Source organism: Bidens hawaiensis, unplaced genomic scaffold (assembly GCF_021521415.1).
Source record: "Bidens hawaiensis isolate Kalapana, Puna unplaced genomic scaffold, B.hawaiensis_p1.1 tig00018313_1, whole genome shotgun sequence".
Classification (NCBI taxonomy): Eukaryota; Viridiplantae; Streptophyta; class Magnoliopsida; order Asterales; family Asteraceae; genus Bidens; species Bidens hawaiensis.
In genome coordinates, this window is record NW_027492768.1 from 210,308 (window position 1) to 282,396 (window position 72,089).

At 36.5% G+C, this 72,089-nt stretch overlaps 5 protein-coding genes, 2 non-coding genes and 1 pseudogene across 7 annotated transcripts; 2 read left to right on the forward strand and 6 right to left on the reverse strand.

Moving 5' to 3' along the window:
• Positions 1-2,938: 2,938 nt before the first annotated feature.
• LOC143555778 (protein NRT1/ PTR FAMILY 7.3-like) lies at positions 2,939-7,159 on the reverse strand. Its single transcript, XM_077045276.1, has 4 exons — positions 7,052-7,159; positions 5,302-5,519; positions 4,486-5,045; positions 2,939-3,870 (listed from the first exon to the last, which is right to left on the reverse strand). The coding sequence occupies exons 1-4, from the start codon at positions 7,131-7,133 to the stop codon at positions 3,012-3,014; spliced, it is 1,719 nt and encodes a 572-aa protein (XP_076901391.1). The 5' UTR covers positions 7,134-7,159; the 3' UTR covers positions 2,939-3,011.
• Positions 7,160-19,566: 12,407 nt separating this feature from the next.
• On the reverse strand, positions 19,567-19,692 carry LOC143555799 (U5 spliceosomal RNA; annotated as a pseudogene).
• A 494-nt stretch (positions 19,693-20,186) lies between these two features.
• LOC143555800 (U5 spliceosomal RNA) lies at positions 20,187-20,301 on the reverse strand. The gene has a single exon (XR_013139262.1). It is a non-coding gene; the product is annotated as a U5 spliceosomal RNA (small nuclear RNA).
• Positions 20,302-21,441: 1,140 nt separating this feature from the next.
• On the reverse strand, positions 21,442-21,561 carry LOC143555798 (U5 spliceosomal RNA). Its single transcript, XR_013139261.1, has one exon. It is a non-coding gene; the product is annotated as a U5 spliceosomal RNA (small nuclear RNA).
• A 403-nt stretch (positions 21,562-21,964) lies between these two features.
• On the reverse strand, positions 21,965-23,884 carry LOC143555779 (glycine cleavage system H protein, mitochondrial-like). The gene is made up of 4 exons (XM_077045277.1): positions 23,697-23,884; positions 23,134-23,222; positions 22,307-22,477; positions 21,965-22,206 (listed from the first exon to the last, which is right to left on the reverse strand). Exons 1-4 carry the CDS (start codon positions 23,800-23,802, stop codon positions 22,078-22,080), a joined length of 495 nt encoding a protein of 164 aa, XP_076901392.1. The 5' UTR covers positions 23,803-23,884; the 3' UTR covers positions 21,965-22,077.
• A 1,084-nt stretch (positions 23,885-24,968) lies between these two features.
• LOC143555780 (ras-related protein RABH1b-like) lies at positions 24,969-28,919 on the reverse strand. The gene is made up of 6 exons (XM_077045278.1): positions 28,798-28,919; positions 26,488-26,558; positions 25,774-25,862; positions 25,535-25,646; positions 25,353-25,443; positions 24,969-25,257 (listed from the first exon to the last, which is right to left on the reverse strand). The coding sequence occupies exons 1-6, from the start codon at positions 28,912-28,914 to the stop codon at positions 25,117-25,119; spliced, it is 621 nt and encodes a 206-aa protein (XP_076901393.1). The 5' UTR covers positions 28,915-28,919; the 3' UTR covers positions 24,969-25,116.
• Positions 28,920-38,847: 9,928 nt separating this feature from the next.
• On the forward strand, positions 38,848-41,761 carry LOC143555781 (E3 ubiquitin-protein ligase BOI-like). The gene is made up of 4 exons (XM_077045279.1): positions 38,848-38,932; positions 40,098-40,336; positions 40,415-40,594; positions 41,377-41,761. Exons 1-4 carry the CDS (start codon positions 38,848-38,850, stop codon positions 41,689-41,691), a joined length of 819 nt encoding a protein of 272 aa, XP_076901394.1. The 3' UTR covers positions 41,692-41,761.
• Positions 41,762-62,084: 20,323 nt separating this feature from the next.
• LOC143555782 (FCS-Like Zinc finger 2-like) lies at positions 62,085-64,155 on the forward strand. The gene is made up of 2 exons (XM_077045280.1): positions 62,085-62,277; positions 63,954-64,155. The coding sequence occupies exons 1-2, from the start codon at positions 62,117-62,119 to the stop codon at positions 64,138-64,140; spliced, it is 348 nt and encodes a 115-aa protein (XP_076901395.1). The 5' UTR covers positions 62,085-62,116; the 3' UTR covers positions 64,141-64,155.
• Positions 64,156-72,089: the final 7,934 nt, after the last annotated feature.

A 72,089-nucleotide genomic window follows, 5' to 3' on the forward strand; every position in this document is an offset into this window, starting at 1 on the left:
CGCACATGCTGCAAAATTCTCAAACCTTAAACATTCTGATTACATTTATCGTTTCGTACCAAATAACAAACTACCGACGCATAACAAACTCCTCGTCATCGTTCTCATTTAGGTTGTCGAATATAGATGACTTGCATCTTCTATTATGTGATCAATTTGTATTCTAACTTCTAAAACCAGTCTCTCTGATACGAAACCAGTTATTCAGCAAAAATAGGAGTAGAGAGCGGTTTAATAACTGTTAATTAGGATTAGTATTTATAACATGTTGCCTTTATTTTCAGCTATCGATGTTTTGTTTACCAAATTAGGGTTTCTAAACCTTTGTTTATGGAGATTAACCCGTCTCAAATTGGGTATTCTATCTTGTAATACGAGATTAGCCTATCTCGAATCAGGCTGTTTATCTTAATTTTAAGCTTTCGATTTCCAGTTTCTATCACTCTCTATAGAACTAAATGTCCTCAATCGAAAACAATATTATTCATAAATCAAATCAAGAAACAACTATACACATACAAAATCAAACAAGTAATCTAAACCTCATTATGTCGACGACGCAGCCTTAATCGCCTTCTGCAACTCACTCTCCACATCTGTCAAACCGCCACTCTTCTTTGTTTCTTTCACATTCGCTTCACCATTCTTCTTCATCCTCCACTGCTCAAACCCACCACACCATTGTATCCGTTATTCCGTAGTGACTTGATTTCCTCCAACGTACGTCTCATCTCTTGGTTCTCCTTCCGTAAATCACCCAACTCTTGACCCATCCACGAACACATCCCCTTCAACATCTCGAACTCACCCAACTCCACGCCACTCCCCTCTCTTCGACCGACATTATCCTCCACGTCAGTCCTCTCGACTTTAATCTTATTCACTCTCAAAAACGGCAAACACGGCAATTGCTTATCGTAGACCGACGGTATCCCCACACCCCACCGTAAACCGACCTTCACCCTCTACCCAGTGGCAACTCGGTATCCGCCGCCACCAAAACCCCCAACAAAATCGAACCTTTCGCACCCGATTCCACCGTCAATCCCTTCCATATATTCGCCCGATCCAACGACACAAACCCGTACGACTTATTTGAATTAATCGAATCTTCACCATTAACTTTCTTACTACCGTTATTAATGACATAAGCTATTGATTTACGAAAAATAAACGATCCCAATTGGGGTTTAAATTGAATTAAAAAGCTAGGATTAGGGTTAGGGTTTCGTGGCGAAAACGAGAAATTAGCGGATATTATTAACGGCGAATTGGTGGGTGAGCCGGAAAGACTGATTCCTGACTTAAGAGTGACGGTGAATGGTGCTGCCGTGGCGGCGGCGGCGTCGGCGGCGGTGTTGTAAGAGAGTTTGAGAGATGGGCCGGCGGCGAAGTGGGTACGGAGAGATAAAGAGAGTGTGGTGGTGGGCGGCGGAGTGGTGGTGGTGGTGGGCGGCGGAGAGGAATGGGAGGTTGAAGACGGCGAGTGGGATTTTGGCTTTGAAGATGATTGGGGTTAGGGTTTGTTGTTCGTCGAGTTTTAGAGATAGTTTCATGGTTTACTTGATCGAAGGATTCGCCTTTTTAATAAAATTTTGAAAGCTTTTTGTTGATCGGATGAAAAAGAAGAAGGCTTGAGGTTGAAGCTTTTTGTTGATCGGACTTTGTTTCGTGGGATTCGCAGTTGATTTATGATTTCGACTGCGGGGTGAGTAATAAGTAATAACTGAACCGTTAAGACTGTATGTCAAGGCTCGAAATTTTTGGCTCGTCACTCCCTTAGAATAAAATTAGGTATAAAAAGTTGATTTGAAATATCCTGAGCTGATTTGGATAATTTTTGTAACCGACTCAAAGTCGACGCAGGCTTGGCTCGATCTTAAGCTCGTTTAACTTCAAAATCGAGCTACAGCCTAACTAAGTTGTCTCGTTTAATTTCGAGCCCGAGCTCGAAACCACCCTGGCTCGACTGGTGAACAGCGTTGCTAAGTAAAAAAAATTTAGCCTAAATTTGATTTTGGTTATTAACTGAACCGAAAAATTAATCGAATGAAATGAATCAAATAATCGAAAACCGAGTAGTTGATTTGATTAAGGCTAGTAATCAAGTCGAATTGTGCGTTTTCATCCTTGAGTTTAATTAGTTTAACTACTTGATTAATGATTACTTACTATGTTTCTTTTCTTATTATTTATTTAAGGCTTAAGGTTTTCAGTTTTTATACATGTGTATCATAACAGGAAAATCTAACGAAGTTGAAAAACCCGACCTTCCCATGTAACAGAGGAGCCTGATGAAGTTAGCTAAAAGGGCGTACATGGTTTAAATTGGAAACCTTAAGCCAAGAACAAATTTGATACTCAACTAGTTAAACTGGTTTACGACCAAAATTAACTCTTATATGGATATTTGTTTTAGAAAAAAAAAACAACATATAATCTTTGTAATAGGTTTTTAATATAATTTGTTGAAATTCAAGTTTTATAATAAAGAAAACATAAATTCATGACTCATAAGTTCACTAAACTTTGTTTTGAAAGAATAATGTAATTTTTGATTATTAACTATGTTTACTTTATTTTTAGTTACAAATGCATCCTAATTTAGCAAGAACATAGTTAAGTCAGATGAAACATCTCTCTCATAAGCATAAAGTATTAAATTTGTTACAACATACAAACTTCAACTCACAAATGACAACACACATGTTAAATCAGTGTCCTGTTGTACAACAGAACTAAACTAATGAAACTAAGATCATGACTTGATGAACCCAAAACCGACTACACTCGCAAATCAATCGCCATTAGCTCCGAATCCTCAGTTTCCATACCGGATTAGATGTAACACAAACCAGGGTCACTTCAGCCTGACCCGACTGCAAACCTTTTGAACCGAATAAAACCATTTTTTCACATTGTTTCCGTCTTCATTAACCCGCCCCCCCCCCCCCCCTTTTATTTATTTATTTATATTTTGGACCGTTTTTCTTCCAAACTCGTCTATATCTTTAAACTATTTCACTATCATCGGCGTCATCCTCTTCTTCGTTATTCTTCCCCTCGAGCTTAATACTCTTGTACCATTTAGCAAACACAATGTAGACCAACAGATCGACCGCCGTTAATCCAGCTAGCAGGAAGTAAAACCTGTCTAGATGGCCTCGGTTTAGATTCCCGGGAATCCACCCTGGCATATCGTCTTCGGTTGATATCTTCATAACAATTGTCACAATAAAGCTACTAACATAATTCCCAAGTGAAATAGATGTCATGCAAAGTGCGCTTCCAAAGCTCTTTAACGCATCAGGCGCTTGCGCGTTGAAAAACTCGAGCTGGCCCACATACATGAACACCTCGGACGCGCCAACGAATGCATATTGAGGCACTTGCCAGAATATGCTCAACGAGCTTGAGTCTTGACTAGCATACTTTAGTCTATAACATTCCACAATGCCTGCCGAAACCATTGCTAGTATTGCGATTATAAGCCCGATTCCCATTCGTTGAAGCTCGGTTAACCCTTTGGAATCCTTCTTTTTAAACATCAACACGAGCGGAGTGATGACTCTTCGGTTAAGGAATATGAAGAGTGCGACACTTAATATGTCGAAACTAGACATGCTAGATGCGGGAATTTGGAACCCGGAAATTGTACTTCTCATGGCTGCGCCTTGTTCGACGAATAGAGACGCCATTTGTGTAAATACAACCGAGTATATTATCGTGCATAGCCAAATGGGAAGCAATCTTAATATGCATTTCACCTCTTCAACCTGTGAAACTGGACATAAAGTCCACGGGTTGTGAGTGTCCTGCTTCGGGTCGTTGAAATCTCTCGAGGTAATGAACGCTGCTTTATCCAAAAACCTGCATTCGTTAAGCTAGTATCAGATATGGCGTAAGGGTGTAAACGAGCCAAGCCGATTGTGAGCTACTTAAGATTGGCTCGCTAAAAGCTCGAATCAATCTGCTTAAACAACTAGAGCCCGAGCTTGAGCCTAAATATACTCTTGTTTAACAAATAAGCCCGAGCTTCACTTATTAAGCTGGCTTGCGAGTCAAAATGAGCCTATTATAGTATTATCAATATAGATTTTATTTAATATTATATATAATAGTTATCATATATAAACTTTTATTAGAATTAACTAAATAATGCATATTATATATATATATAATTATAAATATAGGTTAATTAATAAAATATAAGGGGGGGGGTGCGCTTTATTTCAAACGGTCTAAATGGTATGGGCGAAGCATAGTGAGGGCCATGGTTGGCCCCGACTCCTGTTTCTTCGTGCTTCAGTGTAAATTTAGCCGTTTTTCGCCCCATTTTTATATGTAGTGTTAGTTTTACCCGTTTAGAGCCCCCCCCCCCCCTCGTTTATGAAGTTTTTTATACATTTTGAGTCCCTCCCTCCCTCGGCATTCTTGTTCAAGCTTCGCAACTGCTAAATGGGTCATAACAATATAATGACTTACTTGAATTCATGTGTATGAAGTATCTTTCTTCCAGTACTCAAAGAAGTATCTTTATCATCTTCAAACAAGCACTCTTTACCTTGTGGCAACTTAACCTTCCACTTCTTTGAAGCAGCCACAAACACTTGACAAAATCTGTTCAGTGGGTTCCCGCTCGGCTTAAAATGTCGGTACCTCACGGTGCAACCAAGAAACAATGCGAGTCCAGCAAACGCTGACCCGGTCGACACCCAAAACCCAAGGGTCCACATTCCTTCATCCTCAAAATAACTCAAGAATGTGTTGGAAAAAAGTGAACCAAGGTTAAGTGCAAGGTAAAAGTAGCTAAAAAATGCGACTTTTGAGTGAGCTTCATTAGTGTCCTCTTCATCAAATTGGTCAGCTCCAAATGTTGCAATATTCGGTTGGTAGCCCCCGTATCCTAGCGCGATCATGTATATTGAAATGTAAAATAACCCGATTTCCCAACTCGAGTGGCTACCGCATACAGTTGTCCGATCACCGCAACCTTTAGGGGTGATCAAGAACATGCTTGATGCAATTGATAGTCCTCCTAAGCCCTATTAACATTTGAAACTAAGTTAAATTTACTTTTTTGCCACTTCAACGAGGATAATTACAAGACCGTTCCCGAAAATCTCTGAAATATGTGTGGGCCCAGAACGAGTAAAAAAATGAGCGGCCCTAAAATATAGTTTTTTTGAGAAAAAAGAAAAGAAAAAAACTTAAAACATTAATTTAAAAGTTTCGGGCCTTGGCAGGTCGCCTGCTTTGCCTCCTCTGGGCCGGCCCTAGGTAATTGAATAAAGGATTTACCAACACAAAGATGGCTTGAAAGATGGCACAAGTTTTGTATCTACCCCAATACGAATCACTAAGAAATGCGCCAACCAGAGAGAAAATGTAAACGGTTCCCGTCCATTTGCTAACGTTATTTGCAGCCTCGGCATTGCCTTGTTGTAGAACCCGGGTTAGATACAGCACTAAGTTCACCCCAACTCCAAAAAAAGCTAGTGTCACTAGTCCTTGATTCACTGTTAAATACACATGATTCTTGTTTAATATCTTTATCTAGTTATTTTTGCCATATATATAAAACATGTATAACATTTGTATTTGATATAAAACGGCCTATATCACTAGTCCTTGATCATGTGCTTAACATAATAAATTGAACACAGATTAACCAAATAAATAGATTTGTTTGGTCATATATAAAGTGTACACATATGTAGTAGAGGGGGAAAACAATTTCTTTTTTTCATGTCACATCAATGTCACGTAGACACATGTTTTTTTTTCAATTTTATGCAACAGCCGTTGAAGTCCCTTATAATGATTAAATAATTATAATTTATATAAATAAATAAATTAATTAAAAGAAGTGTGGTGGTGTGGTTGATTTGAGGCGGGATGAATTAACAAAGGGACCCGTTTGCTTGTGCCCAATCGGCGTTCCCACATACACCCATGCAAGGGATTCACCCATCACGTGTAGGGCACGTCACAATTTTTGCATGATTTTTCACCCAACTAAATACCATGCCCACTAATTCACAGTCCCAATTATTTAACCATATAACCAATAATAATATTTGCATTTAGAATTGCTTGATTTATAAAAAGATACGAAAATAATAATATATTTGAAAATCATTGGAACCACATAATATGTATTTTACGTATTATGTATAAGTTTATTAGCTTTTAATATATTATTGGTTCAGAAACATGAGTTGATAGATTCTTGTTTAAGATGCAGCTTTTAATATTATTTTGTAAAGGAAAACATCGCATTTTTTTTAAAAAAAAACTATTATTATAGATACAAATTCAGTGTCATTTTCTAGACTCTTTTCACCCAATTCTTTAAAATTTATTGTGAAATTTATTATTTATTAAATGCAATTCTTCATCAAATAACTAAATAAAATTATGCCCACACACAGAGCTATCAAATTGTTAGGATACAATAAGTATCCACCATTCTAACTTTAAAACAAGTCATCTTTAATTCATATTTTAATTTATATATATATATGCATGCATGTATATTTTTATGTACATACACAATACATTAAATTAATATAGAGAAACATTTAAACATTATATGAAATCACTAAACTTAATAAATCGTTATAATCAAACTCCATATAATGATCTATGACAATTAAAAAAGAATAAGTACGATATTATTCCGTAAATCTCATTATTATGAGGGAATTTTAAAAGAAAAAACGAATGGATTATGTTTAGTGTACGTGTGTTTAAACACACACACATGGTCACATGGATATATAAGTTGGCTTATCCGATGTAACAGTTAAATAATAATATATTTCAATGAAGATAACTAGATAAGTGAAGTATAATATCAAGTTTTATAAGTTATATATATTTAACTATATTTTAAGGAAATAAATAAAAATTAGGTAGGTTACCCGACGTGCGTCCGGTTAAGACAAAATAGTCTAGTTATAATGGGACGACGAAACTCTCTAAATTAAAAAGTGTTGTGGTCTAAACAAAAAAAACGAAAAGAAAGTTGTCGCTCCAAAAAAATTACCAAGGATAATAGTTCCAGCTGTCCATCGACCAGTTTTTGCTTTGAGAGCTGGTTGTCCATGAAAATCTACTGTTCCATCCATGGTGCTTGTCTCTTCATAATCACCCTTCACCTGCCATTTTTAACTTATTATAAATAACATTTCATCATTTCATGGCATTTTTTTATAAAATAAAAACATAAAACTAGTTATATATGTGATATGTTGTGTTGTCCTATGTTGATATAATCCACGTGTGGTGTGTTTCTATAAAATCTGACAGGTTTGAAACGAACACTCTATGTCACTATCTAAACTCCAAAGACAGATGTTCATATATGCTAGCTGGCTTTTAAATTCTTTTAAATAAATTTTTTAATAAAGATAAATAATAGTAAGATGTGTGTCAATGGAAAATTGTGTGCTTGCATTATTGCTAAAAGGTTAATATCTTGAAATGCATGTGTGAGACCGGAAAGAACACCAACTGCGAAAGCACTCTGTTTGCCTGACACTGACACCGAGAGACGAAGGCCAGGGCGCCCCATGCTCTAGTACTTCTGACCGTAAACGATGGATACTAGGCGCTGCATGTATCGACCCACCGAATGTTATAGCTAACGCGTTAAATATCCTGTCTAGGAAGTACGTTTATATGATCATACCTTTGTAGATATATTGAAAGACTCCATTTGTGATGTTGAAGTTAGAGAGAGATACAGTTAAAGTTTGTATGAGAATACAAATTGTTGAAGAGGCTTATGTGGGAGATGGATAAAACAAGCAAGAGAGGTGTTCTTATAGGCCTTCTTTTACTAAATTCAACGGTCTGGATCAATCTGATGAAAATGTTGTCAACCACATGTATACTTTTGTTCATTTAATAATTAGTAATATATAACAATTTCTATATTTAGTATTTAGGGTAAAGTTAAAATACAAAGAGAGATAAAAATAAGAAGTTTGAGAATAACTTGTGGCTACACGAAAAATTCATAAAAAGAAAGATTTCAGAAAAAAATAATAAAAAATTTGTAACTCAATAAATATAAATAAAAAACAAAAAAATTAAAAAAATCAAAATGTTTCCCCCGTCATTCACGTTCTCAAAAAAAACGACAAAAAGACACAATGCCGAAAATGAACAAATAACACAATGATAAACAAAAAAAGACACAATAGAACGCAAAATATAACACAAATGCCGAAAAAATATGGCACAATGCTGAGTAATTATATAACACAATATCAAGAAAAAAAGACACAATCAATGACAAAAATAAAAACAAAACACAATGATAAACAAAAAGACACGATAATCTTTCTCAATCACATTGTGTCTTTTTCGAGTTTTATTATTATATTTTTTTGAGACCAAGGAAGACGGTTGAAACATTTTTGTGCTTTTACATTTTTCATTTTTGTTTTAAAATTTGAGTTATGATTTTTTAATTAATTTTTCATTTTTTTTAATGTTTTTTTACTACAAATCATTTTTATCCTTCTCATTTTTGTCATCCTTTATAGAATAACTTACTTTGGTAATTATATCCTCTATAATCCAAAAATAGACTACTTTTAGAAAGCTTTATTAAAACTGGACAAACTATAACTAGGAGATTTAGATACAAGTAATACAACTACAAACTCTTGTTATGTGTAGTTAAAATTGCATGTCATGTATATAATTATTGTAGCACAACTTTGGTCGTCAAAAAGCTATTTAGTATATACGAAAATTGTGTTGGCAAAAATGTAACACAATTTTGAATGTACATTTTGGTCACAAAAATGTGCCCTGCATATTTAAGACGGAATATTTTTTGTTTTAAGTACACAAATTTTATGACCTTTTGTGAATGTTTCGGTCAATATGTTACGGAAAGTCTGATTATAAAAATAATCGTAAACTGGGTCTCATTAGCCTAATCTTTTTAGTGGAACCGGATACTAATGCTCTTCATACACAACTTGGTCCTTTTAGAAGAATTCATACACTCTTATGCTTAAGATAACTAGGTTTTAGTTTAAAAGGAATGGGTTATAGGCGATTTTATTAAATTATTTTAAAATTTTTAATTTTGTAAATAACAAGTTTTCTATGTTATTTATAAATATTTTCAATGTTATCTAATAAAAAACACACACACATATATATATATATATATATATATATATATATTTAAATCAAAGGAGTTTGATCAAAATTTTGATACTTGTTAACTTAAATAAACTCTTTTTTTATCTCAAATTTTATTTATTTACTCAAATATCTGTTTTAACTTGATAAATTAAATAATCCCTGATTAAAACAGATTAATTAAAATTATACAAAAGCAATACAATGATAATAATCATAATTTAGTCTAACCAAATAATAATAATAGTAATAATAATTTGATTTTTAATACTAATTGAAATTATTAATTTGGCATGTTATTTTCAATTGTGACCGCACTAAAAATACCTAAATAAATGGGCCCTTTATTCACGAATCACTTTCTTTTCACCTTCTAATTTGGTGCTTTTTTTCCATCGATGATGCAATGTTTCTTGTCACGCTCTATTATTAAAAAAGCATGCATCGTATCATAACAACTTTTATAAATATGGGTAAATATATAAAATTTATTAATAGCCATTTTAGATTATATAATGAAATACAAAGGCTGATTTAATTATACAAGAATTGTAAATATCTCTTAAGATATATACTATTTGAGGTAACATATTACATGGTTTAAACTTGCCAACTTAATCATGAAAGTCTATGCATGAAACTCATAATACTCTTAATTAATTAACTCTGACTCATTAATCTGGACTCGCTTTGTAATTTTAATGAATTCTAGTTTAGACTTGAGTTTGACTTGTGCCCATTAAATTATCTCATTCACTCGATCAATTAGTACGTTTAATAAAGATATCAAGTTTTTCACAAGCGACTCAAAGCGTTTGCACCATGTCTAAGTGTTATTACGTAGGCTAGTAAGCAAACCGAACGAATTGAACATAGAAGATCGAGCATGTTCGTATTCGTTCATTTAATCTTTAAACAAACACGAACATGAACACTTAATTGGACAAATATTTATGTTCTTGTTCTTTTATGTTTGTTCATTTAAAATCTAAACGATCTGTTTACAAACATAAATAAACATAATTAAACAACGAAAAACGAACACAAACAAACCTAAAAGAACATAAATTAACAAATTTAATTGAACGAACAGACAAATATAATAAAACATTAAATAGATGATTTATCTAAAAATAAACATAAATGAACGTTCACTAGCATAAATGAACGAACAAAACATGTCTTGATGTTTGTTCGTTCATTTAACTTGCTCATGTTCGTTTGTACGTTTATTAGACGAAGTGATGAACGAACACAAACAAACTTTTTACCGAACAGTTCGCTAAACATTCGTTTCGCTTGCACTTATAGTTGTTAGCATATAAAAGTAAGTGGAGATTTGGAAATTGACAAGGACCTTATTAAATTTAAATCATTTCACTATATAAATATGTGATTTAGTTTTACCTACTTTTATATCGCACTTATTTTTTGTTGCAAGAAGCAAAGGTTACTAAAAAGATAACTGTTGAGCATGAAGAGTTCACCAATAATAGATAATGAAAAAGAAGATTTAATTAAGGAAACCAAACCACGCAACTACTCATATTCACTCAACGTGCCTTTTTAAGTGCTATGACAACATCAACACCACCTTATATATGCATTACTCTCGCTAGGCATCGATTGTTTATATAAGTACGGTGTCATATTGTTCTCGAAAACTAGGTTAGTTACTCGTATATTACATGGGTTGAATTTTAACGTACAAATAAAATTAGCGTGCTAATTGTGAGAATCAAGTATAGTAATTATATATACAGGTAGAGTAATTATGTAATTATTATATGATGTAATTACATAATTACTCTAGTTATGTATATAATTACTCTATTTGATTCTCACAATTAGTACGTTAATTTCATTTGTATTTAATCTTAACCACACACACACATATATATATATATATATATATATATATAAACATGAAAAAAAAAAGATTTTATAATCAAAGTTCTATGTTTGTAAACAACATTTCATATAGGATTTTAGCTAAACGTGTTATACACTTGATGAATAAATAATACGAAATGATAAAAATAAAAGGACGCGATGGCAATGTACTTGTATTTGTTGTAGCGTAATATCACTCTATATATATAGAGTAATTACGTTGACGGAAAAAAAACACACAATGTATTCATAATAATTACGCTAAGTATTACAAGTAGAATAATTATTATTACTCAACTTTTTTTGTTGTAAAGTAATTATTAATACACGACAACAAAATATAAGTAGAGTAATTATAATTACGTTACACTTTACAAGTAAAGTAGTTATTATGATTGTACTTGTTTTCGTTGTATCGTAATAAGTAATTAGTCTTAATAGAGTAATCATGAAAATGCCACCACGTCCAATTTTACCGTAGTTCGTTTTCTTCACATGGAAACTCTCATTTGTATAATTGTATTAAATCCAACTCTTTTTTTTAACAATGTTTGGAATTACCACCAATACCCGAGTGAGCCTTTCTGAGACTAGATGTCAACCATCCATACTGATTTAATTTTGACGCACCAAGCCTGAGTCACTTAAAAACATCATTATTCATTAAGAAGGAAACTCACTATTGTGAGAAAACCCTCTAAGTCAAGTTTATGATTTGATCAAACTAGTCCACTTATAGAAAATGATATTCTTATTTGTGTATGTTTAAAATTATATCATAGCAATTAACCTTCTGGTTCAATTGCATGGAGTGATGGTTAATGCTTTGGATTCTTGATGTCTCAAATTCAAAACCTAACTTAAGAGGGTTTTTCTACGGTGACGAGTTTCTACTTGACGGTGTTTCTGAGTGAGTCAGACATGAAGCATCAAAGATATAAATGATTGACATCCCGCATAATAAAGGGTTGCTCAGGTTTTAGATGTAGTTCCAAAAGAAGTTATAAAGAATAATAATCATACTTAGGGAAGACTTGGATTTAATAGCTAAGGTCAAAATTTTGATAATTGAAGTTGACATTCGAATCAAAACATACATGTAATTAATAAAATCCACTATTCACCTTTTTTTATGATGAAAATGGTATCAATTTAAAACAGTGAATAGGGAGGCTTTCAATATATGATGTTTTAAATTTTTAATTAAATCCCTTTCTATCAGATTTTTTTTTATCTATGTACAAATTTTAAATTTGATAACACTTGAGTCAACTTTATATATTGTAGAATCATATATATATTTCTTCTTAATCATCAAACAATTTCAGGTCACACTTTAACCAACATTCTTTTCAAAACTAGCTGAAAAATTTTGCTATTCAAGAAATAATAATTTTCTTTTCACGTTGATGCATCAATGTTGTGTTCATAAGTCTTTTTTTAAAAAGAGAGAAATTGAAACAAATTGAAGAAAAGTGAAAAATATTTGTGTTCTTGAGTTTTTTAGTAGACATAATAGAAACTTTTAGATGTTTTTTTCTTCGAACTTTCCTTCCAAAATTGAGGGATTTAGAAAGACTAAAATCTTCTTTTAACTTTCTTCAAAACTCGTTAATTTCTTTTCTTTTGAACTCGGGAAACGAAGTTAAATCATATCTTTTCTTTTCCCTCACTTTTTTTTTCTCTCCTTAATTTCTTTTTCTTTTCTTTCGTTTATTAATCTCGGGAACAGAGCACAAGAGCCAAATCAGATCCTACTACCCAGTTTGCACCACACAAGACTATATCATGAACACGTCGCTTCTAGGCCAAACACTTAAATCATGACTATGAATTGCACTTATCTACCGCAACTTTACCAAGCCGAATCCAATATTCGAAGATCGCAGATTGCATAATCTATATGTGCACTTATAAAGCTAAACTATTATCCAAACCAATGAAAAATGCACCAAAAGGTAGCCATATCTCATATCTCATGTGATATAACTTGCCAACATGTGAAACTTTATTTAAACTATAGTTTTAGTTAGGAAATGAGCACACATCAAGCCATTCAATTGATTTCCATTAGCCACATTGGTCAACTTTTTTTCTTATTTAAAAAAAAGGTTGGTCTTACCAGTCAGATGCCACCATGTTCTGTCATCCACCATGAATCTAGGTCGATCTACAGGCATGTATTACCCCAAACGGGTCTATATATTATCTATTAGTTAATATATATATATATATATATATATATATATATATATATATATATAAGACTAAACATATATTTATAATGGTATGAATAAAGTGGACTTCTCAAGATCATGAAGCGACAATAAACATACTTTTAGAGAAGAATATTATAAGAATGTGTCACCGATCAAGATCTCAAGATCATCTAGTTATTAAGGCATTCAAATCAAAGTTATAATAATGGAACTATTATCGCGGATGTCTTATTACGTCAGGTCGGTTTTAAAAATGGATTACGACATAATAATTGTATATATGGGAGGGACTATCCAAAACATTATATGTTGCAAGAACGCTTCAATAGCAGTAAAAACGTGCATTTTATTAATCTTAAATTTTAAAAATAAATAAAATGATATATATTTAGTGTTTCTATTCATTTTAGGTTAAATTAGATACACATTTGTAGGTAAACGAAAAAAAAAACTAAAAAAAAATTGTTGTAGGTCTATACATCTCTTGCGTGTCTGTATAAGAATCATAAAGTTCTACAAAATATAAACCACTGATAAAAAAAATTAAATGATTAATATTTGTACTTTTTTTACAATAACTTGTTTCCCGCCGTATATAAATTTATGATGCGAGTAGGCATAAATAAATTTTATTTAAAGTAAAAGTAGGGTGTGGTTGCATTTTCGTAATATGATAATTACGTTATATAGTGTAATAATTATTACTCTATTTAGCGTAATTACGCCATTTGCATAGTTATCACCCTGAGTTCTCCTCTCGAGTTTTTTTTATTTGCTTTGTTCGCTTCGCACTGACTTCTTGTTAAGAAAAATCCGAACGGTGACATTTTTATAATTACATATGTAATGTAATTATTTTTTTATTTTTTTATTGAAATGTTAATATAATATGATGGAAAGGGTGCATGATAAGTAATCGTTAAACAAGACTTTGGAAGAAAAAAATAAAGAAAAGAAAAGAAAATTTTTGACTCTCGGTCTGATCAGTTTTATCTTTAAATAGGCTTAATCAGACCGATTAGCTACATGTGTTGACGCTTTTCAAACTGGTCGGTCCAGTTACACGAACATTGATGATAATAACTGAAAATCATATTACCCAAGTGAACAATGAAGCTTAAGTCTTTGTAAGATATTGAAACAAGTTGGACTACATAGGCTTTGCAAACTGTGTTTATTTATGTCCACAAAGATCTTTTTCAAGCGTCACTTTGAAACAGTACTAGGATATATTTAGTTGGGAGTTATGCATTTTAATCTATCAGTTTAATGATGTTTGGTCTTCTGATATTGCCTAGGATACATATAGTTTTTGAGCCTAGCAAATGTATACAGGGTGGCAAATCTTTTATATATGGGTTGTCTTACGTGACCACAGTATATACACTTGTTGGAGTTGAGTTTGATAGATTTAGACATCTTTTCTAAGTTAGGTCATGATTTCCCACCATCTGTGCCAAACAACTTGTCATTTCAACGTCTTTCTCGGACAAGCGGTTCGATTAACCGGGTTACAATGTTAATTAAGGATTAAGGAATCTCTCGTTGTATAACGAGTTTATATTACTTTGCTAATAGGATTTCCTAGAATTTAAGCCTGTTAGTTTTTCGGGTTATATTAACTAGTATGGTAGATTATCAACATAAGAAATTTCTTTATCAACCTACGAAACACCATCACCACTTTGGTGGAGTGTTCAGGAGGCTTTCCTTTCGAAGGGGTCCCAGGTTCAAATCCAGGCTCATGCGTGTGTTCAAAATATAGGCAACACCACTATAAGGGGAATTCGAACTTAGGTGAGAAGTAAGACAAATGTTATAAACTTTTTTGGGAGAGACACCATTACAACTACGACATACGCCTTAAAAAGACCCCAAGACACTTCTCAGCTATTCATAGCTGTGTTGTCAAAACTTCAATTTGACATGAGATATATATTGAAACAAAACCATGCAATCATTGGAGTAAATTGCCAAAAATAAATAAATAATAATGATAATAATAATAAATAGTGTGACATTTTATTTAAAGATCTATACTTCCATTTTATTTAAAGATCTATACATTCATTTTATTTAAAGATATATACTTCCACTAGTACAAATTATCTAACATGTAGTTAACATCATAAATGGGCCACTCATATCATTTACAACACATTTGTGTACGTAACAAAGTTCACAACTAAAGCTTCATCCCATACCCATCAAAATATTCACAATTTCAAAAGGCTTTACCAAATTATATGTGATAAAAATCTAGCATTAGTGTTAATCTCTTTTGCTTGATTCCATCTTGACTAACATTAGTGTCATATAAATCTAGCATATGTCATAAAAATATTCTTGGAGTACTGGTTAAGCTACAAGCTAAGTGAGAGACACACAAGTTTACATTGCAATTACCACGTTAGTATAGCAAAAAGAATAGACGTGACAAAAGTACATATATATTTTTATTGATCAACACAATTACATACAACAATGAAGTGTCACCACATTCTATGACTAGGTGATATAGTCATGGGGCCATGCTACCTATCCACTTGTATAACAAGATGGTAAATTCTTATAACACCTTCTCTATAACTTGGTGACATCCACCTCACACCCTATCGACACTTGTCATCCCCACTTACAATTCTTAATACAATTAATAATGTATGCTAATTTAATAACTAATAACAACATATATAAGAAGGTATCATAACTAAGCTATGCACATAAATTTAACAAGTATGATTATCAACAAACCTTATTTTAATGTCCTTGACATAAAAATGGATTACAAAAACTGCTTTGATATGCTTTGCCACTTTGAAAAATATCTTGTGCGCGCGTTACTCTGTTGAATATCCTCAAAAACCCTTTTCTAAAATATGTCGTTGGTAACATATATTAAGGGAGATGTTCATTACAGAAGACTAATTGTTACGAGAAGAAAAGGTTGAATCCTAAATGTTAATTTTTCTATCAATGTTTAAAATTTTAAGATATTTTACTTCTTATATACAAAAGTTATGTTATATATATATATATATATATACCCATTAGACTACTTTTTTATGTGTTTCTCTCACTTTAAAGCGTTTACCTACACATGATACGTATAGCCTATGCAAGTAGATGAATAAGCATTGCATTTAATTAACTTTTTGTGTTTTAAAATTTCTGAAATTAAAAAAAGAAATGAATAGTTCGTTTTCTTCATTCTCTTATCACATATTCTCGCCTGATCCATCCCTTATCTAATAATCCACGCTAAGTATTGATGTTATAAAGCGAACATCACATGTCATTTTGTATCCTACCATATCTAATACTATACCATGGCTCTATAAGTAGAAACGCTTTAGCGTATAAACCACGAACCACTAATTAAGCATGTTTGACTAATTTAGATAAACATGTTCTATGAGTCGTATTTGAGTTTCAAGAGTTAAAACAAGTACGGGGTTGCAGCTTTTTAACACCATTAATTAGACGAGACTAACCCATGCATAATTTGTGAAGGTTTTATGTAAAACAGTAAAAGTGTGAAATTAAAAAACCATGTCACATTAATAAAACGCATAAGAAGATTAAACATAGGGGTGCCAATTTCTAATACAACCCAAAACCCGACACGAAAAAATATAGGTTTTGGGTTGGCTGACATGACCCGTTTTCTTATATAGGTCAGCCCGATCCCGACACGTTTAAAAAACAGGTCAACCCGAACCCAACCCGTTAAAAAGTGGGTAGACATGCTACCCGTTTAACAATTTTAGAGAAGTTAATATTTTAATTTTAGAGATAAGAAGTTTTAAATTTTAAAGTTAAATACATATATTTTTAATTTTTCATATATTAATCAACTTTTAAAAGTAAAACTAATTTCTTTTTACACCATTTTTATCTACTTTTTACTTACAACATTTTCATTTTATTAGTTCTAACTATCTATTCTCTAGTTTTTTTATTCATTTGTTCTTATCTTGAGCTAAATATGTGAACCTAAGTTTGTTACTTGGGAATGAAATATAAATACACAAAAACAATTAGATTTATTACAAATTACTAACAAGTTTTTATGAATAAAAATAATTAATTGTTTAATTTATTACAAGTCAATAGGTATTACTCATACTCGTATATGAATGTAAAATGGGTTACCCCGAAACCCAACCCGAACACGAAACAAATTTAAATGTGTCGACACAACACGAAACAAAATATGGGTTGAGTTAGGGTTGAAGAATCTCAACGCGCTAACCCGCCAACCCAAAACCTATCAGCCTGCCAACCTGACACAATTGACACCCCTAATTAAACATAGACTACTAGAAATTAGTGGTGGCATTTTGGAAATTTTTCTATGTTTTGGTGTAAGTTTTAATTAGTCTTACTTTTGAACGTAGGCTAGAAATCAGTGGTGACATATATACCCATACGGGTTCATAAGTCAACAAAGTCTTCGAATATGTCCAAGAGAAGGGTATAAGTTTGGTTAATTTGTTAAAATTAGGTTAAAATTATATCCATACAAGTCCATAAGATCTCAATTCCTTTCAAAACATTCTGCAAACCAAACGCCTCATGAACAAATTAAAACCAATAGGCGGATCATAAGCATTTCATCATGTTTCGACGGATTTAAAAGAGAAGATGCAAGATTGAGACCATGCATACGAACAAGTTGAGCCACTTGTTTAAGATGCTGGTGACTAATCATTTCAGTGTTGTAAATTGAAAGATCAAGATCAATAAAGGAATGAATTTAATTGTGGTCAGGATTTGACTTGAGCATGAAATTTGATGGCCATTAGGTCTCATAATGATAGGAAAACATGAATATCAATTTTTTGGTCGGCCACACATATATATATGACCTAAATAATACTTACATGTTAATTGCATCCAAAGATTAATATCATACAATTTTAATATACATGGTACTCATGTAGATCCTCGGATCAGTTAAGCGACGGGAAAGCTCATACGAGTTAATTAAGGCGAATGCATTAAGGATGGAACGTTTGTTATTTCATTTTTGTTCTAATCATTTGGTCTAGCTAGGGTATGTATGTGGTGTATTTTTCGTCATATTTGCTAGTTTTTGTATGTCATGGGTACGTTTATGTTGGTCGTGTTAGGTGTTCTATAAGTTAATATTACTAAAACGGATTTTTTCAAAGGCAACCTATATATCTAACTCATACTCCTAAACTATATATGCCCTATAAATATTTACATTTGTCCATGACAGAACAGGGTCTCCCCATAACCGGTTCTTTTAATTTTAATAATTATTAATCATGTTTTAAATGTTGAAATACATTATTTTTAAATTCATTTAATGTGTTCAAGTGACATCAACTCATTTCACTCTTTTCCAATATACCTACTATTTTTATCTCATTATCTCAATATTACAAATGACTATTTGGACACAAGATAAAGACTACTTTTGTTTTGAAGTCAATATATCCTCAAATCAATATCATGTAGTAGGGATGTGCATGGGTTGGTTTGGGACGGTTTTGAGCCAAACCCATAATCATAACCGATATGTCGGTTAATGGATAACCATAACCATAACCGGCCTGTTATGGCGGTTTTGGTTAATCGGTTTTGTATGTTATAGTGAGTCGGTTATGGGTCGGTTAACCGTAACCAAAACAATATAATTGGCCTAAAGTTTGGTACTAATTATTACAAAAAACGACATGACATAATTACAAAGTATATAATCCATAATATTAATACCAAATATTCAAAAAAAGAATGATATTATATAATCGAACAATAAAATTCAACTTAATTTGATAACAAACGTTGAACCAAAAACTTTAAAATGATATGATCCAACAATATGTTTGGTGGAAGTTAATCCCAAACATATTGTTGGTTAAATAAATGGGTCGGTTCGGTTATGGCGGTTTTGAAATTATCTTTAACCAAAACCGACCCGTATTTGGCGGTTTTTAAAAATTCATTGACCGACCCACTGGTTATGTCGGTTATCGGTTAAAATCGATTCGGTTATGTCAGTTAAGGTTCGGTATAACGGTTATGGCGGTTAAGTTGCTCACCCCTGTCATGTAGTGTTTATAAATTGACGAACCTAAGTAATTGACAATGGATTTAAAATTTTTACTAAACCACTTACTGGTTCTTGGTTTGTATAAAAATAAATTTTTTTATTAACCAGTATGAGAAAAGAAATACAATTTATATTTGGAAAACACACACAAACAATAAATTTATATTCTTAACCAATAGATTTAAATATTAGAACTATGATTGGTAGGAGTAAGAACTCTCTAAAAATAAGCATATGCTACTTTAATACAACGAGTACACGGTATCATTTAGTAAAAGACAAAAGAATAATTTGCTTTGTGCCTTTGTGCTCATTGCATGGCTTGGTTTGACCTGAAGCCAACATAACTCAAACCTGATATTCTAAAAGAAAACTTATGGGTGTCAGAAGCATAGGTCTACCTGTGATTGTTATAAAGCAAGTATATGACATGACATGTTTCGAGTTTTTTTTCCTAGTAATATGCAGGATTATGTTCAGATGACTTTTTCCGTTTCTTATTGGTCTGAGCTCACTTATCGATTCTAGCGTCATCAACATAATACGATTTTTGTTTTCCCTAACCAGAATTAACACAGATCTAAATATCGTATAGAAATTGCTTTGATGGCCACTGTTTTGATAAATATCTATACAATGATACAAACAAAAGATATAGAATCAGTTTGAAAGGAAAATTATGAAAGCAAATACATGTCCAAACAATCTCACAATTAGATGTCACAGTTGCGGCATATTTAGTATCGTTATATGTTGGAGTTCAACAATAACCGAACTTTAAAACAGTGTAAATTTCAAAGACTTTTTAATGTTCAAACTGTTACTGGTTGGAGTCCTTTCAAAAAAGAAAGGAACTCTACAAAAATAAGCGTACACACAGTATTCTTTAGTAAAAGAAGAAAGAATAATTCGCTTTGTGCTCATTGCATAGTTGCATGCTTAAACCAAATGCATTTGGTCTGGTTATATACACACATCCTCACTTGCTAACTCCTTCAACAGCCGATGTGGGACAACCCATAACGAGCATTTTATGATTCAGTCGCATGTTTTTAAACATCTAATTTTTGAACCGAACCGTCCCATTTTAATCAAAACCCATTATGACTTAAACCAAACTAGCATCTTTAAAATGGTTTGTTTTGACACGAAGTCATTCTAACCCGGACCTGATTTGACATGTGACGAGTTGAAGTGTTTTTTTTTTCTTGCATCAAATTATATACCGGATTATGTTCCCATATGATTTTTTCTGTTTCTTTAATATAAGATACTTGAATTAAATATATATAGGGGTGGCAAATTTGATTATTCTCTTATCAGTCTGCTGGTCACGTATCGAATCTAGTGTCATCAACATAACGCAATTTTCGTTTTCTCAAACCTGAACTATCAACAGATCTAAATATCCTGTATTAATTGCTTTGATGGCCAATGTTTTGACAGATATATGTGAAAATAACACCAAAATGATTTACATGAACAAGAATCAACGAAACAGAAATATTGTTCCAAGAAGAGTAAATTGTGGTTTTCGTCCTCATGATTTGTCCAAATCTGCGGTTTTAATCCAATAGTTTCAAATTTGCGATTTTCGTCCATGTGGTTTCATTTCACTTGCAATTAAACCCGTATTCACTAATTCCGTTAAGTCTGGAGAAAAAGGACAAAACTGCCCCTCACATGAAGGACACGCTGAAGGCTTTAACGATCAGACTTAACGGAATTAATGAATACGGGTTTAATTGCGAGTGAAAAGAAACCACGGGGACGAAAATCGCAAATTTTGAAACTATTGTACTAAAACTGCAGATTTGGACAAACCACGGAAACAAAAACCGCAGTTCTCTCTTGTAAGAATTTAGAATCAAGAATTATCAACAAAAATATAAAAGAATGTATTCAAAAAACAAGCTAAACCGTTAATGTTCTAGCCATTGTCCTTATGTTTTGCTTTTGTTGATGTTTGAGTTAAACAGTAACTACAGTTCGAAACAGTTAAAATTTGAAATGACTTTACAAATCAAGACTTTAGCTTGAGGGTTCATAATATTAGAACTTTTATTGGTTAGAGTCCTTTTGGAAAAAAAGAAGCTCTCCAAAAATAGGCGTATGCTATTTTAAAGCTACAAACACACAGTATTCTTTAGTAAAAGGCGAAAGAATAGTTTGCTTTGTGCTTATTGCATAGCTGCGTGCTTTGTTCATCTGCAGCCGGTCTGCTTATATACACACATTATCACTCTCCTAACCACTTTAACCAACCGATGTGGGATAAACATTTGTCAATAATTTAATCCTTATTTTGTTAGTTATTAATTATTAATAATGATAGGATGAAAGAACTCAAAACTAATCAATGTACATATTTTTGATGAAAGATCTTGTAAAATAAAGGATTTGCAAGAAGACGACATCCGACATGCGATAAGGGATCGATAAGTCTACCTGTGGACCGATGCAATGCAATAAAAGAGCAAAGAAAGAGTACATAACTCCAAAAAACCATATCTTTATATAACGTCTGTTAGAATGAACGTATCTAGTTTTTTTTTTTTCCGTTTACTTTGATTCATCATATTTCTAAGCAAAGGTATTAACGAAAACGGATTCATGATTTATAGATGAATCAACATCAAACCTTTCAATAATATCATTTATTTAAAACAACTGGTCACAATGCATAAGCATGTTATAATGCTATAATGTCTAGTGAGCAGCATCTTCTTCTTCACAGAACTTTGTGTAATCTTTTGCACCCATTAAAGACTCCAACTCCGACGGGTTGCTCGGCTTCACCTTAATCATCCATCCATCTTCATACGGGCTCGAGTTAATCTTCAACATTTGTCAATCAAGTTCACTCATTAGTCAATGAACAAAACCTTGTTTCTATTTTAAAAACAAAAAACAAGAAGATTAATTTTATTTTATTTACCAAACCGGGAGTTTCACCGAGCTTTGTGTTAACCTCCACGATCTCTCCAGAGATCGGGGAGTTAACATCACTGGTGGCTTTCACACTTTCCACCGCCCCAAACCCGGTGGCTTTGGTCACTGAGCCACCAGTGTCTGGTAAATCCACAAACACCACTTCTCCGAGATGGTCCTGCATTTATTTTAAGCTACATTATAAATTTGTAATTACATATATATCAATATAACCTTCTACGAGCTCATAAGCTTATTAATATTATTCATATTTGAGCTACTTAAAGTATATTATATATTATGTATATATAGATAAAGATTAATGGTTGGTGTCCTAACAACCTCATTGGTCCACGTGGGGGCATTGCTTTCTGCCACGCCATCCAATTTTTTTTATTTTTGCTTTAAATATATATTTTTTTTATGTTTTAGTTCCGGCACTGCGGCAAACGAAACCGAAACCGAACCAATTCGTGTGAAGTCACCGTCGCAATGCCTGAATTTTACGACCGAATAAACGTATATTTAATTAAATATGTTTCTTTTCTGGGAATTAACTAATATAATTTTTGAGTTTAATGTTAATGAAGCTCACCGCCACCAATCGAATTCGTATCGCTTTGATCATAAATAATTTTTGTTTCTTAATATGGAAATTTTCTTATTATAGACTATACGAGTGTCACTACTGTTTTTTGCGTTGACGGGTTAGTTTTTTTTATATCTGGTGGTATCGGTATCGTAACGAACTGAACCCATACTAACCGAATGCATGTTAATGCGGGCACAAACCTAGTTAAATATTATTAAATATTAGAAGGAAAGAAAAAGAACCTGAGCATGGTCAGTAATACCAATAGTGGCAACAGACCCTTCATGTTTCACCCATTCATGTGAACTTGCATACTTCAATCCATCCAATACTACAATACCCAAAATGCATGCATCAAATTACTATTTTGCCCTCTAAATTTTGCATGTTTCAAGAAAAAAAACATACAAAGAATGGGGATTTGAGGGGTAGGAACAATGTTGTAAAAAAACAATCTAGGCCGCTAGTACTAGAAGAATAATCTCCAAGTACTCCCCGCCTAGCAGTGGCGAAGCCTTGACAAGAACGTTGTTGGGGGAGGCGGACTCAAAATGTATTTTAAAAAATCATAAACGAGGGGGGGGGGCGTCAAATTTTTTGTCAAAATCGGGTAAATTTACACCGTATATAAAAATTTTCGGACAAAAAAAAAACTAAATTTACACTACTGTGCGAAAAAACAGGGGCGTGGCCACCCCGGCCCTCACTATGCTTCGCCCCTGCTGCCTGGGCAGAGTGCTCGCAACTCCCCAGCCGACCGACCTGGCAGCGTTTTATAACATGGGTATGGATGCAAATAAATTACCTGAAGAGAAGCATCTTGCAAGAGGTGAGAAATGAGGTGTGGTGATAGTAGAGGTTGATAACCTTAGAGCATTGGCAGTGGAAGAAGCCCAGATTCTAAGAGCCATTTAGTAAGTGTGTGTGTGTGTGGAGATAAGAGTTGTGTTGTGTTTTTTTACTTTTTAGAAGGTTTTTGTTATCTTCATATGAATGGTTGCCGTTAAAGGCCTCATCATATGAACTCTTTTCATGGGCTTTCAGGTCTTAGTGGATACCGCTATCTATAACTATTTTATAATATTTAATTATTATAATCTAACTTTATTATATTTTAAACAATAAATGTACAAATGTTTTGTGTTATGAATCTAGAGTCTACACCTTTAATTTTCTTCCTTGTTAACCTCAATACTAAGGGTGAACTGAATTTGGCTAAGCTCGATGTATTCGTCTTTACGTTTATAACTCAAGTTTGGCTCATTTATTATTTATTTTATTTATATAATGAATGTTTCTATACATATTTTATTTATACATATTTTTATATACCAATATTTATTATGTACTTCATCTTTTATAATATATATTAATATAGACTAGTTAAGCTCGAGCGCCTAGAGTGCACAAAACCTGGTTTTTTTTAAACCGGAACCGGTTCTGGGTTTGGTCAACAAAATCAATAACCGGGTCAAACAGAAACAGGTTTCAGGTTTGTATCGACTTTTGACCTGGTAGAGGTGCAACACTTCCAATGGGTCTAGTTTGGTTCCGGGTCTGGATGCGGTTTCTCTGAGAAACTAGAACATGATTTGTACTTGCGGGTCAGGTACACCGGGTTCCTATTGCGGGACGGGTTCGGAACGGGTTTTATGCCCAAGTCTACGGGCTCGAATATGAAGTTTGGCGTAAGCTCATTTGTTAAATGGGCCTCAATTTAGGGTCGAGGTCATATAAAGTTGAGAATTCCCAAGCGGCTTAGCTTGTTTACACGGTGATGCATTTGCAGTATTTGCCTTGGAGAAAAGAAATCAAGTTGAGCACAAAATAGTTAAATTTATATGTTTGTAAGATAATATATTTTGATATGCTACACATAACTATAATGTATGCAATTAACGTTATCGAACAAAATACATATAGCCTAAAAAGGCGAAAACTCTTAAAATAAAATGAAGTTCAAGTTCAAACCACGTATGTCTTGATACATCATTGATCAAGAAAAAACAAAACTCAATCTTGGCAAATCTACGGAAATCTTTTTACACGCAACAAATGACAACTCAGGAACAAGCAGAATGATTGAAAAAGTCAAAAAGGAGAGAAATGGTTACATAGATTTACGGTAAATGATGATACCAAAGCGATTAACGTGAAGACTGCGGTTGATAATTTCTGGTTCTGACCTTGTCCAGTTGCAAATTGTGAAGCAGTAACAAGATTAACTAGCAGGCACAACCACCAGATTCAGGCTGGGATGGACTCACACTTGAAGACTTCAAATTCACATCAACCAGTTCTTCATGTTTTGTTGAGGATAGCGTTTCCATTCCTGGTAACGCTGCTGCTATTTTCCGAAATAAAGCCTGTAATAATAACAACAATATTCTTATAAATAATAGTAATAACAATAACTCACTAATAAGAAATGAGATAACAATTCTTGTATGTGTTAAAATACCTTTATATTGAACCCAGCTTTAGCACTCGTTTCTATAAACATGACATTTAGCTCAGTAGCTTTTGCTTCGCCTTCTTCTACCGAGACTTGCCTGGTGAATCATCAACAAACGACAACATGAGAAACTTCATAATAGACAATTAATCAAGCAATAATCAAACCATCAAAATAATAATCATCACCTTTTTTCCACAAGATCAGTCTTGTTCCCAACAAGAACAATAATAACATCACTACCTCTCTCCGCACGAACTTCCTCAATCCACTTTATAGTGTTTAGAAAAGTCTGCCGACCTAAAACCATAAAAGCAGAAAACAATTTTGGAAGTCATAACTCGGGCCATGATGATATGAAAACAAAAAAAGAGCCATATGAGTAAGTAAAATATATTTCAGAAAATGATGTTTTACTGTTTCATACTTGCAACATCATATATAATCACTGCGACTGAAGAATCTCGTATGTAGCTTGGTATGAGACTCCTAAATCTCTCTTGACCAGCCGTATCCCTGAAAATAATACGTTATAATTTGGTCAAAAGATCATTAAAAAGAAAGTGCAAATAAAGTTCACAAAGATATTTAGTTTTATGATTATTTGTATTAAGCAAGCACATGACAGATGCATTATTTGTAATGTTACAGGGTAATTTGTGACACCTACATCTCCACTATTTAGTTGACTCCTCATGAATCATGATGATACCGAAACAACAGTGCAAATTGACATATTTAATGCATACCGAAGTTAAATGTGGTATAATGACTTCATGTTTGATTCCACATGGATTCAATCAAAATGAAATTTCTAATAGATTAAAGATGATAACAGGGATTGACTAAAAGCTTATGTAAAACTAACAGGACTGATTTAGAGCATGTTTGGGATTGAGTTTGAAAAATGCTTATTGGCTTATTGGCTTTTTTAAAAAGCCATTTTGAAAAGCCAGGATTTGAGGCTTTTGGAAAACTGCTTGAAACCCTTTCAAAAAGCTAAAATAGAAAAGATTTTTGTAATTGCCACACATATTTTAACTTATTGGCTTTTTGAAAACACCAATAAGCCAATAAGCATTTTTCAAACTCAATCCCAAACATGTTTTTAAACAGCTAGACTGATGGCAGAACATCTTACCACAACTGCAGGCGAACAGTCCGATCTTCAAGATACATTGTCTTTGACAAAAAGTCAATTCCAATAGTTGCCTGGTCAATATAGAACACAGTTTAGTCAAAGGCGTATTAATTCAAGTTCAAGAGATCAAGTCGACACTAACATTTGAATACAACAGAACATAAACATGTAACATAAAGAGTTTGCACAAAAATCCAGTGTTGTAAAATTCGCTAGCGCTAGTCGGGTGGTAGGATTAAACGAGATTAATCCTGTTGGCATTTTATATAAAATTATATATACATGCATACATACACACACAAATTTTTCTAAATTTTATATATAATTTTTCAAACTTATTAATCGGATTGGATTAATAAGTATAATTTTTTAAAAACTTCAAAGAATTTGAACAATGTTGACCAATTTTCACAGGTTTTGACTGATTTTGAAAGATCTGAGCTAATTTGGACCGGCATTGACGGACTACCGATTTGTTGGTCCGATTAGGTGAAATCAAATTGGTAGCATACCGATTAGCGATTAATGGGTGACTAATCGCGATTTTTACAACACTGTCAAAAGCATAAATAACAAAAAAGTTGATCTCCTGTGATAACTATCATATACTTGATATATATTTAATTTCATAAACCTAAAAATGCATCACATGAGCAAACTTCCGGATCACAATATTCCACCAATTTGTAGAATTCACACTAGCTTAACAGAATTGATCACCTAAATTTCAAATCTCAAAACCTTAACAAAACTTATAAAACTTCAAACTTATAAAACTACAAAACATAATTTAGTCAAAGGCATATGGATTTGAGGCTTTGAGCTCAATTTTAATAGATCAAGTCAACATAAAGAGTTTGCATCAAAAGCACAATAAACAAGCAGTCGATAACCTGTGATAATGATCATATAGCTAAATGCCTAAATTGTTCATTTCATAAACTTAAAAAACCCAACTAGCTAGTCCGAGACCTATGATGTCAAAGTTGTAAGGTATTTTAACGAGACGGCATTCAAACTATAAGTGCACGTAAGCCAGATTCGTCATTTACACTGTTGTTAGGAGCAATAGCAATGGAGCTAGTATTTTCAGTTGTAGGCATACATTAGTGTGTACAATAGTTGGTTACAGAGGTGAAACAGTCCAGCTGAGTGCTTAGGCTACTGCATAGATTCCGGATACAATATTCCACCAATCTGAAGAATTCACACTCATCTAAGTAACCTAAATTCTAAACAAGCCCCGGCTTACTGTAACAAAACTGATCAACTAAATTCCAAAATCATAAAACCCTACCACAACTTATAAAACTTCAAATCAACACTGCAAACTCACACTAACTAAAGCAATAAAAACTACAAAACACAATTTAGTCAAAAGGCATATGGATTTGAGCTCCATTTTAAGAGATCAAGTCAACACAAACAGTTTGCCTCAAAAGCATAATAAACAATAAGTCAATAACCTACTATGCAGTCAATCTCGGTGGTATATCGGTTATCGGTCCTCATGTGAAATATCGGTCAAAATATCGGCCAGAATATCGGTACCGATAATATCAGCAATATTTGACCGATATTCCCGATTTCAGTGTTTTAAGTTTTATTTTCAACTTTTAGTGTTTAATGTTGGTGTTTCGAGTATTAATCAGTTCCTACTTGCTACAATTATTAGTGTTGTAAAAGGTTAATTTGTTAATAGGAGGAGAACATACTGAATTGTTAGTGTTAAAGTGCTATATATGATATTAAAATTACCGATATCCCACCGATATCTCACCGCGATAACCGATATCTCAAATATCGGTCCTCGGCCGATATCCGATATTTTTCCGCATTAACTGCTTAGATAACCTGTGATAACGATCACATAGCTAAAATGTTCATTTCTTAAGCCTAAACAATCAACCATACTAGCTAGGTTAAGACGGTAAGTCCTATGATGTCAAAGCTGTAAGGTAGTTCAAACTTCAAAGAGACGGCATTCAAACTATACGTGCACGTAAACCAGATCCATAATTTACACGCGTAGTGAGGAGCAACGGAGCTAGCACTTTCAGTTGCAGGCCTACATTAGTGTGTACAACAGTTGGTTACAGAGGTGAAACAGTCCTGCTGAGTGTTTCGGCTACCGCATAGCTTCGGGATCACAAATCTCGGAAACCTGAAGACTAAACAAGCCCTAGCTTATTGTAACAGAATTAATCAACTAATTTTAAAATCTGTAAGCCCTAGCACAAGTTATAAAATCAGATCTGATACAAACAGATCGCGGATTGAACGAGTGTAATGTAAGTAATTGAATTGTACCTGATAAGAGGTGTCGAACTTGTCGTACATGAAGCGAGTGATGATGCTGGTTTTGCCGACGGATTGATCGCCCAAGAAGACTAGTTTGTACTTGGCTAGTGCCGAAACTGGTGCCATTTGCTTGCTTGCTTGCTTGCTTGCTTGCTTACTTGATCTGGTGTTTTGAATTAATTTGAAATTGAAATGGAATCGGTGATACTGATACTGTTGTCTATTGATCAAAGTCTCCGCTGCAGAAAATCTTGCTATTTTATACTACATTTTTTCAAAGTTTAGTTTAGTTTAGTTTAGTTTAGTTTAGTGTGGGGGTTATTTTTACCGACTTATAATTTATTAATTTGGGATGTTTATATCGGGCAATGTTGTAACTTATTAAATTACTGAAAAGTTATAATGAGGTAAAATAAGGTATCATAAACACCCCATTAGTTAAAAGGTAGAATCAAGAAAAATTGTTAAGCACAAAAGGTGTGTCTTGAGAACCAACACGCATTCATTTCTTTTGTTTTCGATACATTTGAGTCTCTCACCCCCGATGCGGGTACGTTTCTGAAAAGAGTTCAACGGGTCATGCGTAGTAACTCAACGACGCCGAAGAACAATAACTTTGTTTTCAATAGGATAAGTTTTGTCATTTAAAAGATGGTGACGGCGTAGCTTGTTGTCCGCTTACCTGCCTTTTTATTGTAATTGAATCCTTTTATCATAAGACAAAGCCAATATTTATTATGGAAAAAAATGAAAATAAAAATATTAATAATAATAAACGTTTTCTTAAGATATAATCGTTATTGTTAAAATATGTGTCACGTAATAGTCATGTAGTAAACGTTCTTTAAGGTCTTTATTCATAAAGTCATGTTGTGATTTAAAGCCTGTGAGAACATGTGTGAGAGTATTAAAGAAGCTGGCCCCGCCATCCCTCCTTGTCGCCCCAGTATTTGGACACCACCCCACCCCTATACGGCTGTACCGCCCCCTATATAGCCTTGGGACGGTGTTCCTCGTCATTACTGTCCCCTTTACATACAGCCCACACTATTTGGTCTTATTAGGCTGCACCGACCCGGCATAGAGTTCTCCTTGTTCCCAAACTTTTTTCCAACTTCAATGTCGATTATTCAACTTTGAGCAATCATTCCCTCATGGCCTCAGTGTGGCCACTCATCAATCGCTCATCATGCCTCTTATAGATCTGTCTTGATATGACTTCATCGATTCACAGATGAGTTACATTTTGTGATCTTTGTTTTGAGATTATTCTGAATAAAAATATTTTCCTTAACAAAAAGAAAAAAAAAAAACGAACCCATTGGAACTACTGTCAATATCCAAGCGGGCATTTATAGAGTTGTCATAACATGTCGGACACGACACGATAAAACACGATGACATGTTGTGCTAAACACGAACACGACACGATAACTAATCGTGTCATTTTTTTCAAACACGAACACGAACCTGTTTAGTAACAGATTAACCTGTTAAGACCTGTTAAGGGACCCTTTTAAAGACACAATGAATAATACATATGTAACGAAACCAAAATATTCAAAAGAGCATAAAACTCTTAACTAATAAATAATCCATAACATATTTGAAACAAAAAAAAACACAAAACCATAACATATTTGAAACAAAATACGGCAAATCCATAGTATACTTTAAACAAAAAACCATATAAGCAATGCATAACATCCATAAAAAACATAATATCGGGTTCTGACGGGCATTAGTGGCATGCCGTTTGTAAATATGACTTTATGTTTAAGACTTTAGGAGTGTATATATATTTATTTTTTAAAATAAAAATCTACACGGGTTACTAACATGTTAACAGGTTTTTAACCTGTTAGGACACGAATTTAAACATGTTTTAAACAGGTCGACATGTTTAAGACACGAAACCTGTTAAGCTCAAACCCAAACCTGTTAAAACTCGTGTCGTGTTAGCAGGTCCGTGTCATAAATTGACAGCCCTATGCATTTATGAGACGGGGGTGTCAAGTAACATGCCCCATTCATATTTAGATTTTGACGCTTTAGGTCCCCTCACATAGACCGATGCACCTACTTGCTAAAAGCCTAAAACTTTACAAGTAGAGGGCCAATATAACTTTTGGGCTTGGGCCTAAGTTATTGTATCACGGTTTAATATTTGTATATTACTTGTAACCTTTGAATCAATCCTGATCTGTTTCCTCTCATTCATTCAGCCTACGAAAATCCTTTGATCTGTCTTTTTTTATAACATAGACACGACACGTTAGTTGGTTTGGAGATGAACGACTCGAAACGTGAGTTTTCAACTGCTTGTTCTCGTTTTTGTTAATATTTTCTAGGATTTAGATGCCTCATTGTAACCAGATTGGTGGTTACAAGGTTTCCATTTTTGTTGTTGCAATATTTGATTATAGATTAAGCTCACAATATTTGATTACAGAACTTTTGTGTTTTTTACCTTTTTACATATAAAATATTTACTAAAATCGAGGGAAAATCTTTTAACTTTGAAACTGGGGCTCTAATTGATGAATTCGGGTCCCACAGTTAGGTATGTCACATGATCCGGCTCGTCAAGACCTTTCTGTTCACTACTTATGGGCACGTAACTACAAGCGTACCATAACGTAAGTCCTTTTTGTAAGCTGAGTCTTTTTTTCTGTTCCGTTTTCTCTGTCTAGCTGGTCCAAATATGAGTGTGTTTACTTTTGTATGTTTTGCATACAATGAAGCGAGCACCTTTGTTTTTTACTGTGTGGTGGAGATTTCTAAGAAGTCATCCATCCTGAAACGGTACACAACCGATATGAGATTTGCCTGGGCATTACAAACGCTATAATGCATATCGGTTATATAATAATTTCACTAGGATGATTTAATAACATGACCCTGCTTACTTTTGTTAAACATATTTCTAAGAAGTCGTCCATCCTGGAACTGGAACAGCTTCCATCCGACATCTCTCATGTACACAGTTGATGTGGGATTTGCCAACTGCCAAGGCGTTACAAACACTATAAGTCTATAATGCATATCAGTTGTATAATAACTTCACTAAGATGTATTAGTGAAATGAACCCGTGTTTATTTCAATATAAGTTCACCAACCAATTTTTTCTTTGATCAAACAGAGATCGGGTTAGGATTAATCGGATTTGGCGTCTTTTTCTGGTTTCTTGGAATCATTTTGTTCTTTGACAAGGGTCTACTTGCCATTGGAAATGTTGGTTTTTATTCAAATCTCTTATTACTAATATACTTAATAAACAGTTACTAACAAATGGTCACTTTTATTCGTTACCGAATCAGATCCTATTCATCTCGGGAGTAATAACAACCATTGGACTCAAATGCTCCTTACAATTCTTCACGAAACGAAGCAACTTTAAGGGCACGGTTTCTTTTGGTACCGGCTTCTTCTTTGTTATCGTCGGGTGGCCTATTACAGGAATGGCTGCAGAGGCTTATGGGGTCATTATTCTCTTTAGGTTTGCTTCATTTATTTTTTAAATGAGATTATTACTTCAACTTTGCTATTAGTTACTTATGAAGTTGTGATCACTCTATGCAGTGGCTTCTGGCCCACGGTAACAGTTATTTTGCAGAAGATACCCGTTATCGGTTGGTGTTTTCAATGGTCTTGGTTCAGTTAACAGTACGATGGAGCGGTATCGATCCATGTGTGGGTTATAACCTTTTTGTTTTCACTTGGTTGTGTATACTTTCTACATTTTTGTTCATTGATTTGTTTTGCTTGGACCAACTTACTAGAGGTGTGTGAATCGGGTTATAGGCCCAAACAGTTCGGGCTGTAAACCGAATAGGTTTGGTCAACATTAGTCAAACCGGCTTGTGTTGAAATCAGTTGGAGTCATAAAGCGGTTATAGAGGAAACATTCCCTTATACAAATCGGTTTGAGTCATGTTCAAACTGGTTTTCTTTAAAAAAAATAAATTTCGATACTTATCATAAAAAAAACAAAGTAAACACATATAACTGAAATTACTTTTTATTTAATATTTGAAAACTTAGAAAACCGTAAACTGTAATACACTAAAAAAAAAAAATGCAAGTCATAATATACTTTTTGATGTTTTTTATCCGTCAATATCATGATGTGCTTAATCTTCGTCCACCAAACCCGAGCTATTTGCATAGGTACTCATCAAATGCGGCTTCAATCTTCATCCTCGGTCATTGGAGCCATCAATCCACCTTCTACCTCGTCCTTGACTCCTCGTACATCTCACCTTCTACGTTTGTAATGTTATGTGGAAAATTGAAATACTTTTTTTTAAACATTGTAAAGTTAGTAAAAGCTTCTATTAAAATGTATCCCACTTGTTACATAAAGTTGTTATAAAAGTAAGAACATACATACAATAGGCCACTTTTACAATTTCATTACATTAAAATCTCTATTTCATCTTCATTATGTAATTTCAATTTGATACAGACATACAGTTAACTCTTATTATAAAGAGTAAACTACGGTTTTCGTTCATGTGGTTTGTTCAAATTTACGGTTTTATTCCAATAGTTTCAAATTACAATTTTCGTCCAAGTGATTTCATTTAACTTGCAATTAAACCCAACATCACTAACCCCGTTATGTCTGGTTGTTAAATCCATTAGCATGCCCCTCACGTGAGGGGCATTTTTGTCATTTTCTCCCCAAATAAACCCCAACCCCAATTCGCAAGCCCCCTCACGTGAGGGCTGAGGTGTATTTGGGAACAAAAAACGACAAATTTGTCCCTCACGTGAGAGGCACGCTGATGGATTTAACAATCAGACTTAGCGGGGTTAGTGGGGTCGGGTTTAATTGCAAGTGAAATGAAACCACATGGTCGAAAATCGCAGATTTGAAACTATTGGACTAAAACTGCATATTTGAACAAAGCACGGGGACGAAAACCACGTTTCACTAAAAAAAATACATATACTTTTTTACATTAAGTAATATTATACATGTTATTTTAACATACACAAGTTAATCCAAATGCTTGCTATGATAACTAGACAACTCTTACAATGAACCAAATACATGAGCAAAAGGACCCCATGCACCACCATGCCCTGCCTTCGCTTTATCCCATAACATAAATGGCTCACTGACCTGACTTGATGAGTGTGATGCATGTCCTTAGATGGTTCCTACTCCCAAGTCCCTTGTGACCACCATTATTGTTATTATATGTATTCACTCATGTCATGCCAAACCACTTTAAATTTATAGTCCTTTTTCAATATTATTCACTCTCCCTTTTTTCTTTATTCTACTCTCAATTCCATAAATAATGCTCTCTTTTTTAGTGGTACTAGAATATAGATGCACAAAAAAACATTTTAGAGAAGGACATGGTGAAACATATACATAAGCAATTTCATTAAAATAGTTATTATGCACATCAACTATTGTCTGTCTAGACTATAGGTACCTAATACTCATTTGATCTCCATCATAGAATGATAATGTATAATAATATACTTAACCTTTGATTACTCTATAATCTATTACATAATTAAGTTTAATGGGGGTATTCCGTGATTGCGAAACTTCAAGGGAAACTACTTTTAGCTTTGCGATCACATTTTGTTGGACTGTCAAGATCTCCTTCTTTTGGCATCTCTTTGACTTCATAAACAGCAATCGTCTCCTCTTTAATTTCATGATCAAGGCTTAGAAGTGCAACATTTAGTTCTTAACTATGTAATGGTTTTTATTTAACTCGTCTAAAATATATGTTAAGCAGTAAAATGGTATGGAATTAGAATTATGAAACAAACACTAGAATAAGTAGGTGTTTAAATTGTTAAAAGAAAACAAAATTTAATATAATGTCTCTGTTGTAAATAGCATGTCGTATTACGCCGCGATAAATAAATCTATAAATAACTTAAACCCAAAAACTTGTTTGATTCCTTCTTGTTGAATTCAACTAATATGAAAGGTACAAAAAGAGCCGTGGTTTACCAAGACACCAAGTTTTTTCTCTAATCTATTTATTTGTAAGACGTCTAATACAACATTACTACATCACTACTTGTTTCCTTTTGAAACTAATTAATATCTTATAGGACATATTTTGTATCCTTTTTTTTTTATTTTTTTAACAACGTTTTTTTTTCGAGTCTGCATGCCACATGATTTAACATATATAACTCCATTAGGGAGAAGTGTCCTTTGATTTGATATACCTCTAACCTCTCTATATGTATACATATACATACACATATTATATGTATATATATGTGTGTATTTGTATTATGAGTTTCTTTTGATTTGTATATAATGCCTTTCCAATGTGTCATGCACGATCAAGAGGTACTATAATGGCGGTGGAAAAATGTTTGGTGTGTTTTCATGATTTCGTGTTTAAGATTCAACCAAATCCTACCAATAATATATCATGAATTATTTGACTAAACCTAATAATATTATTTATAATAAATTTCCCATCATTAATTATAACTCTAAATAAATATAATTAACCTACAAAAAAAAGCTAACATCATGCATACGGCTAGCAAGTAGGCTTCTTTTTTTTTCTCTTCATTTTATTCATGTACCAAAAAAAATAAATTCGTCCAAACAACTCGGTTTTGGTTGGGCAAGTAGTTTGGTTTAAAACGTCTTAGATAAAAAGATATCATTGACGACAGAACATCAGTCGATAAACACAATCATACATGATTTGTCATGACACAGTCGTCATTGAACATTTCACTAGTGATATGTTGACGAGCTTTCAATCAATGATATCATAAACATTCGATAATTCCTAGAACATTATAAGATCTAAACAACATTATTATGATATCTAAGAGTTATAAAATATAAACATTTTATCGTCTGTAAAATCCTCTAGCATAACATTTGTGCGAACATTATAAGATTTAACATATGGTAGTGAACTATTTTTCACTTAGTAACAAAATATGATGATTGTAGTCTGTAGAAGGTAGATGTTGGAATTAAAGACCGGCCCAGCCCGCCCAACGTCTCTAGGTGTACTATACGAAACTTACGCTATAAATAAAACACTCGAATCTAGTTTTGTATGTTGCTTTAGCATCTAGATCCCCCAGGAAAGGAACAAGCAATGTGCATTCTGTAATTTGTAAGTTTCTATGCATCTCACCAATTTCAAAGTCACAATAAGTTATAAAAGAGAGCCAAAACCCATAGAGAAAAGAGACAAAGGGGATTCTCTTGAGGAGCATCAATGGATCTTAACCCTCAAGAGGGAGAAAACAACAATTGTTTTCATGAGTTGTGTTTTGTGTGCATGTGAGAGAGAAAATAAGTTTTTGTGATTATATTTTTAAATGATTAAAATGGTATTTTAATAATTAAAAGACATTGGAAGATGTTGTCATATGACCTTGTGTATCAAAGAAAGGAGACCCACCACCACCATGGGACCAAAGCAAAGAAAAATTACATGATACCACTCTCTTTCACATTCTTGTGTTTTTTAAGCTTTAAGCCTCTCACCTTTTGTTTGGTGGTTTCCCTCTTTAATTCTTACCACCCTCATTGATTAAAGCAAATAATATCCTTCTTTGGTTGTGATTTAATTACCACCAACCCTTTTAACTTTCTTGGCATATATTCCACCTTTATGTGCATAAACAGTTGACAAATTAGGTAATGGTTGAGATGGATTTTTCTTCTTTATACTCATCATTCAGGATCTAGTATTCATAGTGGTGAATATTGTTCACATGTTTGACACAATGACATAAATTGAACACATATTCAACAAAAAAATGTTTAAATCATGAGTGTGATCATTGAATGGTTTGGAAATCAAATATGACTTGTAAAATATATTGAATGGTTGTTATTGAAAAATCAATATGTGATTCATATTAAAGTTAAAAGCGAGTTCCGTCCATAAAGTCGTCCATTTAGCAGCACATCAGGTTCATGTGTAGGTAAATATTATGATTTAAGAAAAATGTCGATAAACTAAAACGAATAAAACCATGCAATTTCATTATATTTTAACAAAAGTGTGTATGGCAATTGTGATTTTCTTCGGAGATAAAAGGCTTAAATCCATACAATACATTCGTACATAAAAACACATACTACGCACCTATGTTCAACATCTAGACTATACATACGCATGTGAGTACACGCATATAGGGAAATTAGATTAAAGTAATCAAAATTATGATCTATTGGCCAATTATTTTCTATACTTACATTTGATCAATAATAATCCTTACTTTAATTTTCTTGTCAACAACATTCCCGATAGCATAACGATATTAATCATAGATTTTACACTCAAATTGCATTCGATATATGCTCGATTTCGCTTACGTTTCTTCATTTCGGTCATAAACATCACTGTGAGAGAAATCGAGTAATAATCAAGTATAAATCTATGATTATTATACTAATGGGATTGATGTTGATAAAAGTGAAAGTTAAAATTATTAAATCCAATTAAAATTATTAAATCCAAATTCATATATATATATATATACAAGAAAGTTTATTTAATGATCAATTAAACCTTTGCCTTAAGCATTAAGTCTAGGGTTGGTTTTGTGTTTGGTATTGTGAAATGGTCATAACCCACAATGAAAATAATACTCAAACATGGGCGTTGCTTTCTCTATTCTTTGGAATCACTTATGACCACCCAACCAAATGATGGTCCATATGGGTTGTCATGGCCATTTCTTAATTTCATTCCAATAATTAGATACCAAAACAACTTATCTACATAATTTTGACATCTTGGTGTGTATGGTGTCACATAAATGTAAGGATATACCTCAACGTTTGTATTCGATTTCGTGGTCCTTGAAGATTGCCACTTGCTAGGGGCATTTGGCCTAAATTTCGTTACATCTTTTCTCATAATTAGGAATGCCTTTGAGATTTTGACATATAAGATAGATTCTTGATGTTCCTTACTAGGGGCTTGAACTTTAATCATCAAATTTTGTCATATTGTTTTTTTTCCCTACAAAATCTATGTGTTTACAAGAAAAAAGAGTTGGACCATCTACTTGTAGTCCTTAAATTATATCACTCTAACATTTCATCATAATGTTTTTAGGCATGTCACTTTTATCCACAACCTGAAACTCGTTTCAAAAAACTGTAAACCATAACCCAAAAGTACTCGTATTCATGGAACCCTAATTTATGCTACCGCATTTGAACCGTATTAATTTGGTTCAATTAGTGGTTACTTGTTTATGGGTTTCAGTCAACCTGAAAAAACCCGATACGCATTTTATACCCTAATAGTGTGCATTCATTCGTTTAGTATTCTATCATGGATTCATCAAGTCTTCGATTGACATTCATCGGTTTCAATAAATATGGTTATTCTACTTCTAAGTTCTAATTTATTCTACTAATTCTATGAATTTTTATTTGATCGTATCCATCTTTGTTCTCAATACTCAGACAAATAATTAGTTTTTCACATTTTTAGTTGTCTACATCAAACACGCGAAACCTAATTAACACAACCTAAATCCAAACAACCCATGAGAGATTAGGGTCGGGTTTCATTTATAGATTTAAAATTCCCAAACCTGAAAAACCCTAAAGCAAAAATTACGAACACTAAGAACACCCATATTTCATCTTTAATAACCTTTATTACACTGGTAGGAGTCATAAGTTTTTCAACAGAGACCCATGTTTGATTTCTATAAAATTTTTGTGATCTTCGGTTCGATCCTGATGACATTCAGGTTTTACCACCAGTGAGTCTTCGAACGAATGAGTTTTTACTGTAACTGAAGATAACTTGGAGACGCTTAAGGACTCCGTACAGCTGAGTGAACCAGTTGACGATGTCCTTCTACATATGCAAAGTTTAAACATATTGATTACCGAACAAAGTGCATTGAAGACTCCGCCCAATATGTTTTGAATAAGGCATCCGAATCGTCCTCTCTATCATGCGTCTTCTCTATTAGCATTTATTAACACTTCTTTCTCTCTATAGTCTATTATTATTATTCTCAACACACCCACACACCTAATTATTCATTATTCAACAATGGCTGTTCAAGCTCAATGCTCATCAAATATCCTCCTTCAACCCATTGATCATCAATCTCTTAACAACACCTTCTTCAACAACTGTAAACCTTCTCTTTTAACATATTTTGTTTTTTTTCTTACAGTTCTTAAGACACAAAGTTTTGTTTTATAAAGTTATGAATATATCGTTGCGAAGTACCTGTTTTTATCTGCGTCTCGATATAAAAACATTATATTAACCACCACACCTTCTTCAACAATTGTAAATCTTCTTGTTAACATATTTTTTTTTTTTGCTTATAGTTCTTAAGACACAATGTTTTGTTTTATAAAGTTATGAATATATCGTTGCGAAGTACCTGTTTTTATCTGCGTCTCGATATAAAAACATTATATTAACCACCACACCTTCTTCAACAATTGTAAATCTTCTTGTTAACATATTTTTTTTTTTGCTTATAGTTCTTAAGACACAATGTTTTGTTTTATAAAGTTATGAATATCTCGTTGCGATGCACCTGTTTTTATCTACGTATCGATATAAAAACATTCTATTAACCACCACACCTTCTTCAACGTTTATCTTCTTTTTAGCGTATTTTGTTTTTCGCTTATAATTGTTTAAGCGATTATGGTTGATTGTTGACGCATCTGTTTTTATCTACGTTTTACGTTTTTATATAAATTTTGATGCAAGTGATCGGAGCACAAACGTAATGAAATAATAATGAAACTTCTATTTTGTTATGTTTGTTGCAATTTAGAATTATTTAGAATTGCATAGCATATTTTGTGTTTCTCATATAAATGTTAAGAAAAGATGATGTTTTATAGAGTTTCAAATATGTTGTTGTGACCCACCTATATTTATCTACGTGTCTATATAAATTTCGATACAAGTGATTGGAGCGTAAACGTATACTTCGTTACGAGAAACAAAGAAATCAAATTACAATGTAAGAGCACACGGAGTGAAGCTGGGTGGGAACACAAGTCTCCAGTTTTTTCCCATGTCACTTTTCACCGGTTTTCGTAGAGTATTCATCGATTTTCGTGAAAGAATGAAAAAAAAAGGCGGAAGTCAGAGAAAAATGGGAGAAATGGGAACAGGACGACTCTGTATGCTCTAGTAATATATAAACGATGTTTTGTAAAGTTTTGAGTCATACCTATATGTATCTGCGTTTTGATATAAATTTTGTTTCATGTGAATAATAATATATAAGTCATCAAAGCACAAACGATGAAACTCGTGTTTTGTTGCAGTTGAGAATTTCGAAACGAATCAAGGAAAGCGAAGACGAGACGATAATATGAACCGATTCATGCCTAATGTCGACGTTTCGACAGGTCTTCGATTAGCTTTCAATGATCATCACCAACACCAACACCAACAACACGCATTCGATCCACAATCCTCCGGTTTTGTATCGCTGCACTCGGAAGATGTATCTAATCTAATCAACCAACAAGGAGTTGAAATCGAGCATTATCTTCAAGCACAGGTTAGCACATATTCACACATTCACATATTCATTGATTTTAAAGTTAGGCGTAAGTTAGCTAAGAGGGTATATTTTTAGGGAGAGGAGTTTAGGCGTACATTAGCAGAGCAGAGGCAACGGCACTATCATGCGCTTATTGTGGCGGCCAAGGAGTCGGCGTCGAGAATGATAAGAGAAAAGGAAGCGGTGGCAGAGAAAGCGGCTCGGCGCAATGCTGAGTTGGAGGCACGGGCTTCTCAGCTAAATGTAGAGGCAAAGGTAGGGCCTAGCCTAGGGGTGTGCATGGGTTAGTTCAGTCCGGTTTTGACTAAGACCAAACCTAAAACCGAAATGTCAGTTTTTGAATTTTTGAAAACTGTTCGTTTCGGTTGTGGGCTAAAACCGAACCAAAAACCAAAATCTCGGTTTTTGAATTTTTGAAAATTGTTTGGGTTTGGTTATTGGTATAGGTTTTGTTTCGGTTAATTGGTTTAGGTTTGGTTTAGTTTTGGGATAAAATCTGAATGAAAAACCGAAATGTCGTTTTTGAATTTTTGAAAACCGTTTGGTTTCGGTTTGGTTTGGTTTGGTTTTGGCCTAAAATCCGAACCAAAAACCGATATGTCGTTTTTTGAATTTTTGAAAACCGTTTGGTTTTGGTTATTGGTTTAGGTTTGGTTTGGTTTTGGGCTAAATCCGAACCAAAAAACGAAATGTCGGTTTTTGAATTTTTTTAAAACCGTTTGGTTTTGGTGATTGGTTTATGTTTGGTTTTGGGCTAAATCCGAACCAAAAACCAAAATCTCGTTTTTTGAATTTTTGAAAACCGGTCGGTTTCAATTTTTGGTTTGGTTTCAGTTTCCATTTTGTGCTAAAACCGAAATGTCGGTTTTGAATTTATGAAAACCGCTTGGTTTCAATTATTGGTTTGGGCTCGGTCCAGTTTTAGTTGCACACAAAACCGATTCGGTTTTCACGAAAGCGTGAAACCAAACTGTCAGTTTTTGTTTTAGTCCAATTATTTTAATTTTTTTCGGTTTCATGCGAGCCCCTGGGCGTAGGTTTGGCAGGCGAAGGCAAGGGCACAAGAGGCAATCGCGGCATCATTACACGCACAACTACAACAAGCAATGGTTACGGAAGTTGGTGCGTGTGAGTCACGAGGCGAGGAGGATGCCGAGTCGTCCTACATTGACCCAGAACGAGTTGTGGTAGTGAGTGGACCCGGTTGTAAGGCGTGTGGAAAACGAGTCGCCTCAGTCGTGTTGTTACCGTGTCGACATCTATGTGTTTGTAGTGAGTGTGACGACGTTGTTCAAGCGTGCCCGTTATGTCTTTCGTTAAGAAGTTCTAGTATTGAAGTTTACATGTCATGAAGGGTAAAATTGGAATTTAGTAAAAGAGTTTCCAATATGTGAGGAGAGAATATATTAAAAAATAATTAAGTTTCCCAATTTACCCTTTTTTACAAATTTTAATTTTTTGTTATTTTGTGGTTTACTTTTTATTAACCCACAACACATTACTACTTTTTATATTGTACATGGCCATAGTAATTAGAAAGTGTGGTATTTTTATTTCTTTGCTTACATTTTTTTTATTTCATTTAATAGTTAGTTTTTTATATTCTTAGAATGTATCATGGGTGTAATTACTATAGTTTATGTAAATATCGAACGCAAAATAAGCTAGTGGTGGAGTGGTATGGGACAGAAGTGATGTTTCATGTGACTTAGCTTTGATTCATACTTCCAGCATTTAGTACCCGTTCAGTTCAATGATCCAACTAATGAAATCACTTACTCGCCTAGTCTTCAATCATCACTCTGGTGTCTTGTCGTGTCTTTGGGCAAGTGTTCACAGGCATTGATCTTAGGTGAGGGTTTTTTCTTGGATTGAAAGATGAGTGCATCCCGATGTGGTGAATCTAATCAGTCGTTCAAAAAAATGTAGATATCGAATGATAACTTGTGGACACTAAAATTCTTATCCACGAGCTTGTGTTCGGTGCACCTATATTTAATGAGACCGAGCCGAACTTTGTATACCGAGCCCATATATCATTGTATCTAAAACACTAGAAGTGTACAAAACAGGTTATTTGCAAAAACCAGATCAGGTTATAAACCAGTTTAGGAGGAAAAATGTTCAAACCTATTAAATCGATTTAGATCGGGTTATAAACCGGTTTGGTGGCAACAAAAAAACGTTTTTCTGCCATGTATTTTAAATCGGGTCAGGTCGAAACCGAATATAAGAACGAGACTATGAACTAATATATAAACTGACGGGTTAGGTCGGGTTGAAACTGGTTTAGCCCGAACCGGTTTTTGGGTGAATTGGGCATTTTATAAACCAGGTTAGCGGCCCAGACTGGCTTTTTTGTACAACTCAAATTAAGCCCAAAATCCATGTCTGTCCGTCTCAAGTCCATATCCATGTCCTCCTTATTGACAGACTTTCATTATGGATTTTTTTTAATGTTTTTTTTATTGACAAATAAAATGTAAGCGGGCAACAAGCTTAGGATTATCTTGATTTAGTTTAGGATTATCTTTCTTTGATTTGATAATTTTTAATAAGCGAAAATGATTTTAAAAAAATACATTAAAGTTATATCTTTCTTTCATCTTCTCATAACAATTTCTAACACCACCTTATAGATACTCGCGAATAAAGATTCTTGTGCCTGAAACTTGTGATTGGTAGTAAAACACCGACCATGTACGGGGACTGGTACTTGCCCAACGGACAGGTCAAGTATGCTCTTTGAAGTATTTGTATATTTTCACCCCTTTTGTTTTAAAAAATATGATTCAATCTACTTCTACCCACAAGAAACGTAATGAACTTTTACTAACTTCTGTTCATCACTAATGATTCCGTTGAGTTCATAGTTCTTTTACGGGAGAACAGTAGTTAACTCATGTAGATCGTTAATATGAAAGAAGAGTAAAGTTGTCCATATCAAAAGAAAAAAATAACAATCTACTTCTACCCACAATAAACGTAATGAACTTTTATTGTTGGCTATTAATTATGAATTGTTGGTTGTCTTAATCTAATTTCATATTTTGGTTAAGTTTACAATTCTGTTTTCCTTTATAGTGAATCGGTCGGTTACTTAAGCTGAGCCTAATACTTTATTGCTAGAGTAATATGATACCAAAACACAAAAACGAATCTTAGATCTTAAGGTTGATTTCTATGATTTTCATTGAACTCGAAAATCAAAATACAAATGATATAACTCACAAGCTCGGGTATATATATACTAATTCAAATTTAAAAACCTATATAGATTATAATACAAAACCTATCATATTCTAATTAGTAAAAACAAATCTTAATAATTAATTAATAAAACAAATTCCTAATTGTCCAGGTCATTTGTTCGAGTTGTTCACAAAGTAATTTATTCCTTGTAAACCAAGATAACGTTTGGTATGCATGAATGAGGGATGGAATGGAATAGACCATTATGATGGAATGAAAAATGTGTTTGGTTGGTCAACGGAATGAAATCACTCATTACCATGTCCATTTCATTCCCCCTAAAATACCACAAATTCATTTCATCCACCCCCTTTTTTTTCATTCCATCCCACTTTCAAACTATGTCACCTCCACCACCCTCCCACAGCCATTACCCATTGCCCTCTCACCACCCACCACCACCGCCCGCCACCACCCACCACCGCCTCCACCAGCCACCACCACCCACCACCACCTCCGCCTCTGCCACCGGCCACCACCACCCTCCTCTATCGCCCGTCAGCACCACCACCCACCACCTACCAGCGCCGATCACCACCGCCACCACCAACCATCGCTCCAGTCATCACCACCACCGCCCACCATTGTCACCGCCACCACCACCCACTATTAGCACCACCTGTCACCACCAACAATCGCTCCTGGCTCCGGCCCATCGCCACCGCCTCCCACCACCATTACTACTCGCCGCCCATCGCTACCCGCCGCCCACCACCACTATCCCGCTGCCACTCACTACCATTTTTATTTTATTCCAGCTTTTCTAGCTTATCAGAAAGTAAAGACTAATATTTCATTTCATTCCCACATGGTAACCAAACACATCAATGGAATGGTAATTATCCATTCCATTACCTCGTTCATTCCATTCCATCACCCATTCCATTATCTCATACCAAACAGACCCCAAGTGTTTGCTAAAACATATCCAACTTTCTCGTTTTCGATTTGCATTAGTTTCTAACTTACTGCTTTTCACCTAAGAAAGTTATTGGGTTTTAGGTGCTGTTGTTTTTTTTTAAAAAGGTTTGCGCAAGCTCTTTTGTTTACGCCGCACAGACAACGCGCATGCATTGCTATCTGCAGACCTTTTGTTTTCTCGAAGACGTTTCATTAAAAAACGTCTGCGCAAACTCTTTTTTGGTGCAGATTGGCACATCCAGTTCTAAGATCTTCAAAGGTCTGCAGAGGGTTAAAACATCACACCCTACCAACACCTACTGTCCACCACCACCCACCACCGTCCAACCCATCGTCCGCCGCCACCACCCACCATCCGCCACCACCCATCCACCGACCGCCACTGCCCACCGTCCACCATCACCCACCACCACCATCACCCACCGTGCGCCACCACACCCACTGCTATCACTATCACCATATAGCACCACCATCACCCAATACCATAGTTTGTACACCACTAGCAATTTATTTTACCACAGATATAATACACAGACTACATACATTTTACATCCGAAAAAGCAAGCATCACCTTAGTCTATCGTTTATCCATCTCATTCATAAGGTTTACAAATATCTTATTATAACTTATTAGAAATTTATTAATTGGTTTACTATTCTTGAAATATTTTATTTTTTGTTGTTGATCTCATAGAATCTTGTTCCAAGTTATTTTAATATGGAGTGTACATGAGCACGTCATGATATTGAGTGACACAATATATTATATATAGCATTTTAAGTATCAAAAACAAGTGGGTCTTTGAAAACGTATCCTCACACTTCAATTTATTTTACGTACACGTTACTCAGATTCTACAGATCTCATTACATCATCAAATCATACGACTACGATTACCCTTTAAAATTATACCCTATGATTTGTATAAAATCTAAGTTTCTCCAACGGTCAACTATTAACGAGACAAGAGACTGCGTCTAGGAAAGACCACTCCATAATTTTATTGGCCAAGTGAAATCGTTAACACATTATACTGATAGACTCTTGTTGTGTTCATATGTAGTTTGTGGCTCAAATTATCATGCACAGTGGCGAACCCATAATTTTTTGTCAATGGGGTCCCAGTTTTTTCGGTTTACAAAATTTTCGGGCCAGTCGTTATTTGAGTCGAGTCGAGTCGAGACAAGAAACATAATAAAACACGGAAATATGGTGTCACTGGAAACGGGTAAGTAGAAAGAATCTAGATTAGAAACTATATAGAACATAGGCTTTTAATCCATTTTTATTCATACCCGTAAAACTTAAACGTAAGCTTATATATATAATCTTACATACAGGACCAAAACATGAAAAACTAACTCTAACACATATAAATGATTAATTATAATATACATAAATAAGATAAAAAATAAAAGAAAATGTAAAACCCATATTGCCATTACATATGTTGCATGTATAATGGCTACATAGGAGAAACTAATGAAAGCACAAATACCCTAACTAAATAACTAATATTGACTATGATATGAAAAAAAATATATATATACAAAAACGAAGTATGGTGAGACTTGAACCTGCAACCTCTAAAAGGTAAAACAAGGGATTTTCCACTAGACCAATTCAACCTTAATGGTATAGGTTCCAAGTATTAATTTTTATGGAGTCCTTACAAAATTTAATATACCGCCTCTAAATAATTTTTAAAAAACATTAATGTCCTGAGACCCCAACCTAACCTTTGTGGTTCCGCCCCTTGTCATGTATTGTTGCTTATGTACTTTTTTAAGCACACCTCAGTTATAACACAATATTATGAAACTGGCTAGGATTTTATTTTTGAACTCGTTTTATAATATTTTCATAAATTCGGTTCCATTCGGAAGACTTCAACAATTTATTAACAACTAATAATATTTAGTCAGCAAATGTGGAATTACATAATAAGTAAATAATACGTACTTCACTTTCCGATTTTGATCTTAGCGGGTTCTCTAATAAGGACACCCCCCCCCCTTAAAGCCCAACATGCTTTGGCGAGTGTCTTATTTTGTGGAATCGTCCAGAGTTTAGAAGCGAAGTTTGATCTATCTCCTAGCCAAAAAGCGGTGCTTGAATGCCTTCGAGCTCCTCGGGCTCAGGATTTTCTAACGGTCATCCCTATTGAAGGATTAGGCGAACACATGTCGGGGTTGGAGTACCGGGCTATCCTTAAGTACCGACTAATGATCTCTATGTTTCCGATTGATGACCCTTGCGCAGTTTGCCGCAAAGTCTGTTTGGATTCCTTTGGTGACCATGCGTTGCATTGCAAAGAATTGCCTAGTTTTAAATACAGACATGATTTGGTTAGCGATGTTCTGTGTGATGTTCTTAAACGGGCAGAGATCTCTGCTAAAAAGAAGGCCCCTGTTAACTTTCTTACAGATCCGCTCGAAGGGAGGTCCACGTTACGACCAACTGATATTCTTGTGTTTGGGTGGGCAGGGGGGAAACACGCTTTTGTGGACCTTACAGGAGTGTCTCCTCTTGTCGGGCTCAGGGACCGGGGATTTGTTGTGGGTCAGGCTGCGTTGAAGGCCAAATCGGGTAAAGTTGCCAAACACGAGAAAGCCTGTTTAGAAAATCAAAATGTGTTTCTCCCATTTGCGTTTGATACATTTGGGTTTCTGGCCCCGGAGGCTGTGAATTTTCTAAACAGGGTTCAGCGTGTCGTTGATAGTACTTTTTCATCTCCTACGACCCAACGCTTTGTTTTTAATAAAATTGGTTTTGCTATTCAAAATGAGGTTGCGGCGCAGCTTGTTGGCTATTTGCCTGCCACTTTATTGTAATCGTTTTGATTTTAATGAGAAATAGCAATTTATATCTTAGAATACCATAATAATATACATGTAGGATCTTTAATAGAATTAGAATAAAGTTTAATAAGCTACATTACATTTCCAATTTTATAAAAATCACAAAACTAAAAGGAAAAAGTAATATTATAAAATTTAAAAACGTTAATAACTTTTGACCAATTTTAAAGCTACCCAAATTGCACCCTTTCTAGAGAGACGATAGCGACACTTTGAAATAAAAAAAGTGCTAAAGTCTTTAACCTACTTAAAACATTTAAAATTATGGGCGTGATAACAGTTAACGTGTCTTCGTTCATCAACTTTAACCGCCCTCGAATTTCTATTTCGGCATATTAGAAAATCCCCCTTTTTTTTTTCCTAAAACGACATGTCAAACGTCCATACTTATTTTGATGCTTCAGACATGAATAATTCAAGAACACAATCAAAAAGGAAACGCGCCTCTGTAATTGATATGAGCCGCGACGAGCTCAGGCTCGAACTAGAACTTAATTGAGTTGGCTCAAGCCCTACTCAATTACTTTATCGAGTTGAAAAATCTAGTTTGAGCTTGTCTTGTTTAAAGCTAGCGCAGAGCTCGCTAAGTTTTTACTCTCTCTCTCTCTTTTTTTTTTTTTTTTTTGATGTATAAAGTATAAACAATAGTATAATTTGTAACAGAATTTATATAAAACTAGTTTTTTCACCTGGCGCGTTGAGCACTTGATCCTAACCGAATCTATTAATTCTTCTGAAACTTTGCGAATTTAGCATATATAGGCGCAACTAATTTTACTTTAACTTAATATAATAAAAAAATTATTATTTTAGATGAGTATTGATAACGATTATGGCTTGTGTAGTTTTCTTAAAGTTAGTTGTGGTAAATTCTGACACCGTTCAAACTCCCATCCAGGAATGGGAATGATTTTTTTTTTTGTTTGTAAATAAAGTGACATAATTGAATGACAACATAAAATATATCTTATATGCGAAAAGAGATTTTTATCTTATATGCAAAATAGATTTTTATATATATCCCCTATCAAACTTTGCTTTTCCTCAATGCTAAATTTTTAATTACATATTTCCTCTTATAGTCTTCTGAAGAGGTAGGTCCCAGCAGAGACCAGTTGGTCCCGCAAGACTCACCTTGAACAGGGACGTCTGCGCAAAGGCCATCTGCTCCCGCAGGACCCACCATGCTCATAGAATCTTACGCGCAGTACGCAAGCTGTACACGCAGGGAAAGCCTCCCAATGGTGAAGTACCCCGCCTGTTCCCGCAGTTGCGGATACAAGCCATCAGGGAAGGCTACCCGCAGACAGCAGGGCTACACGCACAAGACACTAGCTACTTCAGCAGTCACGTGAAGGAATGAGCAAGGCGGGAACAATCCCGCCCAAATGAGCCAGTCTGATTCTGAAAGATCTTTTGTACCATACCTACCAAGGTATGGATAGGACAGACGATCTGACCAGAACAGCCCATGAGCCAATCACAGGGTGACAGCTCACCGACAACAGTGCGAGGAGGAGCACCCTCTAGTACTATTTGTCACTATTAGCCGCTGCCTACTCACCAACCCTTACTGTGGAGCATGCGCAGCCTACAGTTGGTGGAATAGTGTTACTGTTGGCCGTAACCTATTCACCAACCAGCATGGCCTGCGTACAATCCACAGTCAGTGGGACGTGCAGTCTACAGTTGGTGGAATAGTGCAGCCGACTTTGTTACTGTTGGCCGTAACCTACCCACCAACCAGTATGGCCTGTGCGTAATCCACTGTTGGTTGAACAGGAATACTATTCAGCCGGCTGTACCTTCTAGAAAACCTACCTTCGGCTATAAATACTCCAACATCTTGGAATGGTAAGATCATCTGCTATCCAGTTATCTAGCAATCTCTTAATATACACTTATATTCAGAGCAACCTAGTCTGATTCTCACGCCGGAGGGTGGTCACAAGGAGGAACCCCCCCCCCCCTTCTCAGTGACGAGCTTACGGTGTTTGTTTTGCAGGTCTCCTGAAGAACAGCCTTCTCAGCTAGACCTCATTCGTGGGAAACATTACTTAACCCCCAGATTATCTATAATCTGTACTGGGTCACTTAGTGTTTCTTCATTGGCGCCATCCGTGCATAAAAGCTAGAACTATTTTAGTTTTCACAATTTTTGAAGAAATGGTTAACGTTACTCCGGTCCAAAGGCCTGTAACTGACCAAGAAACCCCGGTAACCACCCCAGCAACTGGGGGGAACACCGGCGGTTATACAATCCTTACGAACACTACCCCGACTACCCAAGCCGGGGCAAGTGGAGTAAATATTCCATTGGGGTTCACGGATACCCAACTGGAAAAACGAACGAAGGTCCCTCGCCAAACACTAGATCAAGTGAAGGCGTGGGCCGAAGCACGGCAAAGAGAATTCCAAGCCGAATTGGATGAACGCTTGCGTTCAGCTCAACAGGCTGACGAATTCACTAGTACTCGCCAACACCTCAATATGAGCAGTGACTGCGAGTACTCAGAAGACGAGTTGGAGTCTGATACCGACGCGAACCCTCGCCATAAGGCGAAAGGGAAGCGTAAGGACACGGACGTCCAACCAAAAAGGAATTTTGGGGAAGCTTTTAAACCAATCGCGGAGAGAAACCCGCGTGACTTCTCCAAAACCTTTAGACCAACTGCCACAAATGCAGGAAGGTCAAAATTCGCAAGAGACATTGCGGAGGCAATCGCCCCGAGAAGTGCCAAACAAATGTCAAACATTGGCACTTATGATGGTCTATCCGACCCAGACGACCATCTGAACAGGTTCATTGCGGGGGCTACCGTCAGCAACTGGACGGAACCCACGTGGTGCTACATGTTCCAGATGACTCTGGTCGGAGCAGCCAGGGCATGGTTCGATCGTTTACCGATCCACCACATATATGACTGGGCGGACTTTCAGAACAAGTTCAGCCAGCACTTCAGCCAACAGAGGAAGTACACTGAAGAGCAGTGGACGATCCTCAACTGCGTGAGAGAGGAGGATGAATCTTTACTAGACTTCATCACTCGCTTCAACTCCAAAAAGCTTAGTCTCGGCAACATAAGTGAGGATCTGGTTCGTGCCGCCTTCATCCAAGGCGCCGAATACCCAGAACTTATCCGCACGTTGACGGGTAAGGATGGCATGCCATCCACATGGGATGCCATCATGACGGCGGCAAAGCGCTTTGCCGAGACGGAAAAGCAACTGGGAAGGGACCTTCCCCAGAGTACGCACCTCTACACGCAGAGGACAAGAGAGAACAATGTCCGGATCGCCCGGCAGAACAAAAAGAGGAGGCTAGGTATTTGGCAGTCAAGGGTAAACTTTGACACCTCATCCAGCTCTCGCCCTCTTGTTGGCGGAAGGGACAACACACACCCTTCAAATCGAAAACACCGGTGGACGCCACTCACAAAGAGCGTCACGGAGATATTTGCCACGGAAAAATTGCCATGGCCCAAAGCCCCATCGATCCGGCAGAAACCTAATGCGGATCAAAGCAAATCCTGTGATTTCCACGGGACAAAGGGTCATGGTACTGAAGAGTGCACATCCTTGAAGGATATTATTGAAACATTTGTTAAGGATGGAAGGCTTGCACATCTCGTGGCATCGATCAGGAAGGGAGGAAGGAATGACAACCGGTACAGAGGTAACGGACGAAAGCCCGTCGACATCAGCATCAACATGGTTCATGGCAAGGTCAGAGGAAGAAAAAGACGGGTGATAGAACCATGCGCGTGGAAGGAAGCTGAGGTGCGCTTCCCGCGAGTGCCAGGAGGCCCCAGCAAAGAAGGCCCCATTGTCATCAGAAGCCAGCTGGGGCACTACATCACCTCCCGCACTCTTGCTGACAACGGCGCTTCGTCGACAGTGATGTACAGGCAGTTCTTTGATAAGCTGGATGATGAAGACAATGAACGCTTGGAAACGGTCTACGCTTCAATGGAAGGGTTTGATGGCAGTACAGAAACACCCCTGGGTATCCTATCTTTCCCCGTTACTCTTACTGATGGGAATCATTCACGCACAGAAGACGTGGATTTTGTCGTGATGAAAAAGCCACACCACACATACGACATCCTATTCGGAAGAGATGGGATGGCAAGATTCAACGCCGTGGTATCTTCAGTCCACGGCATGATGGGATGGCCAACAGCTGAGGGTGTAGCAATGATCTCTGGCATTCCCCAGGTATGCATTGCATCTGTCTCATCTAAACCCAAACCGAAGAAGGCTAAACCAACCGTCACTGAACCAGAAAAATGGGCCTTCAATGGCAAATACCCCGACCAGGCCGTTACCATTGGACCAACAATTGTTGATCCCACCCGCACCTTACTCAAGCGCTTACTGCAGAAAAACGCTGACATCTTTGCGTGGACACCAGCTGACATGACTGGTGTACCCCGAAGTAAGGCGGAGCATAAACTCAAATGCGATCCGGCTGTTACGCCAATCGTACAAAAGCGCAGGGTAATGGGGCTTGAACAAACTAACGCGTGTAGAACCCAAGTCAAGGAACTCCTTGACGCAGGCATCGTACGCGTTAGTAGATATCAAACATGGGTTGCAAATCCCGTAATGGTACCGAAGAATGACAAACAATGGCGCATGTGCATAGATTTCAAAGATTTGAACAAAGCATGCCCCAAAGATTGTTATCCGTTACCAGAAATTGATCTCAAAGTGGATTCGTTGGCGCCATTTCGCCTTAAATGCTTCTTGGATGCGTATAAGGGGTACCACCAAATCCACATGGCCATTGATGACCAGGACAAAACCGCATTTCGGACGCCCGATGGTACATTTTGTTATAAAATGATGCCATTCGGACTTAAGAATGCAGGGTCCACGTACCAACGACTAATGGACAAAGAGTTTCATGCCCAAATCGGGAGAAACTTGGAAGTCTATATGGATGATTTGGTCATCAAAAGCCTCGAGCCTGAGGCGATGTTGAAAGACATTGAAGAAACTTTCAACACGCTCCGAAAGATAAACATGAAGCTCAACCCGAGCAAGTGTTCATTTGGGATGGAAGAAGGGAAGTTCTTGGGAGTCATTGTTACTAAAGATGGCTTTAGAGCGAACCCTGAAAAGGTCGAAGCCATTGTTAAAATGGAATCACCTACCACCATCAAACAGGCTCAGACACTGAATGGGCGACTAGTCGCACTTAATCGCTTCTTGGCAAACCATGCGGATAAGTCGTTTCCTTTCGTGTCAACACTGAGAAACTGCCTGAAGAAAACGCACTTCCGCTGGACACCAGAAGCGGAAGCAGCTTTTCAGGAGATTCGGTCACGCCTGATCGAACTCCCAACGCTTACAGCACCACAAGCGGGAGAGGAGTTAATCCTATACCTTTCCGCAACAGATAGAGCAACCGGGCAGTCTTGCTAGTAGAACGAAAGGGCATCCGGATGCCAATCTATTATGTTAGCCGTGTACTAACAGACGTAGAAACCCGGTACTCTACCCTCGAAAAATTGGTCTTAGCACTTATACACGCTTCACGCAGGTTAAGACGATATTTCCAGGGCCACCCAATCACCATTCTCACCAACTTCAAACTCTCAAATGTTCTAGGCAAACCCGAATTATCGGGACGTCTAGCCAAATGGGCAATTGAATTGGGAGAATATGCAATTAAGTACAAGCCAAGACCAGCCATAAAAGGCCAGGTCTTGGCCGATTTTATTGCAGAAGTCCCCGTTTCGCGGGAAAAAGAGTGCCAGGAGGAGGCTCAACCCTCCCCAGCACAGGACGTCAATGATGTCTGGCCACTCTACACTGATGGAGCAGCCAGTAACGAGGGTTCAGGCGCAGGGTTAAAATTAACCAACCCAGCAGGCCAAGAATATACTTACGCTATTCGGCTGGACTTTCCAAGTACGAATAACGAAGCCGAATATGAAGCATTCTTGGCCGGTTTGAGAATTGCGCGTAAGATGGGAGTGAAAAACTTAGAAGCCCACGTGGATTCCATGCTGGTGGCCAACCAAATAAATGGAACATACACGGCTGTGAATGACACCATGGCCCTGTACCTCGCCCAGGCAAAAACCCTTATGCGTGATTTTAGTGATTGTAAAGTCATACACGTCAAGCGCAGCGAAAACAAATCTGCGGATGCGTTAAGCAAGCTTGCATCACTAGCCTTCACCCACTTGGGAAAGGACATCCGCATTGAACTCCTCGAAGCACCATCAGTCCCGCACAAGGAAATTTGTGTCATCCAGAACAATACAGAAACATGGATGACACCAATAATAAATTACCTTGCAGCAGGAATACTACCAGAGTCAAAAACACAGGCAAGAAAACTACGCTGTAAAGCACTGAATTATCAACTCGTCAATGACATCCTTTACAGACGTAACTTTCTTGGCCCACTCTTGAGATGCGTGGACAACCAAGATGCCGGCTACCTCCTAAGGGAAGTACACGAAGGCATCTGTGGGGTACATGCAGGCCCCCGCGCTGTTGTAGCCAAGCTAAACAACGCGGGATACTTTTGGCCGGGGATGCATACGGATGCACTGGCATACATCAGAAAATGCAGGTCTTGCCAGCTTTACGCACCTAACACGCATCGCCCAAAAAACGAACTGGTTCCAGTCACTTCTTCGTGGCCATTTCAGAAGTGGGCCATCGATGTGACAGGCCCATTTCCTACAGCAGCAGGAAATGTTCAGTTCCTAGTGGTAGCCATCGACTACTTCACCAAGTGGATAGAAGCAAAACCTTTAGCCCAAACAACCGCAAAGCATATCAAAAAATTTATTTGGGAATTTATAATTTGTCGTTTTGGACTTCCACAGAATTTGGTGAGCGATAACGGCACCAACTTTGCTGACAAGAAGCTACAACAGTGGCTGAAAGAACTTCAAATCACCCACACCTTTACCTCAGTGGCACACCCGCAAGGTAATGGTGAGGTGGAAAGAGCAAACAAGAGCATCGTCGAAGGCATCAAGAAAAGACTTTTGAAACACAGATCCGGCTGGGTGGACGAGCTTCCGCACGTCCTTTGGGCAAACAGAACGCTGAAGAAGGCCAGTACGGGGGAAACCCCGTTCAGCCTCACTTATGGCACGGAAGCCATGGTTCCGGTCGAAATTGGTCTACCCTCACCAAGGGTCTTGAGTCAGCCAGAAGACAATGATGCGGAAAGACGGTTGGATCTTATGCTAACCGAGGAACGCAGAGACTTAGCCGCAGTGCGTGAAGAGAATTACAAACGACAAATGCAAAAGTACTACAACACGCGGGTAAAACTCTGCAACTTCAAGGAAGGAGACTACATACTGCGTAACAACGAGGCTTCGAACCAAGAACGCCCAGGAAAGTTGGCCCCAGTCTGGGAAGGGCCATATGTTATCAAACAAGTTCTGGGAAAGGGCGCATACCGGCTCGAAAGGCTCGATGGCACTCCCATCCCAAGAACATGGAATGGAGCTCAATTACGCAAATGTTATATGTAGATCAATTCCAAAACTTGTAAAGAAAAGGCCAAGAGCCACTTCTAATGGAAATGATTCTCCTTTCATAATGTGTTTACCTTTATTCTTATGAACTCCCCACTGGTGCCGGTGTTTACCACATAAAGGGGGAGAAGTAAGTCGTTACGTGTGGAAGGCGGCAAAACCCGCATAAACGCAACGTTAAAAATAAGGGAAACCTACACGCAGGTATGATGTAAGTAAAGTTTAGCCACCCTTGTAAGTGCAAGTGACGGTCTTATCCGCACAATCACAAATAAGGAAGCAAAACTTTAAACTATCATTTACCACGTTCAAAGGTTATCCTAAAAAAAAAAAAAAAAAAAAAAAAAAAAAAAAAAAAAAAAAAAAATACAAGGAAAAAAGGAAACCCTACACGCAGGTCAGGTATGGGTAAAGTTTAGCCATCCTACCAAGTGCAAGTGACGGTTCTATCCGCACAATCACGAAGGAGGAAGCGAAACTTTAACCCACTATCAACCACGTTCAAAGGTTAACTTATCCTAAATACTTAGAAATGAGGAAAACCTGCACGCAGGTCAGATAAAGGTTAAAGTTTAGCCATCCTACCAAGTGCAAGTGACGGTTCTACCCGCACAATCACGAAAGAGGAAGCGAAACTTTAACCCATCATCAACCACGTTCAAGAGGTTAACTTATTCTAGAACACTTGGAAAATTGCTAACTTAAACTAAGTATGCAAGTCATGAGTTTATAAAGCAAGGAATCCAAAGAAGGAAATAACAATCTTATACGCAAAAAGATTTATATTTCAGTAATATATTACAAGAATGGCCGGGTTACTACCCGCCTAGAAGAGAATCTATACAAGTCTAAGCAATGGAAAGGGATCTTCGGGGTCAAGCTTCAGGGCCGCCTCCACTAGGACCCGCTCCGTCAGAAGAACGGGGTGGTTCGAGGAAAGCTTTGAGGACAGCTAACCCATCATCAGCAACAGCTACTTCATCCACCTTTTCCACCACTGGATGCGGGAAGGCGGCATATTGGTTCAATGCTTGGTCGTAAATGGCTTCGGTATCCACATCGAACAAAGGGAAGTTGGAAGGCGGGACGCCTTTCTCAACAAACCCTAGACCAAGCATGAAGCCGGCTTTTTCCCCATCATCATGAGAAGCGTTGAGGGTTGCGGTCATAGCATCATCGTAGGAGGTCTCTGAAAAGACCCGACGCACAACCTACAAAGAAAAAAATACAAGTATTAGAACCTTTTCTTACAAAAGAAATGCGTGAAGATAAATCTAAACATACCTGAGGCAACGCTTCTCGAAGAAGCCATTGGAGGGCAGCTTGAGCTTCGGTATGGGCGCGTTCGGCTTCGCTCTTGTTAAGGTTGGCAAGTAAAACTTCCTTAGCGGCAGCCTCTTCGACGCCCTTAAGCTTCCGCTCGGTTTGGTCAAGCACCCCCCTCTGGTCCAGGATTTCCTGGAGTTTCTTGGCATCTTCCATTGCCAAGGCATCATGAGCGCGTTGGAGACCCTCTAATTTGCCTTTCAGCTCCTCATTCTCCAAACGCAGAGGCTCAGCAACGGCTTCAGCCTGGGCAGCCCTCTCGGTTGCGTTTCGCGCAGTTTCCCTGGCCAGCCGAAGCTGTTCATTCACAGCTTGGGCAGCCTTGGAACGGGCCTCGAGTCGCGCCTGAACTTCAACCTCGAGGGCCTTGAAGGCCTTCTCCTTGGCGGCGGCAGCTGCCGCCAGCTGTTGGTTCTCCTCCCGGAGAGCACGCGCTTCAGATACGTCTTTGGCGCGAGCTGCTTTCAACTTGTCGTTTTCACGACAAAGCAGCTCGATGCGCGGCTGCATCCGGGCCTGGAGAACCCGAAGCTCATTGGTTAGCCTACCCTCCTGGTAGCTAGCCATGGCTTCCCCCAACGCACCATGAGGAGCAGCGTGGCGAGCCCAGTCCACGCACTCCACAGGGGTACGAAGGGTTGTTCCTCGGCGTATGTTCCATCGTGGAACATACACTTCATTGGAATCCGACACTGCAAAAGAAACAAAGACAGTAAGGAAAAGATGATAAAAAAAAAAGGGAAAAACAAAGGAACCCTACGCACCTGTAGGGTCAATGACAGGCCGATATCCGCCAAACCCATCACCTGAACCTAAAGGAAATCCATCCAACAGGTCAGGCAGATGGGAAGGTGGCAAAGATCGGCGGGAAGCCCTGCGCGTACCTGATGGTCCGGCTGTCGGTGCCGGTGGCGCAGGCATGGTGGCAGCCGCCGTGGTCGCCGTCGTGGTCTCCGCCGCGGTCGCCGCCTCCTCAAAAGCAGCCGTAACCGCCGGTTCCGTGAAGGATGCTGTAAAAATCGCACTCACGGCCGGCGGTGACGTCATCTCGGCCGGAACAGTTGGCTCGACGGAACGAGCAACTGGACCAGCGGATGCAGGCGCAGGCGACTGGGTCGACGCCTCAGGAAGGCTGACCGAGCCTACCGTCATTGGCGAGGAGGTACTCCCCTGCATTTCACCCCGGATTGCGTCAACATCCACGCCTGCACAAAGAAAGTGTTAAAAGAAAATTATGAAGTGACAAATCTACAAAGGCATTATGATTATACTTACGGGTTTTCTTGACCCTGAATGTACGGACGGGCGGGGAGGAACCCGATGGAGCCGGCCTCTTGGTACCGGTCACCGTCGTCTTCGTTGGTTCTCCGGAGGTAACGGTCGTAGCCTCCGGAGCAGTGGTCTTCTCACCAACGGGCTTCCCCGCCACCTCTTCACTATCTGACTCCGTGTCAGATAGAACCACTGGATCAGCTGTCGAGGCCTTCTCCTTCCCCTTCACGCCGGCAGCAGTCTTCTTCTTCCGCACAAGGGGAGGACCATCTGCGGATTCCTCAGAAGAAGATAGGATGTAAGGATTTCCAACAGCGGGTACAGCATTGAGGGGTTCGGGATAAAATATCTCCTTACCTGGCCGCCGGTGGCTCAGGATCTCTTGGCCCGGCGGATAGACCTCCACAAACCTATCCGCCGTTTGCTCCAGGATGGGCAACTCATTGTCGTCCAGAGCACGAGTGCCCACCCGCACGGGACTGTCAGCTTCCCGCGGGAACAGGAGCGACTCCAAATTATTCCCCTCTGAAAGAAAAGAAAGTTAGAAAATAAACTAATATCAGCAAGAAAGACAAGACATACCATAAGGAATAGAGTTCAAACCGTATTCGAGAAGGATAGGAAACCGAGACGCATCCTTCCATACCCGGCTCATCCCCAGCAACACCATCCCGGATTCCGCAAACCGGTAAACCGGAGATTGGACCCGGGATATCTTCGCGAACCATTCCGCCTCCTGGTAGCTGGAAGCGTGAAGGCTCGGAAGCGCTTGACCCTTCTTGAACTTCATAGCAATGGGGATGGCGCGGGCAGAGATGTAGAAGAACTCCCGCTTCCACGATCGGAGACTGCGCTCGGTCACGCAGATCTTTAAACCCTTAATACGGGTTGTCAGGGTGTACCACCCTTGGACGCACCTCCAAGTATAGAAGGTCATCAGGCGGTCCACGTAGGGCTCAATACCCAGAATCCGGCACACCCACTCGAAGTGCCGGACCTTGGCAATCGCCATCGGATGCACCTCGGTCAGGTGCACCCCGTGCCTCTCCAGGACACGGTACATAAACTTTGTCAATGGGAACCTAAGGTTTCCATACACAAAGAATGCAGCATATACCCCGATCTTGCCACTGGGGGCATCGTACACAGTCTGGTGAGATTCAGGAAACTCAGGCTCGAGGGACTCGAGCATGAACTTCCTGACAATGTACTGGTACTGATCGACAGGTAGAGCACACTGGCACTCGCCAGCAGTACTCCTATCGTCGGCTACAGCTTCAGCATCATGAGAAGACATTTTTGCAGAAAGAAGAGTGATTTCGGGAAAATGCTTGCCTGAAAAAGGGGAGTATTTGCCGGAAATCACTAAGAAGAAGAAGAGAGGTGAAAGTGTGAATTGCAAATAACCCTCTCCCCCTTTATATAGTAATCGCAATTAATGCGGTGAATTTAATGCGGAGGAGAGAGAAATCGACAGTGCAATGAAACTATGACACGTGGCAAAAAGCAAGCTGGCAACAGCTGTTGAAAGGACGTGCCAATAACTTCGCGGCCACGCGCCCGAAAAAACACGCCCACGCGCCTGAAAAAGCGACTGGAATGACCATGTTCTGTCACGTCACCATAACTTCCTGCACGTCCTGACACAGTCAGAAGAAACTGTCGCACGACGTTTCAGATGTTTGGATTGTTCTTATCCTTACCAACCTTTTGAATTTCAAAATTCAAAAAGATTCAAAAGTAAGCGGGAAAACACCCCTTACCTTGGCAACCAAGTAACCATAAGACGGACGCGGGTACTGTGTTAAGGCAAAACCCTTCACATACCTTGCACCCGCAGGGAATTGAAGCCAAGAATACCCCGGCAACAAAGTAACTATAAGACGGGTGCGGGTGCAGTGTTAAGGCAAAACCCTTCACATACCTAGCACCCGCAGGGAATTGATGCCAGGGGCACCTTGAAAGTAAAGTAACCGTAAGACGAGCGCGGGTACAATGTTCAGGCAAAACCCTTCACGTACCTAGCGCTCCGCAGGGAATTGAAACCAAGAAGGATCTTCTGGGCAATGCTTGCGTAAACGGAAATAACATCCCCGCTTAGCGGGAACGTCGAGAACTACATTGTTTGAGGCTCCAGGATGGAATTGGTGGTTTAAACATAATTGATCACTATGTTCAAAACCACTAAAACCTCAAGGAGAATCCACACAAGTGAGACTCAACGCTCCTGACTTGCGAGAAGGTTACATACCTACCCGCATCATACCCAAAGATCAAGCAAAAAAATCGGGAATTTTTGCAAGTGACATTAGGAAACCCGCGGGAAGAATCCCCACGGAGAACCTTAAAACTAAACCCTTTTCAAAACCCCTTGCTTAAAGTCCAAAAGTTCACCTCACTTTATTAAACATTCGTGAGAAGAACATTGGACTGGGGGGACTTGAAGAGGTAGGTCCCAGCAGAGACCAGTTGGTCCCGCAAGACTCACCTTGAACAGGGACGTCTGCGCAAAGGCCATCTGCTCCCGCAGGACCCACCATGCTCATAGAATCTTACGCGCAGTACGCAAGCTGTACACGCAGGGAAAGCCTCCCAATGGTGAAGTACCCCGCCTGTTCCCGCAGTTGCGGATACAAGCCATCAGGGAAGGCTACCCGCAGACAGCAGGGCTACACGCACAAGACACTAGCTACTTCAGCAGTCACGTGAAGGAATGAGCAAGGCGGGAACAATCCCGCCCAAATGAGCCAGTCTGATTCTGAAAGATCTTTTGTACCATACCTACCAAGGTATGGATAGGACAGACGATCTGACCAGAACAGCCCATGAGCCAATCACAGGGTGACAGCTCACCGACAACAGTGCGAGGAGGAGCACCCTCTAGTACTGTTTGTCACTATTAGCCGCTGCCTACTCACCAACCCTTACTGTGGAGCATGCGCAGCCTACAGTTGGTGGAATAGTGTTACTGTTGGCCGTAACCTATTCACCAACCAGCATGGCCTGCGTACAATCCACAGTCAGTGGGACGTGCAGTCTACAGTTGGTGGAATAGTGCAGCCGACTTTGTTACTGTTGGCCGTAACCTACCCACCAACCAGTATGGCCTGTGCGTAATCCACTGTTGGTTGAACAGGAATACTATTCAGCCGGCTGTACCTTCTAGAAAACCTACCTTCGGCTATAAATACTCCAACATCTTGGAATGGTAAGATCATCTGCTATCCAGTTATCTAGCAATCTCTTAATATACACTTATATTCAGAGCAACCTAGTCTGATTCTCACGCCGGAGGGTGGTCACAAGGAGGAACCCCCCCCCCTTCTCAGTGACGAGCTTACGGTGTTTGTTTTGCAGGTCTCCTGAAGAACAGCCTTCTCAGCTAGACCTCATTCGTGGGAAACATTACTTAACCCCCAGATTATCTATAATCTGTACTGGGTCACTTAGTGTTTCTTCATCTTCAATTACCATTTTACCCATTTACAGTTTACAATAACATAGTAAAAAACCCATAATCGTTTCCTTCTTCACAAAACCTATAAACTATTGTGTGATATTATGTTAGTAAAAAACCAACCGTTGTTTCCTTCTTCACAAAACCTACAAACTATTTTGTGCTTTTGGTTTTGTATTATTTTCTTTTTATATTTGATGATATAATTTTTAATATGCCGCATATGTTAAAAATACTGGACCTATAAGCTGGTGTGAAAAATATTTTTTTTTATGGATTAAAAAAGTTGACTCCGAATGAATTTATTAGTTTTGATATGTTCGTCTTAAAACCGAAGCGGTTTGGGTTTAAATTGGGCATATATGTAATTGTTACTATTAAAAAGAGGATATATGTAAATTAGTTCATTAAAGGTAAAATGGTCAATTAGTTAGTTAATTTTAATAAAATTGGGAGATATGTAATATAAGTGGTTTAAGAAGGAAAAATATGAAATTAAATGTTCCGCATTAGAAAAATATGTAATAAAGCAAGTTAGGAAGGGGATATATGTTAATTTCTCTATACAAAAAACTTAGAAAAACTTGTTTGTGACACCAAACTTCTCATTTATACTAGTAGATAATTCATAATTATAAGTTAGAGACTTTTTTTTAATAAATTCTTTATAAATATAATTACTATTTATTTTGGTATTGTGTATTAAATTTGATTTCTATTTTACAAAAGGTGGGAAAGGTGGTGCGGTTCACGTTTACTATATAAAAAGAGTGCCTCCTTAGTGTTTTTTTACTTGTAACTTGTGATTTGTTACTAGTAACTTGCTTGTAACGTTTCCTCTTTCTGGTTATAAATTTTTTTTTGTTGTTGTTCGTTAAAATTTTGACCAAATTTAACGCTACACTTTTTTAAGAGAGAAGATATCAACAACACCTTGAAAAAAGTGCAAAAATCTTTCAACAAAAACAATAAATCACGTCACACTTGTACCCTTTATAACAACTTATATTATATTTATATTTATATTTATATTTATATTTATATTTAATTTCCATACAACAACTTTTAACGTGGTTTATACACCAACTCCTCTTTATATTATAACCTCCCAAAACCCCTTCTTCACCACCACCGTCACCGTTTAATATTATTATTGATAATAATAATAATATGAACTCCACCGTCGTGAACCACCGCCACGTCAGCCGTTCAATCTCACTGCCTCACAATTTCAGATCCGGAATGTTTAGAGAGCCACAGCAGTATTTTTTAGACGCGTGTGCTTTATGTAATAAGCCGCTTGGATGCAACAGAGACATCTTCATGTACAAGTAAGTCTCAGGCTCAGTACCTAGGGTTTCTAATTATTAATTCGCTTAAATCGTTAACAGTTTTCGTCAAATTACAATGCCGTAGGTCTGATCTACGGTTTCTGATTCGAATTACGGGAAATCTGAAGCGAATTTAGCGTAATTTGCGTTAAATCTATGGTTTCTAACTCGAATTACGTGAAATCTGTGACGAATTTAGCATAATTTGCGTTAAATTACGATATTGTAAGTCTGATATATGGTTTCTAGCTCGAATTTTGGATGATATGCATCAAAATACGATATCTAGGGTCTCTAATTCGAATTACGTGAAATCTGAAGCGAATTTAGGTTAATTTGCGTTAAAATACGGTTTCGTAAGCTCGATTTACGGTTTCTAATTCGAATTTAGTAAAATCTGAAACGAACTTTGCATAATTTGCATCAAAATATGGTTTCGTAGGCTCGAATTACTCAAAAAAAAATTATGGTTTAGTAGGCTCGAATTACTGAAATCTGAAACAAATTTCGCATAATTTGCATCAAAATACGGTTTCATAAGCTGGAATTACTGAAATCTGACACGAATTTGGCATAATTTGCATCAAAATACGGTTAATTACTGAGATCTGAAACGAATCTGGCATAATTTGCATCAAAATACGGTTTCATAAGCTGGAATTACTGAAATCTGACACGAATTTGGCATAATTTGCATCAAAATACAGTTAATTACTGAGATCTGAAACGAATCTGGCATAATTTGCATCAAAATACGGTTTCGTAAGCTTGAATTACTGAAATCTGAAATGAATTTGGCATAATTTGCATCAAAACACGGTTTTGTAAGCTCGATCTAAGGTTTCTAACTCGAATTAAGTATAATTTGAAACGAATTTTGCATAATTTGCAGCAAATTTAGGGTTTACAGTTCGAATTACATAAAATTGTAATGAATTTTGCATAATTTGCAGCAAATTTAGGGTTTATAATTCGAATTACATAAAACTGTAATTTTTTTTGCATAATTTGCATCAAATCCATGGTTTATAATTCGAATTACGTAAAATTGTAACAAACTTTGCGTAATTTGCATAAAAAAAAAAGATTTCGTAAGCTCGATCTGCGATTTTTAATTCGAATTACGTAAACTTGTAACGAATTTTGCATAGTTCGCATTAAAATACTATCGTAACTCTAACCAAGGGCTTCTAATTCTAAATCTCTTAAATCTTGCACAATTTTTTCAAATTACAATGCTGTTATTCCAATCTAGTGTTTCTAGCAGGGCTGTCAATTCGTGTCTTAATGTGTTTAACATGTTAGAAACGGTGCGCTTAACACAGTTTTAAATTTTATTTAACAATAAAGAAAAATGGAGTCTAGCCTACTAATTTTAATTATTTTATAAAAAAAACCTCATACCGCACTTTTTTTTATTAACAGGTCTTATCGTATCTTAAACAGTCGGCCAATTGGCAGCCATATTTTCTAGTCCACATTTAATTACTTAAAAATATAAAAAATCACATACCACACTTTTTCGATTTAACAGGTCTTATCGTGTCTTAAGCAGTCGCCCAATTGACAGCCATAGTTTCTAGTCCGAACTATGTGAAACTGAAACGTATTTCGCATAATTACATCAATTCTCACCAAATTACACGAAACTTAAAAGAATTTTGTTTAATTTGCAGAGGAGACATACCGTTTTGCAGCGTAGAATGCAGAGAAAAACAGATTGAGATTGATGAACTCAAAGAGAAGAAGCAATCTCTCTCTGCATCCATCAAAGCTATGAGGAAGGAGGAGGAGAGAGAGAAATCTTCTGCCAGTTCTTCCCCAAAATGCCCTTTGCGTTCTGGTGCAGTTGTTGCTGCTTAATTAATTAATTGATCTGGTTTTTAATTATGTAATTAGGGAAAGAAATACTTCCCTTTTTAAAGCATATATGACTTTTTTTGTGTTTACTATGCAAGAAGTGTGTACGGTGCGCAAGTATTTGATGGGTGGTCCGGTGTACGTGTGAGTGTTTTTGATTCACAGTGTACAAGCTACTATGATTACGGTCTGAGTTTTATGTTGACTGTGTCTTTGTGCTATAATAACTTTGTTATTGCATATGAATAATAATGTTTGTTACATTTGATTTTGATGGGTTTATGACTTCACTAAATTAAGAAAATGCTCCTTGAAATGTCCGAATTTAGTCTGGCTTGACCTGTTTTGTTCAAGTCGGATTATATGTTTAGTTCAGGTAATCAGGTCAGATGACGGTGTTTTTGACCAATCACATGGCGCTATATGGAAATTATTTCGTCGATCTAATCTGTTGCTTGAAATTCCGATGGCCCTTTTTTTGAGTCACAACCATTTCTAATGTGATCTGACCAAATTTGTGTATGATTCGACCAAAATTATTTGAGTTCCGATAATATTTTTAAGAGTCATAAGCAATTTTAATGTAGTCCGCCCAAACTTTTTTTGAGTCACGACCAAATTTATGTGTGCCCGACAATACTTTTTGTAAGTCATAATGTGATTTGACCAAATTTGTGGACATTTTTTGGAATATGTTGACTGGAAATACCGTCGTCTGGCACGTGCAAACAGGTCCAGCCTACCATATATGAATGAACATTTTTTTGGATAGGGCTGTCAATTTATGATACTGATCTGTTAACATGACACGAGTTTTAACAGTTTTGGATTTGAGCTTAACAGGTCTTGTGTTTTAAGCAGGACGACATGTTCTAACAAGTTAAAGACTTGTTCACATGTTAGTAACTTGTGTATATTTTTTAATTTAAAAAATAAACAAATAAATAAATATACTCTCCTAAAGTTCTAAACCTAAAATCATACTTATATACGACATTTCACTCATGTCCGTCGTACCCGCTATTATATTTTTAATGGATGTATGATTTTCTTCTATGGTTTTTTATTTCAAGTATGTTATGGATTTGTGATTTTTTGTTTCATATATGCTAAGGATTGTCGTTTTTGTTCAAATATATAATGAATTATGCATTAATTAAGGCTTTTATGCTTGTTTTGAAAAGTTCTATTTCATTACAGTTGTACTATTCATTTTATGTTTAAACAAGTCCCTTAACAGGTATTAGCAGGTTAACCTATTGCCATACAGGTTCGTGCTCGTGTTTGGAAAAAATAACACGATTAGTTATCGTGTTGTGTTCGTATTTAGTACCACAGATTATCGTGTCTTATCATGTCATTTCCGACACGTTAATTCAGTGGCAGATCTAGGAATTTTTTTTAGTGGGTTCACTGTTTGGTTTGGTTTGACGGTTTCAGGTCATTTTGACGATTCAGATGGTTAAGGTCTATCACACGATAAAAATACGATACAATAAAAAAACATCATTATTAGAGCATTCACGTATTATTGAATTATAGATTAAGATGAATTGTTAGTTTGTTACTCTGTTATTAATGTTTAGAAGGTATTTTACTACAAATAATTGTAATATGTATGTTATATATTTATACCCACACATTGTTCCATACTTCTATCCAATTACCATAAAATAACTTTAACTTACACATATTAGAGTCCCCACCCACCTACACAATTGCACATTGTTATAACTTTTAAATCAGTTTATAACTAGTAGTTAAAGAATAGAAATAAAATTAAACAAAAAAAAAAAAGATAAAAACGGTGTGCAAACAGAGAATTGAACCTGCGCTGATGATTCTTAGACAAGCAAGAAGGAATGTTTACCACTAGACCAAAGTTAAACTTTGTACATGTTTTCACTCATAAAATTTATGTGGGTTCACTCTCGTATTTTATAGACGTTTTATATAAAATCCGAAACTCAGTGGGTTCCCGTGAACACGGTCTCGTATACGTAGATCCGCCCCCTGACGTTATGACCACCTTGGCAGCAACGTTTAGTATTTCCTTTGAACAATCTTTTACTTGTATATCACTGCAAATAAAGATATTATAAAAAACTTTTAACAGTCATTGATCAATAATGTTTAGATTACATTGAAACAGAAGGCAAACGAGTAAAAAGCTGCGCCGCTACCCCCTTTTGAATTGCAAAACCCAATCTTTTAAAAACAACATTAGCTGATCTTGGAGTCATAACATTACTATGCATGACCCGCTGAACACGGGTAAATAACTCCACAGCTTCAGGCGCGAGGAAACTGTCACACCCCGACCAAAGGCGGCGGAACATGCCGAGTTGTAACGATTATCCATAAGCACATGACACTAATTAAAGTGACAGTATTTAATAAACTCATTTCATTTCACAACATCGAAAATGTCACATAACAATTATCCATAAAATAACCATAAACAAGATATCACAAAATATGGCAAATTGATATTGTTCATTTTTACTAATATCCTAAGGTTTTTGATATCGTTTTCTTCACAATCATAAATCAACCAAGATGCAAACCTGCAACATTTCATAAAATAAAGTTTGTCAACACAAAGGTCGGTGAGCAATTCATAAGTTTAATCATATTAGTATATAATAAAGATAGCCACAAAACTTGCATACGAAACGATAAATAAAAGTGGTAATTTGGATAAATAGATATCGCTAAACACATTAGCGACACCTAGCTATAAGGGGATGCCAAATAGTCTAGGATTTTATAGTTATCATTAATTGCATTACGTTAACGACACCTTGCTATAAGGGGATGCCAAATAGTCTAGGATTTTATAGTTCCACCAACCAAAAGCGATAAACACATAGGCATATAAGCATAGAACACCAAATCGAGCAATTATTTAGGTAAAGTATACAACTACGTTTGTGGTTTAAGATTCAAATATAAAGCATTTTGTTGAATAAGTATGAAATGTCACCCCCAAAATAAAAGATGGAAAATGGGGTATGAAGTACTCACCTTCAAGTAGTAAACTTGAAAGATGATAATTTGGAGATTTGTCGGAACGACGAGTTTAACGCACAATGCCTAAAAAGAAAAGAAGTCTTGAATTTAGAAAGGTTGTCTTGAAGGTCTTTAAACAAAATAAATGTTGAGAAATATAAATAATTAAAGTTCAAGGTTTAAAATGTGACTATTTAAGAATTTATAATAATAACCCTTTAAAAATGTAAGTTTGCTCGAAACCGGGTTAAAGTATCTAACCTTAATATTTACTCAACCTATGTTAAGTAATAAGGTGGGTAAAATGCAAGAATGCAAATCCCTTTGGAATAAAGATACTAAAACGGGTTTTTTTTTATCGAGTGTTCGGGTTGTCGGTTCGGGTCTTGATAATTGGTCAAACCCAAAGTAAACTTTCCAAAATATTGAATGTTATGAGATAACTCAATAAAATTTAATAAGAATTAACCAAGTATGTAGTTCCATTGTTTTAGAACTAACAACGCACGTTAAGCGAGTGTTCGGTTTTGTCGGTCCAAACTTTGTTATGAGATTCAAGTTGGATCCAACATTTCCAAGTACTTAAGAAAATATTTAAAAATCAATTTGTAACTATTTTTAAAGAAATATATAAGTCTTGATGGCTAAAAAAAACACACTTGTGTGTCTTAAGCGAGCAAGAATCGGTTTGGTTCGGTTTCCATCTTACAACAAGTTCATAGATGGTTTCCACATGTCCAAACACTAAATAACTTGTATAATAATGTACAAATAAAAAAATACCAAAAGTTAACAATAAAGTCTTTAAACAAAAGTTCGGTTTTCGGTTCGGATCGTGTTTCGGGTTAAGACCGAGGTAAGATTCTACAAACCCATAACCATAGAATTTGTAAAAATGATTTTAGAAACTTAGATCTAACACTAAGTATGTTTAAACAAACAAAACTAGTAACAAAGTTCGGTTTACGGTTTAGAGCTATTTACAGTTAAACCGAAGCATAGACTCTTAAAAACCCATAACTATGGAACTTGTAAACATGCCCAACAAACTAAAATAAGCAAGATTAATATGTATGAACAAGTTATAAAGATGTATATATATCAAGGACACGAAGTCCTCCATGAAGCCTTGCCTTATGGGGTCCGAAACCTCACCGACCGGAATCGGAGAAGTAACTACCAAAGGTAAACAAGGGGTGTATATTATATATATGTTGCACAACCATAAACAAGTATTAATAAGGCTACATAAACTAATTAAGATGAAAGACCAAAATCCTTCAAGAACACTTAAGAAGATAACCTTGAATCTTTGATGTTTGAGAGAGTTTTTTTTTTTTGGAGTTGTAGAAAGGGAAATGAAGAGGAAAGGTGGTGTATATATAGGGTAATGTTGGTGGTTAAATATGGGTGTGAGACACAAGAGTTTTCATGCAAAATGGATCAAGACAAAAACACAAAACAACAAAAAAATAAAAAAATAAAAATAAAAATATGATGTTTTCAAGACCCAACAAGTGTGAAACAATATTGTAACATAAATCCATTATTTTGATTATAACATAAGCTTCGGTTTACAAATCGGGTCGGTTTACATAATAAACAAATACAAAAACGAATACAAACAAGACCCGAAATTGACGAATGTCACAGAAACCAAAAGTGTCAAAAGCAAAAGGAATAAATACATGTTGGTTGGCAAGACACGCTTTCTCTTGTTTTGCCACCTTGAATGAAGCAGCTTTTAATGCGGCTTGACCGACTGCGAAACCACTACTCCCTAAGCCCACCAAAGGGGAAACCCCTGTTAAATCCAACACGTGTTTTCCTCATATCCATCCAAACACCAAAATGTCAGCCGGTCAAAGAGATGATCTTCCCTTCGTCGGGTCAGTCAGGAAATTCACAGGTGGTTCTTTCTTAACAGAAATTCCGGCCCACTTGAATATATGAAAGAGCACATCCCTAACCAGATCATGTCGGTACTTGAACCCCGGGGCTCTTTACAGTGCACCGCGTGCTCCCTATATGAGTCTAAACACGCCTTACGACAAATAGGGCATATCTCATCAACCGGAAATAGAGGAATAATGAGGCGATACTTGAGGATAGTACGATACTCCACTGGAGACATATGCTGGCCTAACCCATCTATAGGAATAGCAAGAAGAAAATCTTGAGCATGTGGTTCTCGTAGACACTCAAAAATGGATTTTTGTCTGCTTGTCATGTTAAAGTGTGACTTCATGTCGTGAACAATTTTACTAAAAAGAGCGCTCGCCAATGCATGCTGGGCTTTAGAGGGGGCGGTCTCTTTGTTGGTGAAACTGCTAAAATCGACGCTTGGAATCATATCACGAAGACAAGCCAGAGCACAAGAATAATCAGAATCCATCCCACATATACCACTGTCTCGCAAAATGTGATCATGAAGCACTCACAATTGGGCTCTCGAGGCCACAAACGCATAAGAGGAAGCCTCTACTGCCGAATACAACCCCAAACCCCCATTCTTAATGGGTAAGGAAGCAAGTCGCCATTGGAGGTCTCCAAAGAAAGGACCTCCACAAACTACAATGTCCTCGATCACCTCACGCAACCCCTTATCAAAAAACACCACTGCCTCCATCATGTGTACAGGTTGGCAAGTTCTCAAACCGAAGAAAAGTTTAGCAATACCCATACATGATCGAAGCAAAAGTAAGTCACTCTGCGGGTCACCAAGTTTTGGGAGAAGACACATCAAATCAACAGCATTAGTAGCTCTTTTTTTTGCCAACCCCCTAATAAACCCGGTGTCTTTACTAACAGCTCCCCCAAGAAGCTTCACCCCTAATAATGGTCTCCCGATGTCAGCAGGGAATAAACTGTCACGAGACTTCGTACCATCACAAGAAGGCCAAAATAGCTCAGTTTTCTTAATATTCAGTTCAAGACCCAAAGTTGGACCCATCACCTTAATGATATCCAACACTTTAGCCGCCTCCATTGAATCTCCAATGACTGTCCCATCATCAAGATACCAAGCATGAAGAAGAAGCTTGCAATTGTCTCGAATTTGATGCACAAGGGGTGTAAAACAAGGGAAAAAATAAGTGGTCCCAATGGGTCTCCTTGTTGAACCCCCATGGTGGACCAAATATGATCATCCCCAAGATATAGTCTTGATGGTTGCCCAAATAAAAATTCTACCCATAAGGAAATAGATGTAAGAATAAATATATGGATATATATATTTATGTATGGCCATCGTTATCATTTATATAATAACAGATCAAAATAATTAAATTATACCTTATTATTATATTAGCTAGGTAATTGTTGATGGACCATATTACCATTACTTGCTAATCAAGGGTTTCCCCTTGGGTGTATATAAATACATGGAAGAGATTAATTAACATCATAAGAAAAACCTAACTCTCACATTAAGTAATTCGTGACCCCTATATCTCTCCGTAATTCGTTTTGCTCAAGAACCCTAATCCCCATCACTAACATACATCCTAAAGGGGAACTCGACCAAGCTGACTATCATGTCGTCTACATCCTTCTCCGGGCGGTTACTACTTCCCCTACTGTAACAGGTATGTTTTATTTATGGGTTTATTATAACATTCATGTTTTCTATTACATACGTGAAGAACTGATCAACATGTGGTATCAGAGCGATGTTGATTAATCAGTTCTTTATATTTTCCCTAAATCTGGATCTAAACCGGAAAACATGAAACTAAAATCTGATAAACCCGAATTCTGTTTTCTTATTTTATTATCATTAAATTCTTATGAACTTATTGAAATCTGGTTATATATAAACTGTTTAAAAACAATGTTATAACCAATTTCACATTAAAAACCTATTAAAAACTTTATGGTTTTTCGGTGGTGTTCTTCGTGTTCATCATGAGTTTTTCGAAAAATATTACATATTTTGGTTAAAATTCGGATTATGATTGTGTTTTTCCTAAAATAATTGAATAATCAAATATTCAAAGATTTTAAATTTTGAATAATTATGGAATCTATAAATTTCAAAATTAAAACGAAATCTTGAAGATAAAATTAATCTCTAAAGAATTTGAACCAAAATATGTTTACCCTAAATAATTTGATTTGAGTACCACCGAAATCTTGGTTAAAACCGAGAACTCATAATTTTTGATATCTCATTAAAACCGAAAACCCAAATAAAACCGAAAACTCATGTGTTAACAGAGAACTCATAATTTCCAAGATCTCATAAAACCGAAAACACAATAAAAACCGAAAACTCAAGTGTTAACAGAGAACTCATAATTTTCGATATCTCATAAAACCGAAAACACGAAAAATGTTTTGTAAGACACTTATAATATAAATATATATTGATTGATTTTACAAAACATGAAAAGACTTAAACTTGAATAAATTGTTGATGTAAACTTCTGCCCAAAGGTGATGCATTACATCTAGCATATCATTCAAGTCTTAATACAAGCCGTGTTAGTTTCGCTTAACATGATTTAAATGCATCGCTTCTGCCCAAAGGTGATGATGTACATTTAAATAAAGCAAAACTAACTCGTGCATATTTAAAATTGTTGTCTCACTTATGCCCAAAGGTGATGTGTTACAATTGTTTTGCACATATACTTAAATAAATTTTAATTCTGCCCAAAGGTGATTTATTTTTTATTTAAGTAGAACTTTAATTTAAGTTGTCTATTAGTTTGATGTTAATAATAGACATATCACATCTTCAATAAAATATAATGATCCTCACAATTAATGATCCTTCATTAATTAATGATCATTTAAATTAATCTATCTTACTTTAATATCCCATTACATTACTCACTATAATTTTCTTCCTAGAAATTACTCTAATTCAAATCATCCACTCTAATTTCAAACCCAATGTGTTTGCTTCATAAAGAGTTTCATTAACTTTTAGCTCT

Coding starts and splice junctions, on each gene's coding strand:
- LOC143555778 (XM_077045276.1), bottom strand. CDS start 7,133: ATGGATGGAACAGTAGATTTTCATGGACAACCAGCTCTCAAAGCAAAA. Junction 5,520..7,051: donor AGCTGGAACTATTATCCTTG/GTAATTTTTTTG, acceptor TGTATTTAACAG/TGAATCAAGGACTAGTGACA. Junction 3,871..4,485: donor CTTCATACACATGAATTCAA/GTAAGTCATTAT, acceptor TAACGAATGCAG/GTTTTTGGATAAAGCAGCGT.
- LOC143555779 (XM_077045277.1), bottom strand. CDS start 23,802: ATGGCTCTTAGAATCTGGGCTTCTTCCACTGCCAATGCTCTAAGGTTA. Junction 23,223..23,696: donor TGCAAGATGCTTCTCTTCAG/GTAATTTATTTG, acceptor TGGGTATTGTAG/TATTGGATGGATTGAAGTAT. Junction 22,478..23,133: donor GTATTACTGACCATGCTCAG/GTTCTTTTTCTT, acceptor AAATAAATGCAG/GACCATCTCGGAGAAGTGGT.
- LOC143555780 (XM_077045278.1), bottom strand. CDS start 28,914: ATGGCACCAGTTTCGGCACTAGCCAAGTACAAACTAGTCTTCTTGGGC. Junction 26,559..28,797: donor AGTTCGACACCTCTTATCAG/GTACAATTCAAT, acceptor TATATTGACCAG/GCAACTATTGGAATTGACTT. Junction 25,863..26,487: donor ACTGTTCGCCTGCAGTTGTG/GTAAGATGTTCT, acceptor TATTATTTTCAG/GGATACGGCTGGTCAAGAGA.
- LOC143555781 (XM_077045279.1), top strand. CDS start 38,848: ATGGCTGTTCAAGCTCAATGCTCATCAAATATCCTCCTTCAACCCATT. Junction 40,337..40,414: donor AGCATTATCTTCAAGCACAG/GTTAGCACATAT, acceptor GTATATTTTTAG/GGAGAGGAGTTTAGGCGTAC. Junction 40,595..41,376: donor AGCTAAATGTAGAGGCAAAG/GTAGGGCCTAGC, acceptor CCCTGGGCGTAG/GTTTGGCAGGCGAAGGCAAG.
- LOC143555782 (XM_077045280.1), top strand. CDS start 62,117: ATGAACTCCACCGTCGTGAACCACCGCCACGTCAGCCGTTCAATCTCA. Junction 62,278..63,953: donor AGAGACATCTTCATGTACAA/GTAAGTCTCAGG, acceptor TTTAATTTGCAG/AGGAGACATACCGTTTTGCA.